The sequence below is a fragment of the Sipha flava genome, unplaced genomic scaffold (assembly GCF_003268045.1).
Source record: "Sipha flava isolate LNK unplaced genomic scaffold, YSA_version1 65_pilon_pilon, whole genome shotgun sequence".
NCBI classification, from domain to species: Eukaryota; Metazoa; Arthropoda; class Insecta; order Hemiptera; family Aphididae; genus Sipha; species Sipha flava.
The window spans coordinates 271,572-338,281 of record NW_020273605.1 but is presented as its reverse complement, the minus strand read 5'-3'; the positions used below and the strand labels follow the sequence as shown (position 1 = coordinate 338,281).

At 24.3% G+C, this 66,710-nt stretch overlaps 6 protein-coding genes and 1 long non-coding RNA gene across 12 annotated transcripts; 5 read left to right on the top strand and 2 right to left on the bottom strand.

Annotated features, from left to right (window-relative positions):
• The first annotated feature begins 23 nt into the window (after window positions 1–23).
• LOC112691653 (adapter molecule Crk) lies at window positions 24–5,607 on the top strand. The gene is made up of 7 exons (XM_025565998.1): window positions 24–119; window positions 705–860; window positions 955–1,077; window positions 1,430–1,634; window positions 1,697–1,825; window positions 4,040–4,129; window positions 5,194–5,607. The coding sequence occupies exons 2-7, from the start codon at window positions 823–825 to the stop codon at window positions 5,410–5,412; spliced, it is 804 nt and encodes a 267-aa protein (XP_025421783.1). The 5' UTR covers window positions 24–119; window positions 705–822; the 3' UTR covers window positions 5,413–5,607.
• A 9,714-nt stretch (window positions 5,608–15,321) lies between these two features.
• On the bottom strand, window positions 15,322–28,234 carry LOC112691657. The gene is made up of 3 exons (XR_003149333.1): window positions 28,082–28,234; window positions 23,196–23,226; window positions 15,322–15,591 (listed from the first exon to the last, which is right to left on the bottom strand). It is a non-coding gene; the product is annotated as an uncharacterized LOC112691657 (long non-coding RNA).
• Window positions 18,013–25,444, top strand: LOC112691656 (ras-related protein Rab-5C). The gene is made up of 5 exons (XM_025566001.1): window positions 18,013–18,161; window positions 24,106–24,283; window positions 24,351–24,502; window positions 24,568–24,784; window positions 24,859–25,444. The coding sequence occupies exons 2-5, from the start codon at window positions 24,121–24,123 to the stop codon at window positions 24,963–24,965; spliced, it is 639 nt and encodes a 212-aa protein (XP_025421786.1). The 5' UTR covers window positions 18,013–18,161; window positions 24,106–24,120; the 3' UTR covers window positions 24,966–25,444.
• A 5,964-nt stretch (window positions 28,235–34,198) lies between the features above and the next one.
• On the top strand, window positions 34,199–45,230 carry LOC112691662. The gene is made up of 16 exons (XM_025566007.1): window positions 34,199–34,387; window positions 34,659–34,822; window positions 35,848–35,896; window positions 38,406–38,476; window positions 38,673–38,749; window positions 40,634–40,738; window positions 40,804–41,049; window positions 41,139–41,225; window positions 41,888–41,965; window positions 42,030–42,167; window positions 42,468–42,559; window positions 43,847–43,911; window positions 44,310–44,353; window positions 44,450–44,793; window positions 44,867–45,039; window positions 45,126–45,230. The coding sequence occupies exons 1-16, from the start codon at window positions 34,230–34,232 to the stop codon at window positions 45,221–45,223; spliced, it is 1,989 nt and encodes a 662-aa protein (XP_025421792.1). The 5' UTR covers window positions 34,199–34,229; the 3' UTR covers window positions 45,224–45,230.
• Window positions 45,231–46,024: 794 nt separating this feature from the next.
• LOC112691640 (microprocessor complex subunit DGCR8-like) lies at window positions 46,025–51,311 on the bottom strand. Of its 3 annotated transcripts, none has more exons than XM_025565979.1 (3): window positions 51,221–51,311; window positions 47,272–48,223; window positions 46,025–47,173 (listed from the first exon to the last, which is right to left on the bottom strand). In XM_025565979.1, exons 2-3 carry the CDS (start codon window positions 48,207–48,209, stop codon window positions 46,159–46,161), a joined length of 1,953 nt encoding a protein of 650 aa, XP_025421764.1. In that variant the 5' UTR covers window positions 48,210–48,223; window positions 51,221–51,311; the 3' UTR covers window positions 46,025–46,158. The 3 variants fall into 3 exon arrangements, with proteins under 3 accessions (XP_025421764.1, XP_025421762.1, XP_025421763.1); XM_025565977.1 differs by having other exon boundaries at window positions 50,729–51,290; XM_025565978.1 differs by having other exon boundaries at window positions 51,103–51,290.
• Window positions 51,312–51,405: 94 nt separating this feature from the next.
• LOC112691641 (protein tumorous imaginal discs, mitochondrial-like) lies at window positions 51,406–58,457 on the top strand. 2 transcript variants are annotated; one of them, XR_003149332.1, is made up of 9 exons: window positions 51,406–51,696; window positions 51,762–51,982; window positions 52,972–53,214; window positions 53,276–53,444; window positions 53,502–53,633; window positions 54,705–54,898; window positions 55,522–55,735; window positions 58,026–58,164; window positions 58,320–58,409. XR_003149332.1 is itself a non-coding variant. In XM_025565980.1 (8 exons), exons 1-8 carry the CDS (start codon window positions 51,552–51,554, stop codon window positions 58,400–58,402), a joined length of 1,401 nt encoding a protein of 466 aa, XP_025421765.1. In that variant the 5' UTR covers window positions 51,406–51,551; the 3' UTR covers window positions 58,403–58,457. The 2 variants fall into 2 exon arrangements, 1 of the variants encoding a protein (XP_025421765.1); XM_025565980.1 differs by lacking the exon at window positions 58,026–58,164 and having other exon boundaries at window positions 58,320–58,457.
• A 2,378-nt stretch (window positions 58,458–60,835) lies between these two features.
• LOC112691649 (asparagine-rich zinc finger protein AZF1) lies at window positions 60,836–66,282 on the top strand. Of its 3 annotated transcripts, XM_025565992.1 has the most exons (5): window positions 60,836–61,038; window positions 62,164–62,877; window positions 62,960–63,197; window positions 65,541–65,699; window positions 66,007–66,282. In XM_025565992.1, the coding sequence occupies exons 2-5, from the start codon at window positions 62,246–62,248 to the stop codon at window positions 66,208–66,210; spliced, it is 1,233 nt and encodes a 410-aa protein (XP_025421777.1). In that variant the 5' UTR covers window positions 60,836–61,038; window positions 62,164–62,245; the 3' UTR covers window positions 66,211–66,282. The 3 variants fall into 3 exon arrangements, with proteins under 3 accessions (XP_025421777.1, XP_025421775.1, XP_025421776.1); XM_025565990.1 differs by having other exon boundaries at window positions 60,845–61,038; window positions 65,541–66,137; XM_025565991.1 differs by lacking the exon at window positions 60,836–61,038 and having other exon boundaries at window positions 62,246–62,877; window positions 65,541–66,197.
• Window positions 66,283–66,710: the final 428 nt, after the last annotated feature.

Below are 66,710 nucleotides of genomic sequence, written 5' to 3'. Positions count from 1 at the left end.
AAAACATAATCTATTACGTTGAAAGTTTTTCTCAAGCTAAACTATAATTTCTATAAACAATAATCAATGATAACCTATTGAAGCAAGACTTAGTTTTATTGTGTGTCATTGATTCAGTGGTAAATTATTTTTGATTTATTAACATTTAAATTGCCCTTTGCTTAAATTGATTCATACTTATCTAATTTAACATTATTATTAATTTTAAATACTGTTTTATGACATAGTACATTAAATCAATATTGTTTAATATATATATGTTTATTATTTGTACATTTTAAATTATATTTTATTAAAGAAGTATTAGATATCAATTTTATTAGAATTCACCTTGGTAAACTACCTTTATAATTTAATATAAAACTAATATTAAACCTTTGGTATCTTTTGGTTGTAAATATTCATATTTTCAATTAAAATAAAGAAATATTTTAAGATGACATATGTGAATTATTATAATTTTGAGTAAAATATACAAACAATAAACAGTCGGTAAAAAAAATGTCTAATAATATTGAAATAACCTGTAATTCTACAAGTTGTTGAGATACATTTTTTTAATAAATATTATAACAATTAACGAATTGTGTAACTATTGTTAATTTTAAATTCTTTTATGATTATGAACAGCTAAACTACACATGTTATAATATTTATAAACCTTTTGCTGCATGTTATTTTAAATAATTTAATTTTTTTTTCAGATTTCAATTCTTCTAACCATGGAAGTTTAAGTCAACCAATAAGAACCGATATTATGATTTTACTTTTCACCAAACTTCAATCTCTTTTTATGTTGTAAACTGTTTTAAATAATTTAATATGGCTGCACATTGCTTCGATCCTAACAATAAAGCCAGGTAAGTTAGCTACTCAGTGGTTACATTTTTAATGGATCAATTTATTTATAAATTTACCAGTGTTAATGTTAAATAATCTGTATTTATATTGCAGTTGGTATTTTGGACCAATGTCGCGTATTGAGGCTTCTGATTTATTAATGAGTGAACGAGAATGTGGAACGTTTTTAATTAGAGATAGCCTCAGTATTCAAGGAGATTATGTTTTATGTGTGAGGTATATCATTAAATTAAATCAATTAATTTATTTATTTTCAATATTATTATATTATATAATATAAAAATAAAAAAAATATATATATATATATAATACATAACAAACAACAATATAATGTAAATTACTATTATATTAAATTTAAATTAATTCAATTGATTACTATTTATAGGGGGATAAATAATTATTAATTTATTATAATTGTCACTATAGTTGTCATTATAAAATAAAAAATAATTTATTACGAACACTTTTTAACTTTATCAATTTGTAAAAAAATAAGAAATTTTATATTTATTTATTAAATAATTCACTATATTTCATCTTTTAAAAACACCATCTTATTTTGTTACAGGGAAGATAGTAAGGTTAGTCACTACATTATCAATAAAATACAAGAAAATAATGAAATAAAATATCGAATTGGTGACCAAGTATTTCCTGATTTACCAAGTTTATTAGCATTTTATAAATTGCACTATCTTGACACTACTCCTCTTTTAAAACCCGCTGTTAAACCAATTGAAAAAGTTGTTGCCAAGTATGACTTTTTGGGAAATGTAAGATTAAATTTTAATAACTGTGTAAGTAGAAAAAATTAATATTTACTTACATTTATCAGGATCAAGATGATCTACCATTTAGAAGGGGAGATATTTTGACTATTCTTGTAAAAGATGAAGAACAGTGGTGGACAGCTAAGAATATGATGGGTCAAATGGGCTCTATTCCAGTTCCATATGTTCAAAAAGTAAAGTTTTATTGCTGTGTTCTTTTAGTATTATTTTTATTGATATTATTTTTATTAATGCATTTTATTAAAACTATTACTATTTGAAAAAATAAATTAGATATTTGTGTTTCTTCTTTTAAATTATATGGATAAAATACTTAGTAGATTCTTTAGGAAAAATTTAAGTGTAAATTTAAGTAAAACATACATTTTTATGAAGTATCTTTTAAAAAATAAATATAAAATATAAATACAAACAGTTAGAGTATAAATAAAATAACATTAAAAATTTGAAATTTTTATTTTGTTATTTATTTTTTTCGCTAAATATGTAAATGATTAACATTTCTTAGTAATACATTTGATTTTTTTAAGAAATAAAAAAAATTGGTAGACAACATACATTTCGTAAAAAATATTAGTAATGTTGATAACCCTTTTTAAAGTTCTAAATTGAAGTACTTGTTAACTGCTATAATTAATTGTTCTCAAAACAGAATATTTCATTATTTGTCTATAAATGACAATTAAGGTTTATATTTTTAAGAAACCATAATTGTTTATGTATATTTTTTAACACAATTATTGTTTATTTATTTAATATGAAATATTCGGTATTTACTAAATAATTCATTTTAGTTTTAATATTCATGTAATAATCATAGATTCCACATTTTTATTTAAATAACTTCTTCTAGTTAGTGATATCTGGGTAAAAGCTTAAATAAAACATTTATCCCAAGCATACAAAGTTTGGTCTTAATTTAATCAGTTTTGATTTTTATGCATGGTTTTTATTATGATTTAGTATTGTAAAAACTTAACATCCAATTAATAATAAGCAATACTAATAAAGTAAAGTTCATCATCAGTGAATTTTACTTTAATATCTGAGGAATTAATTAAATATTAATAATATAATAAATAAATATAATAATGTTTTAATTGTTAGTAAAATTATAATATAAAAATACTGAATTTTGTACTTTACTTACTTTTGTATATTTAAATATGTATTAATGGATTTACCAATATTATCTAATATTTTGATTAGTTTATTATTCTTATATAATACATAATTTTACAGCTGGCTTATAATATTTCAATTTATTACTTTTTTAATGTTATCAGTAATAATAATATTTAGACTTTAAAATTTATAATTAAACGTTAGTATTGAAAAATATTTGTTTTGCTAAGATAATAATATTGTTTCCAAACCATTATCATTAATTTCTAACCAAAGTGATACATTATTTAGAATACTTATACAGTATATATGCAATATTATATTTGCAAACAGTATTAAAAAAATTAATAACTTTTATATACTTAAACTAAAGATCTTTAAAAAATATACGCTTAACCATTATTTTTTAATCAAATCTATTGTTAACCATACTATAAACTACCATAGTGCTTGATAGTACAACCAACATATGAAATTTATAAAATGTATCTAAAACATTTCATAGATGAAACTTTTTGTGATTCTATGTATGAAATGTTGGTAAAAGTACTTTTAATGTGTTAAAGTTATGATTTAAATCAATACATTTTGTTGTAAACTATCATAAATGTTTATTATTAATTTATATTGATATAAACTAATATTATTATAGCTTCTGTCATTGCTGCCCACATATTACATTCAAAACATTGTTTGTTATTTATTATTAATTTTTATTTTCTATTAAAAGATAAATCAATTGATCATATTAATTAGTTATTACAACAAATGTAGAATTTTAAAAATGTAAATATTTGAGATGTATTGATTAATTATTAATTTAGTACGGCTTTTTAACTGTTTTAAAAAAAGATAAAACCTTTTGCTTGTATACATTTTATTTTGATATGAATTGGAAGTGAAAATATATTTCTGGTTCTATCATTTATAACCATATTGCTCCATGATTAAAAATTAAGTCTTTTTTAATAAACATTTATAGTATTTAAAAATAAATTGAATTGGTGAATATAAATATAATTTTCTACTAATATTTTATAACTACATATTGCCTTACAGTTAAATATTATAAAATATATAACATTTTTAGTACAAGTTGCTATTCATTTTTAAATAAAATTCTTTTAAATTTGATATATAATATTTTAACTGCTTAAATATACGAGTAGATATATATGTAAATTATTATTGCCTTACAAGAGTTGATTTAATAAAATGTATATAATTAAATACATGTATGTTAAACTTAATAATATTTTCAGTATGATGGAAGTCAACCTTTACCAATGAAAGACAATAATCAAATTCATGGATCTAATAATGAGTCAACATTAAGACGTTCTAGTCTTCAAGTAAGTTGATATTTGGTTATTAGATTCCATATTACTTTAATTATCTAATTATAAGTTATATTTTTTAAATTGTTCAAATCATACAATTTTGACATAAATTAAAATAATATTTAATCAATAACTTCTACATCTTCAAGAACTAACACTTTACACTTATGTCTAGTTACATTAAAACAGTTCTGTAAACTGTTGGGCTGATAATATATCAATTGTGAAATCATAAAAGTTAAAGAACAGATTTTTTTTCATGAAATTATTATAAATTGTATCAAATAATCAGGTTATAACCAATTATTTGGTATTCAGTAGTACACAAATATTATTTTTATCAAAAATATTTATTTTTCGAAGAAGATAAGAATTTTTTGGTAATTTAATTGTTAAATTGATATTTTCCGTGTTATTTGTCAACTATCATAGTCTTGAAATGAATTTGAACTATCCCGAAACCACCTAGAAAATTAATTAAAATTTGAAGAATTATATCTTTATCGGAATCATCAAACAAATAGGACAAAGACATTGAAACAAATTGTTTAAATTTAAAAAATGTTGAAACAATAGTATGAAATGAAATGAAATTAATAATAATTGAAAATTAAATAAATAAATAACAATAATATCAAATGATAACACATATTAAAATAGAATCTTAAACGATTCTACAAATTTTATAGAACACAAATCTAACCTACAAGTTATTGAGTCAATCATTTTGCATCTATTCAAATCTATTTATTTTACAGATCGGTTTTTAATTTTACTGAACTGATAACTAGTTATAGGTCTTATAAGCTTCCTTGCAACCGGGTATTAAATAGTGATTGCAATTTTGTAAAATGTTTAAAAATATAATTATTTATATCAAAGTCACCATTTAGAATATCAAATATATTATGACCATATATTACCTATTCAAATAGGAATTTATTTATTGTTGATGTTCTGATACGGTTTATCTTTTTTATAAAGTAATTTGCTATACATTTATCTAAAACAAAATAATTGTGGTTATATTTATGTTTTTGAAATACTATTTATTGACCTTGATTTTTTTTTTACAGAAAAAATTACCAGCATTAGCAAGAGTTAAACAAGTTCGTGTACCTAATGCATATGACAAGACAGCATTAAAACTTGAAATTGGGGATATAATCAAAGTTACGAAAACTAATATTAATGGCCAATGGGAAGGTGAACTAAATGGTAAAACTGGACATTTCCCATTTACACATGTAGAATTTGTGGATTCTGAAATTAATGATTGTATAAGTGATAGCTAATTCAATAATCTTTTATTTTTAGTTTATTTTTTTAATCATTTTCATTTATTATTGTAATCTAACTAGTATGTAATATTAATACAGATATATTTTATTATGATGATCAATTCAATTGTATGCTCCTTAAAATAGAGTTTTATCTACTTAAATTAATAAAAACAAATATAAGTAGATGTATATACCTGACAATGAAAAAAACTATCTAATAAAATGAGATTTTTGAACTGCATTTATGAGATATAATTTATAAATTATTGCATTCATTGTTTAATAAAGAAATATTAAACTAAATATGTTTAAATTTATCAAATGTATAAACCTATTGTAGTATAGTTCGATTTAGGTATGTGATGGACAATTTATGGATAATTTGATAGGGACTTCGAACACACTATCAATTCTTTTACTCCGTATTCATGCATTTAAAATTTTATGTTATTACTTCACTTTCTTCAAATTTACAAAATTGTGGTAAGCATTGAGTTTCAATTTACCTCCAACTACAGTCTTGTATTATGAAAAAGTGATATTTAATTTTATTATTCCTAAATGTATGATTACAATTATATTAATAATCATTCCTAAGGACTAGAATATAATAGATTGCATTAAAAATCAAGTATAAAAACCTACTAGATTAATTCTGCAACAATTAAATTACCTTGTAAATTATTATAAATTGAACAATACCATATTACATTTTAATGGTTGATGTTATTATTGACATAAGTTTATACATTTTTGTATTTGAACAGTGATCAATATAAATTATTATTATTTTCTACTTTTGAACTGCCAATATCATATGATTGATAAAATATGAAGTATTTTGTTACCGATTCTAACTGCCAGCATTAGTGGTGCCGCAATTATAAAATAATTCATATTATTACATACAACAAAACCTGTAGTATACTCACTAGAAGTAGTTAATTCGACCAGTTTGCAAATTCAAATGGACTGTTTATCATAAAAACGATTAAGTAGTTAGTGCGTTGCTTCGCTTGCTTGAATCTTTAGTATTGCGGTGAATGTCAATTCCTGTGAAAATGCGGCGAGAATGTTATGACCGCATACGCAACAGTTGGTGATTAGACAATTATAAATTCGTGTCTCGCCATCATTGATTTATATTTGATTCACTTGTTGAATATATTATTACAGATGTTTACAGATAAATGCATTAATTATGACGTTAATACCTTTATGATGAGAATTTAATAATATTGTTAAACAAATAATAGACGATTATTACTAAGTTATTATCATGTTTTATTACACGCCACAACGTTCTACGCGTTTGTACAACAAACTATCATAACTCTCATTAACGCGTAGTAGTTTTAATCGAATTCTCGCGCATTTTGTTCAAATACACTCTGGAAGAACAAACAAACGGGTAATTTATAATGTTGATATGCGCGACAAAAGTCAATGGGCGTCGTACTAAAATGTTAACTATCAATTATACATTTAATAAACGGTCAGCGGGTTATCTTGAACACACAATAAGAACAGTAAATAACGTTATATTTTAATATTTCATCATTTTCTCTTGACTACCCCGCGCGACCCATACAGTCTTGCAGCTATGCATGTATAAATATTATTCGTTGTATTCTTTTGACATATTTTTGACAATATTGAAAAAACTATTCTAAATTATGCTTCTTTTTTTTTTTTGCTATTTTAAAATGATATCGTGTATTGAATTATCTTAATATGTATAATCAAATACCTAGTCTTTTAATAACTCATTGGTCCTCAGGTAATTTGTTAAGATAGCTAATTTATAAAATATTTTATTAGGTATATTCATAATAAAAAAAATGGAAAATTATTTTTCGCTGAAACATTTATCACGGCTCTGATTATATATATCGCTCGTATATTATATATATCCTTGGCAGTGGCGGCTTGTGGCTTGTACGACGGGACTATCGCACCCCCTACTATTATTTATGAAAAAAGAAAATTAGGTAATTCTGATTGTAATAGTATACCTTTTAATAATTATTAAACAATTTAATAATTAGTATTTAAAATACTAAAATGGCCATTTTCAAATCAACAAAATAATAATTTTATAAATGTTGTTGAATTCGATCGCGATATGCGTTGGCCGCATATGAATGTACGAATGTGCCGCATACGTATCATTGATGAGTGCTGGGTGATAGCCGCCACTTTCGGACAAAAATCGTCGTCGCCCAGGCTACTTTATACGAAATTGTATACATCATGTTAGGCCACGCGAACGTGTAAGTGCGTGTAAGTAAACCAAAAAAAAAAATTTTAAATAAAGGTAACTTTCATTTGTATTTGTGTTACACATTTTACACACACGAATTCTAAACTTTGAAATTTGTAGCCTTCGTAGAGAATAGTTGGCTTCGATTTTTCACTATTTACAAACTCCATAGCGCACTTACATATTATTATAACTCACTTAAAATAGTGACACTTCTTGTGACGAATCTGATGATGACAAAGATTACTGTTTCCCACCTTGATGTTCCAAACATGATTCCAAATGTTTTATAATTTCCGTTGATGTAGCAGCGTTTATTTGTTCTTCTCTCAAATTATTACAAACCAGTCGTATTTTATTTTTTACATTTTGGATATTAATAGGCGGGTAAGGTATAGGTGGGCAAATACAACATTTTTTAAATGCCCCCATAAAAAAAAATCCAATGGGGTCAAATCTGGAGATCTTGCCGGCCATCAAATTACTCCATGGGTACCAATCCATCGGTTAGGAAAAATGTCATTTAAATATTATTTAACAATGATAGCGTTGTGTGCTGGTGCACCGTCTTGTTGAAAATACATATTTTTTCGCGTGGCTAATGGAACATTTTCTAACAGTAATTGTAATTGATTAACAAGAAAATCTAGATATCTTTTACCTGTAAGTGTTCCGTCGTAAAAATAAGGACCTACAAGTACTTCACCAATTAATCCATACCACACATTTATACCCCAAATTGTCTGAAAGTTATTTTCTCAGGACCAATGTGGATTTTTATCGTCCCAAAACCTATTGTTTTGTTTGTTCATTATACTATTGTTTGTGAATTTAGATTCATCCGTTCATAAAATACTATTATAAAATAAGTTGTCGATTTCAAATTTAACACTAAATCATGACAAAAAATTGTTATCTACGTTCATAATCTTCGATTCGTAAATGCTAGATAAACTCAAGTTTATACAGACAGATGAATTTTTTTTTTTTTTTTTTTTAAATTTTATGTACTGCACCACCTGATAAACCAATTTGTCGAGATACATGTTTTATTGATGAACGTGGATAAGCACGTATGTAGGCTATTACTATAGGCGTGCGTAGACTTTGTCCGCAGGGGGGCCCCTTAAAAAAAGTGAACCAAAGATTCTTGTACTAAAGACTACTAGTATAATAAAATATTTTAAATTTTATAAATTATTTATTTAATTCAACATGCAAATATAAAAATTAATACTATTTAATCTTACACAATTTATATCTAAGAAATACTTATTTACATAATATTATAGTATTTACAACTCCAACCTTCTGTCCACGGGAGTAAGGTTTTTGATTGTATCAAACCTATTTGGATACCGATCTGTGTACACTCAAGCTGCTTATCGAGAACTTCGATTACATTCGCCAAAAATTAGTCCAAACCCCATGGTCCACCTATGGCTACGTTTCTGGCGGTGTGTCGTCCATACGCTTGCGCTTAATCGTATCCGCACGCATTAGTGTGGTCCATAAGGGACTATCTCTAATAGTTTGTTTAATACGCTGCTATCGCCATCTATGAAAATTATATTTTTTTTATGTTTCTATTATTTATTATTGAGTCATAAGTATTTGTATTATATTTAAAATTGACAGTATTATACCAATTAATCTGTTAAATTTTAAACCATGTAACTCAATGTTTCTGGCAAATCCCTCAGAAATACCATCAGCTTCCATACCAGTGGCAGCTTTGTCCCAATTTAAAAATCATTAATGGTCTTTTGTGGACAACTTTAACGCATGAGCTCTTTCGCACATACAACAATAGCGGTTTCGTATTCCAACAAATAAGACTTTTTTAGAACAAAATCCAAAAATTGTAGCTTACATAACAATCGTATTATAATAATTTAAACTAATTTGCTATTTATGCGATCATGTGATAAAAAAAATCCTACAGCTCTGGATAACGCGTCATACTTGGTCTTATAACTGCGTTTTCCCCATTGACCGTTAACAATTACAGAGCATAATGATACACCGTCAGTATCAATATCTCCAGCCTCTATCGCTAATTGCTTTTCTTCAATGCCAGCCAATCTCATCTGTTCCCATGCAGTTTGTTTTATTACTGTACTAAGTTCATCGAATATTTTACCGTATGTATTAGTGCTAAGGTAGGGTATATCTAAAATTGCGAAAAATTCACTAAGTTGAGTGTATCCTATTCCAATCCCAATGGTAGCAGTCATAATTGCCTTATTGATTAGTACATATGATTCACTTTTTTCAGACTCGATTTTGGTAATTAAATTACACATTTTACATTTAAATGTACACGTACAAAATTAACCATTACGAATTTCTTTTACAAGTTTAGAATTCATAAAAGAACATCCGAATGCAATGTCATGAACACTATTTTGCAATTGTTGAAAAAAGTAAAAAATGTCAACAATTCTTCATCCAACCCTACAATACACAAAAAATAATAATATTTCAACTCTCAATTATATATATACATAGTATATAGGAATTAAAAATATTAAGTATATAAACCAATTTTTCCGAGATTTGTAAGATGTGTAAATAATACAAAAAAATATTAACATAATTAATAATAAAGACTGTCGAACTACATTATAACTGTCTAACTATTTTATAAATAAATTAAAAAACTAAATTAATAAACTAAATAAACTTAAAAGATGTGTACATAAAGTTTTTAGCTGTGTGTAATATAGATACCTTGAAGTTTGCTCAATAAGCGTTTCAATAGAAGTTTGAGTGGAGTTTATAATTAAACTCTCTGATAAAATATCTATAAAACTCGATTGAGCGAGTGGACTTTTAATTTTTGAAGTTAAATTTAATGTATTGATATCACTGTAACTGTCACAAAAAACCCCGGGTCGTGGTTAATTTTGAAAATGCCGCCCCTACTAAAGTGCCGCTCTAGGCAGGTGCCTAATTCGCCTATACCTTGAGCCGACCATATCTACCAGCACAGTGCATATTACGTCCGCCGCGGACTTCTTGTACGAAAAAAAATTACTAAAAATCAAAAGTATAAATAAAATAATATTTTAGTAAAATAATAAATTATATTTTTATGACCTCACAATAATATTAGTATTTTATTTTTAAAAATAATCGTAGGAAAAAAAGCTTTCGGGAAAAAGGACGGGAACGCCAAAAAGCTAAAAACTAATGTGTCAATTTGTATATAATAATATAATATAATACTAATGTAATGGAAATGTGTCAATTCCAGTTCTATGTTCAAATTACAGTTCAAATTAAAATATTCCTAATTAATTTATATTTTTCAAAATTTCTCACGGAACCCTTAGGTTCCGCGGAACACCAGTCGGGAAACACTGATTTAGACTAGCTGATATGGGACGCACATTGTAAGTATAGGAAACACTATAATAATATAATTATATTATCAATTTCTATTTCATTGTTTTTATTATATTATAATAGGTACTACATTATATAGAAAGTAGTCACTAAAATTAAATTATTTCATATCGAAATATTCCTGGAAATTATTATGGGCGTGCACCTGATCGTAGGCAGCAGCACATTACAAGCAAAAATATTTAATAAAGTTTAAATCTAACGTAAAAACTGTTTCGCGCCGGAAAGAACCGAGAAGGCTACAGTCATAACTAAGAAACGGAATTTTCACCACATAAAAAGGGGAATATTAGCCGTAAAATATCGTTTTAATTTTTGCGATATCGGAACTACAAAAAAAGTTAACCAAGCTTAAAAAACACAAAAATAATGGATTTTGAAACAACAAGAACTTTTTTTCGTATAACTGATATCAGAAAAATAAAACGATATTTCACAGATAATATTTTTACCTATATTGTATATAAATTTGGAGTCTTAAACATTATTATAGTCTGAGTGGTTCTATCCCGCGTGAAACGATTTTTAGGGACGAATTTATACATATGAAGCCTCTTAATTGGTGGACACTGGACATGAATAATTCACATGAATGAAAAACTGCGATAAGATAAAATCAATTATACCGTTCAAAAGACTATAAATATCAGATAATAGTGTACTCCTTTCCAGACATTCCAGATTTAGAATTATACCGTTCAAAAACACTAATCGTATAGTATGCTAACGTATGATCTTAATTTATTGTCTAATAAGTCTCTGATTGGTGACGTATAAATTAATTATCAAAATTCAGCTATCGATGAACTTATTAGACTAAATTATTTTACAAAAGTGTTAAATATTCTAGTATGGCAAATAACTATAGCTAACCGCCACAAATATCAAACATTTTTGAGATTACGGTAATGTATATAAAAAAATAAAAATTAGAATCTTATGTAAAATTATCCGGTCTTCAATTTTTTTAATATATCATTTTGACGTACGAATAGTAGTTTTGGCTAAAACTTAAAAAAACAAAAAATTCAATTTTTTTCAAAAAAATTTTACTTACCGCTATTCCATGATCATTTAAGTAAAAAAATGACATATTTATATAGACAATTTTACGGCCTTTAATTTTTGTTTTATACTTTTTAGCTGTTAGTCTAAAATTAAACAAGTTATAGTGTAAAATTGAAAAGAGGGTACGCACCCCCTTTTTAAGGGATGGAGAACTATGCACAAGGGGCATATCTGGGGATTTTTAGTATGTTAATCAGTAAGCTATGAATTGATTGTGTACCAAAATTCAGCTTTCGAGGAATTAGTTCCAATCTTTGTAGTTTTTTGTTTAATTTGACTGGAATAAAATGAAATGTAGATAAGAACCTACTGTGTCTTGTTAGTAATTCTTAGATAGCAGTGGCAATTTAACTCTGTCCATAGTAACTTCTCCCGAAAATATTTTCTGTATACGCCACTAACACGCTGTATTATTATAAATAACTTATGTTTATTGACATTATCACAACAAATTTGGGATCTAATATTAGATAATATATTAATAATATTCTAAATTGCTGATAGTTATATTTCTATAAATAAATTAAATACATATATATTAATAAATTAAATACATTAACATTCATTTATGAGATTGTTATTAGAAACAAAAAAAATAATAATTTCAAAATAATTTTAAAAGTTCAATAATTCACAAGTGAGCAAATTTCCGACCATAAAATGTTGGCACCCGGAGCAGTTGTAGCCAGTGCCCCCCCCCCCCCCTAATTGTGACCCTAGTCTCACGAAGTTCATTGACAAAAGTAAACGGCGCGAATATTGAATAATAAGAGACAAAGTACCTATTTCTCAAACACCTACCACCAATTTTTTTAAAAAAAAAATAAAAATAAATGTAAAAATTAAATGTAATTTGCATATTTTCCAATTTTAAGGAGTATTTTATTATATTTATAGCGCTTGTTGTGGAATTCTAGTGTGCATATTAAAGCGTTAAAAATGTATTAGTATTATAACTTCCTACCCCTACTAATTAGACAGTACAATTTAAGACCTATACACTTTTTAGAATATGACTTTATACATAAGTGCAGTGGCGCCGAAATCGGGATTCAAGTCTGGTCATAAACAGACCATATTTTTAGGGTGATGGGTGGTCATTGTAGATTAGTATACGAGTAATAAGTGAATTAATCCAATCAACAATAAAGTATAATACTGCCCATTTAATAATTACTATTTAAGACGATTAAGTACCTAAATGGTAACATAAATTCTAAAATAAGTTAAAATGTGTTAAGAGGGGTGAACTTCCAACCCCTTAAACTATGTCTTTGGGTGGAGTGGGTTGTAGGTTATAAATTGATTGGCTAATTACCAGAACATTGAAAATTTTTTTCGACGTCACTGCATAATTGGTTGGCAACCGTTTTTTTATCATTAACCTATTTTAAATGGTTTGCTTAACCTTTCATACTTTAACTCTAAAATTTTAAGATAACATAATTAGTAAATTACAAAATTGTATTTTTCTTAGTTAAATTAATGTCATAACTAAAGACCGGATTTATATTTCCTTAAAATACCTTAAATATGATGCTAATATTCTCTAAAAAACATTCAAATATTCTTATTATATTTTCTTAAAAATCTTAAAAATATGTAAAATTATTCGAAATTATTCAAAAATAATCAACAAATATCAATACATGGTTTAATATGCATTTTAAGCTACATTTGACATTTAAGTCCATAGTGATCCACGAAAATTTAGGTCTTTAATCTTTAAATCTAATATTCCCCATTATCCAATTAATCTGATTATTTTACGCGATCGACAGATAGTGGTAAAATTAAATTTTATAACGATCGACTGATAGGCGATCCCTGGTCTACAGTATTAAAATTTAAAAACAATATTCCTTTGGTATATTTTAATTAAATGTTGTATTAACAATATTGTCACAATATTAAAAATAACAAATAATCATATATATATTAAAATATAATAAAACAAAAAAAAAAATTGGTTAACAAAAGGTAATCCTTAAATAATAGTAATTTAATACAATATATAAAATAACAATATAGTTATATATACATATGTATAAAAAAACAATATTTCTTTGGTGCGTGCAATGATAAATATTTACTTTCTTAAGAATAAAAAAGAAACTTGAAATACTATTTAAGTTTTATTATATGAATTAACAATAATATATTTTATATATTATCTGTACTCATGTTAGTTATTCTATCACTTAAAATTTGTTTATAGAAACTAAATGAACGTTCTACATCAACAGATATTAGAGGTGTAAACTCAGGACTGGCTTTAGCTCTTTCAGCGCTCAGTGCAAGAATTATCTTGACAATCTTAAACGATTTAAACGCAGTGGCGCAGTTTCGAGGGGAGGGGGTAAGGGGTTTCCACCCCCCAGATTTTTTTTTAAATTATATTTAATTATTATTTATTAATATTTACATATTATAGTAAAATTATATTTTCGTTTTACTAAGATTAGGTATATATTAAAAATTGAGTCATAAAATAATTTTCATTAAATACGGGACGTAATAATAATACCATTATAAATGTAATATTATTATATAGGATCTCGTATTAAGATATGCAAAGAGTATTATGAATTGAATCTTAAACACCCCCCCCCTCCAGAAAAAAATTGTATCTACGCTACAGCTTAAACGTATAACCAAAACCGGCCGACTTTTGGTAACTGGAAGCATCTCATTATACATATTATGAGCCTCGTTCGTAATCGTAAACGCTCGAAATAATTGTTTCAAACGTGCATGTTTGCCACATAATTGTAAATCGTTCGGAGAACAAACATAATAATACTCAAAATAATATAACGATGGTTTATAAAACTGTAATTGTATCCACAAGAGCGGCCCATCCTTGCATGTCAATAGAATAATAATAATGATAATCATAATAGTAATCAAATTCATATTGAATCATATCGTGACATTTTTTTTTCTATCCGTAGTAGATAGAGCAAAGCATTTTAAGATCTAAAAATTCACCAAATATACATTTAAATATAAAAAATATGCATTACAAATATGCACTTAAATATACAAAATATGCTTTTAAAATAAAATTTTTGAATAAAAAATTAGAATTTTTCTGTAGGTAACTTATTATTATGAATACATTTTATTTACAACTTTATTTAACAACTTACAAGTTACAATTAACTAATTGGGTTTATTTTATAGGTTTTCTTATCAGGGCACTTACTTTAGGCATTTTTTAAAAAAAATAGTAAATAGAACGTGTTTGGACTGTCAACCGTTGAGAAACACAGCGATTACTGAAATATGAATATGTCCGATGTCGGTGAAAGGCGTCCCCGTGGCCCGTATCAATATTTTGTGCTTTGAACAATATTATCTCATCTATCCATAAATGAAATTAATAAACTGACAATAAGTCTAAACGACAACTCTCGAGACGTGTTTTTAGTAAAACCATGATGGATCTGGAAAAAGTTAAAAACCATATTAATATTATGATCATAATTTAAAATCATTTTAAATTCAACGTTATTTTGTTTGTATAGATAAATAAATAAAAACTCGGACGAAAAAATATTGATAAAATGATAAATTATTTAAAATATACATCTAAAAGTATAAAATGAAAGAAATATGCCCTAAAAACAAAAAACGCAAAAATATGCATTTATATGCACAATACAATTTCAAAACTAGTTTTGTGGAAGTATGAAACATATTTGTTTTGCATTCTGCTATTTTTGTGACTGTGCAAAAAAAATATGCAAATGCTGCAAGTTCTCTGCTCTAATAGTAAATGATTTGTGTCGCCAACGGTTAATCAAATTGGGTTATAATTTCGACGCCTCTCATGCGCCCTTCTGATTTTGGCGCCCAGTGCCGTCGCACATTTCGATCGTATCTAAGCTGGCCTTGTGTAAACTTCATGTTAACAACTACATTAGGTGTAAAATATTCTGGGAGATCTTCATTGTTTCCACATAAAATGTTCCCAACTTTCGCTAACATTTGGTAACCTTTATTTTTTTAACTTAATTGAGATACTTTAGTATTTTTATTATGTTACCCGTTTCACCAGGTATATTTGTTAGTTTGCAAATAACAGTTTGTAAAATCTCCAACTATGAAAAAAAAAAAAAATCAAATATTCTATAATATGCTAAATGGGCTAAATATTCTCTAACCTATTATACATTCTCAAATATGCAAAAAAAACTTTTTTCTACAAACTCAGAATTGAATGAATCGTCCACATTTTTTACTCTCATACAACTGCATAGACCAAGTAACGATGTGTAAAAACATATAAATCCGGTCTTTAGTTATAAGTTATGCTTAATAAGTAGGTATTTACACTTTCACTTTATCACTTTGTACAATTTATTATAAATTCTGATGTCAACGACATTCAACTCACTGAACATTTAGAAAAATATATCCTCCAAGAATCTGCATGTTTGCAAATATAAAAAAAAATTTTTCTCAATGTTATCGAGTACCAATCATAATCGAATTGGATCATGAACTATAATATTAATTAATTTGCATGTTAGCCGTGTACACCACATTACATGTTCATCTTTAAAAATAATGAGTGCTTAAGATTTCAAGTATACGTATATATTTATGATTTTTGGAATATAACTTTCCCATTAAGTTTCTCAGTCGATAGACAACTTTTATAATTTATTATAAATACAATATTTATAATCAATGCATATATGTATACATCAATCAACAATATATTTTTTCGATGATCGTATAGTATGCCTGAATGATGTATTAGTGTTCAATACCGTAAGGCGAATAGCTACTCAAATTAAATAGTAATTATTACGTAAACAAATCATTTTATTCGAATCGTGACGCTGACATGACACAGCTGGTTCCACTCACAACCGTGTTATTTCCACACGACAATATTATTATCACCCGAGACGTTATCAGGACGCGTAAATGAGGCATCATGATTCGCGATGTCATGCGAAACGACCTCCATGGGCAGATCGGTCGTCTACCGCCAAGCGAAAACGCCCCGTTTCGTTTCCACAACCGATTGTAACGGAACGTTCTAGTTATTCCAGTACGGAATCGGAGATATAATTGCGTTATCGAAAACGACGTTTTCTCCCCTTCATATTGTATTAAAATTATTATGTTCAATACACACACACAAGCGCGCGCGTGCAACGTGTATGTTTAATTTTATTATATATTTCATTGTCCGCAGCGCTACTGTGCACTCAAGGTTGTCTCTTTCTCCCAACTTGTCTTCCATTTAGTATAACACTACCATATCAACGATGATGCGCGACTAGGAAATTATTATTACTATTATTTTTTTTTTATTTATTTATTCCCTTTTTTTATTGCCAACGTTTTTAATAGCAATAATATTAAAATAATAAAATATTTTCACACCCGGGCACCGCGAACCATTCTGCGACGTGTTGGACGGCTTACTAGACTGTAGAGTACTTCAGTGAACAGTGTACTACTGAGGGCGGCGTACAAGCAAAACAGTACTGATAACATAAAAAAATATTTAATATTCAATTGTCATTCCGCATTCATTTACCGTCCGAATCTGTCATCAAACGTCATCGCCACCACTGCCGCCGCCGCCGCCACCACCACCGCTGTGATTATCAATCGACGTAAAACATTCGAAGAATTTTCTTAAAGTTAATCACTGTGTACCAGTGTTCCGCTTTTTGCGTCTCGCATATTATGTACAACCTAAATAAATTATAACGTTATCTGCCGATTGCCAGTGATTAGAAAGCAAATCGTCAGTGAGACTGTGTAATAATAATACACATATAATAAGAATACTGATGTTTTATTGTTGTTGTTATTAATCATTCGTTTAGATTTTGTTTTCCTATTTTTTTTATATTTATACTACTGTTGTTTTATTTTTATTTTTTCGTGTCTCGTATTTTTAATTATTTTTTATACCGCGACGAATTCAGTTCAATTACGTTTGCAACAGAATACAACGGAGCTACCTATAGAAAAACCCAAAAATCATGTAAGTAAAACATCTACCTACGTTTATTGCCTTCTAGCTCACTATCTCAGTATCTTGTGAGTGCCTTATTGTTAGACTAATGGTCAATATTTAAATGGTGTTCAACATATGTCCATATCTGGTCTTTTGTGATCTATTCAGTGTTTCTTACGCCTAAATTATTTTTGAGTTTCCATCCATATCAACTTTAAACCATTGTTAATTATTCTAGAGTATTATTTTTCTTTTTTTTTTAATTATTTTAAGCTTTATCAATTTTTCATTTATTTGGTTAATTTTTTTTACATTCAATTTTTCTTTTCACGAATGGTGTGGTTCTCTGAGGAGATGTTTTTAATTATTGTTGGTATTTTTATGATTGGGATATTGGAAAACGAGGTCGGTTTGACTGTCGGAAGCAGTTCAATATGGTTATCAGTCTGTTAATAAATATACTAAATAGTATATTATGAGGGTCATGTAAGCAAGTCTGTTCAGTTATACTACTTAGTTAATAAAAATACATGAGACATCTGTTCCATTTAAATAAATGAAACAAATGTATTATAATTGGCTTGTCACGGTTAATATATTAAATGGTCATTTTAACCTTTGATAAAAAAAAACCAATATCCAGTTACCTTACTACATACATTATAAATATATTAAGTATTTATTCTAGTATTTTTAAGTAGTTTTGTGATTGTTTAACTACTTATAATGAAATAGGTTTTATATACTTATCTTTTATCCAAATTTACATATTTCAAGTACTTACCTAATTAATTATTTAATTTTTTTGCAAAAATAAATATAATTGGTTTTTCTAAGTTATAGCTATGAAAATATATTGTTTAATTTACTACTAATTGTTGAAAAAATTTAAAAATGTTTAGCTTATTCTTATAATTTTTTCCCTTGATATTTATGAATCGGTTACATTTTATTTTAAGTAAAAACTTTTTGAAATTTATTTGTTCTAAATCTATTCTATATCTAAATTATATGCATGTTAACATATGCATATAATATATAATAATGTAATGTTAATATATGCATGTAATATGTACCTATTACTACTTTTTATATTTCTTGATGTTGATTTTTTTCTTCTAACTCATAATATACTCTTATTAACATTTTGTTTTATTATATTTTTAATTCATTTAAATTTCTTTGAATAATAGTTATTAATAGTTAGTTAAGCTTTTTCCTATTGTAGATTTATTATAACTATTTGATTTTTATACATCCAATAGATACAACAATAGTTTCAATTGTAATAATTTGAAATTCTTAATTAAATTATAAAGCTACTAAAACTAATTATTTATAAAGTATTTTTGTAAATCAATTTCTTTTATCCAATTATAAATATTTTGCCTGTCATCAATATTCATGAATAAGTTATTTTAACTATTTGGTTATTATATTTTAAACATCAAAATAATTTTCAAGTAGTTCTAGGTGATAGTATCCTTATAAAATTAATTATTTTATTAACATAAAGCTTATAATAATAATAATGTTAACTTTAAGTAGAAGCTGAAATATTATAATCTTAAAGTAGCATAAGTAAAATGTCAATATTCTTTAAAAATTGTTATAAAATATGAAAAGAATAAAGTAATAATAAATAAACTTAAAAATATAATACAGCTTATAAAAATTTTAATTTAGAACATTTTTGAATACTGTTGTATATTTTGTTAAATTTGCTCTAGTATTATGTTGGTATGATAATCTGCTAGAATATTTTTATAATTAATAAAAGAACATTTGATATTAACTGAAGTCATAGGAGTGTACTGAAAATAAGTTATCATAGCCAGTAAAAAATTATTGATAAGTTGTACTTCAATAAACATTATTTTCATTCACCTTTGCTACATTTTTCTAAATTATAAGCCTTTGATTTTTTTTTTCAATTTTAAAACTGTATTTTAAATTAGATTTATTGAATCAAAAGGAGATACATTTTACTTTTTTAAACTTTTGATGGTTATTATGGGCACAAAAAATGGGTTTTAATATATATTAAATCATTTTCTACAGATTTTATATCAAAAACTGTTCTACATTTAAGTATAAACTGCTAATTCACGTTGAAGTACCTTTGATGGAAGGCCTTTTCCCTCTGTTTTGTGTTTTTTTTTTCAACTATCATTTAAGTGTATTGTTCAGTATTTGTAACAGACAGCATAATATAAAATTTTGTTAAAGATAAAAAAAAAATTATAAACTGCCTAAGAAATTTTTGATTACTTATTCTTCGCTAATTATTTTTAAATCTTGAAAATTATTACAGTTAAAAATAGCAGCTTCCAGCTACATTATCTATCTGGTTAATATTTTTTTGAGGGATAGTAAAATATCAAGTAATATTTCTTTATACACTTGCAAATAGTTCTGATGATAGACCATTATCCATACTCATAAATATTATATTTTGATCTATAATTATACAAACTTTGTGACTGATCCTATCGTACATCATTATTTTATCATTATTCCATTAATAGTTTTCATCAATAATAAATTGACTACAGACTTTAAAATTACATATATTTTAATATATTTGTGCCACTGCAACCCGATGTCTTCCTTTTCTTCATATTTCTTCAACATTCATTTTAATAACAACTCTTACTGCATTTGTTTCCTTTCGTATCATCACATGTCCTAACCATCTCAGTCTATTTTCTTTCATCTTGTCCACTATAGACACTACACCAATACTACCTCTCACATATTTGTTCCTTATTCTATCTTGTCATTCTAATCTTCCATCTAAGCATTCTCATTTCCCCATCATTCATACTCTGTTCTATTCTCCTGTCACTGGCCAACTCCATGCCGACTGGTGGGGTACTACGGTGCTCAAGAACCTCATAGTTAATTTTATGGGGTGCAGAGCGCTCTATGAATTAAATAAAACATACATATTTAATACATTAATATTATTAACTTTCTGTAGATATTTAATAGGTAAAAACAAATATTATTATACTACGAAATATAATATTTCACTTAATTTATTGTATTATTAAAGTTTTTAGTTTATAGTTAAACTAAAATTAAATATTTTTTAATAGCTTGATTAATTTTTCAGTTTTTACTTATATCAAGGTTTAATGAACTGTTTTGGTTTATATTACTTATATTCTATTGTATAATTACAAGTCTCAAACAGTACTAGAATATTTTAGTGCATTGTTAATTGTTTAACCAATTTCTATTATTGTATCAAGATAATTAAGTGAATAATTCATATATATATTCCTTAATTATTGTTGTTTTTATTTAAAATATTTAGTTAAAATGCATTTATTTTCTACTTGGTGATTATATAACTGTACTGAAATTTTATTTTTTTAACACTAGTTTGTAATTAAACAAAATTTTGTTATAATATTTTTATTATATAACCACTACAATCATACTTCTTGGTTCGGATAAAATGTTATTTCAAACTAAACTTTGATTAAAGTATATAAATAATTTTTTAAGTATCATACTTAATGCTTTACCATATCTATAACGAGGAATTTTATGTTTTAAAATTAATTAAATCTTATAAATATTAAATTTATAATTAATAAATATTAGCTATTTAAATTTAATTAAAATTATTGTTTTCAATTAAATTTACAAAATACTGCTGATTATAATTATTTTTAATAATGAAGAAAAACAATTATTTTAAATAAGATTCCTTGCAAATCTAATTATTGAATATAAACATTTTACGAATTAAATATATTAACATAATAAATTCACGTTTGTTTTCATTAATTTGATTTTTAATGCATTGACAATTTTTTTTTTTTTTGTAATTAGTATACACTCTTCTAAATGTCTTATTTTATTAAGAACTTTTCTGTTTATATTTATTGAAATCAGATGAAGGTACTAAAGTTTTCACTTTAAACATTTGACCATTTTATGTAACTTTTACTTTTAATAATCAATTCATAATAATTAAAAATAATAATAATACTAATAATTTTATATATTTAGAATTTATTTAAAATGTATCGTTTTGATTAAAATTGTAACATTTAAAAATTTAAATGACATCCATAGCTTAGCATTATAAAACTTTTAATTTGGATCTTGAGTAGATATAACAAATAAATACATTTTAACATTTTATCTTTAGCCTCTGTAAATAAAATCCAAAAAATATATTCAATATTTTGCCTTTAAATAAAATACTAATGGTTTTGTAATACATTTATATATTATAAAGTGTAGTAGAATACTTTTTTAATAAACTTAAATAAAGCAAAAGGTAAATTAAAAATATTGATAGAAATTTTATTTAAGTATTATAGATAATATATCTTGATTTACATTTTATTAGTAACCTGTTGTATATTGAATCTATTAGAGAAAATTGAAATGGACCTATAAATCTTTACAACCTATTGAAACTGACACCATAAGATTTTATTCTTTTGAATAATGTATAACCAACCGAAAAAAAAAAAATCTAACCAAATATACATATAAATTTTTACATAAAATTTGTATATAAATATACATATGAAGGCGTCCGTGTAAAAACCATACAGCTTCATTTTTAGTAATTTTTCAGGAGCCATAAAAAACCATTTTAAAAATATTGAGTTTAAGATAAAACTAATGTTCATATCAATTTAGACATGTTAGACCACGATGAAAAATATGCCACAGTAGGTGATTTGATTTTCGTTTTTGATTTGAGATGAGGACTAATATTAACCTAAAATTTTTGGAGTTACCTGGTTTTTTGCCCAAACATTTTTGTTAAAATTTATATATATATTTATAATTAATTTTATTTTAATATTATTAATTCTAATTATATCAAACTTAGTCTCATTTTCTTAAACATAATAAAATGTAGTAAATTAAGACAGAAAAATAAAAATTCGCAAGTACAATATTGAATAAATGATCGATTTCAAAATATTATGTTCAATATTAATTTTTTTTTTATCTATTCAAAAATAGTATAACATAATAAAACTAAATTCCTACTCTGAATGTAAAAAATATATATGTACTTACTCTTTATAACTTGTACCATTTAAATGTTTACCTATAACAGTTATATAATAATATATTATTAACATTTTTTTTTTTTTAATTTTATGTAAATAACAAATAACCAAACAAAACGAAATATAATAATATGTTCATCTTCATCATCACTATTAAGACAATAATGCCATCTAAATCGGAATCATTATTCACAATTTCGACATTTGGATCGGCAATGTCATCATCGAAATCATCTGACGACGTTGATGAATCTCAGTCAAATATAATATCGTTTATGTTTATAATTTCTTAAATATAACTAGTTAATACTAAAACAATACTAAATAATGCTTATACTTAAAAATTAATAAGTACCTATTAATAAAATAACGAATTATATTATATCATTTATCATACAATTTAGAACAATATTATGATATTAGTTATAATGATAGTACCGACAACAGGATAATATTATGCAGTGTAGACAACATGGCAAAAATTCATGGCAAAAACCTGATAGCTTCGAAGCTACATTGTTCTTCGACGGAAAGAAAAACAAGACAGCTCCAAATATTTTATATTTTCTATATTGGTTGTTGGATTTGTCTCGTTCTTGTACCGATAAACTAGTAATTTTTTGCTTTATCACATTCAATTAAAATCCGATTTTGGTAAAAAAAAAAAAAAATGGAGCTGTCCGGTTTTTGCACGGACGCCTTCATATTTTGCTTTATGATAATTTATAATTTTATTAAATTAAATAACTTAAGTTCAGCTAAATATTACAATTTTAGAAGTAATTATGTACATTTATGTTATTTGTATTATATTTTTTATATTTTACCATTTTTTTCCATGATTTATAAAATATTTGTATTTTTGTAGTAATCAAAAGTAATAATAAAACAAATAATTAAATTTTCTTCATTTTCAGACAATCAATATAATAATGGCGAATAGAGCTGTACCACAAAGACCTAATGGTCAAACCCCAGGAAAAATATGTCAGTTTAAATTGGTTCTTTTAGGTGAATCGTCAGTTGGAAAATCTAGCCTTGTGCTAAGATTTGTTAAAGGGCAGTTTCATGAATACCAAGAAAGTACTATTGGTGGTATGTATTTACATAAATAGTTTAAAATATCTTGTTAAACAGCTGTTTTTTTCTGTTATTTTTTCAGCTGCATTCCTTACTCAAACAATACATTTAAATGATGTAGCTGTAAAATTTGAAATTTGGGATACAGCAGGTCAAGAACGTTATCATAGTCTAGCACCAATGTATTATAGGGGTGCACAAGCAGCAATAGTTGTTTATGATATAACTAATCAAGTAAAATAATATTTATTTATTTTATATTAGTGTAATTTTTTGATTTTTTTAATTTATTTTAAAAGGATACTTTTGAAAGAGCTAAGAATTGGGTGAAAGAACTCCAAAGACAGGCGACACCTGGTATTGTAATAGCTCTAGCTGGTAATAAGCTAGATTTAAACACCATGAGAAGTGTTCAGACAGACGAATCACAGACATACGCCTATGAAAATGGACTTATGTTCATGGAAACATCAGCAAAAACTAGTGCTAATGTCACTGAAATTTTTAAGGCAATTGGTATGCAATGTAAAATAATTAAATAAAAAAAGAATATTATATATTTTAATATATGTATAATTTAATTTGTCTAGCTGAAAAACTCCCGAAAAATGAAAATACAAATACAGCAGGGCAAGGCCGACGTCTTGTTGATTCTGCTGAAGGAAGTAATAAAAGCCTAAGCAGCTGTTGTAAGTGATATAATTAACCAAGTCAGTTTTCGAATAGATTATTGACATTTAATTATCTATTAAACCATATAGCTTTGTATAATTATTAAGCCTCAGAATTATATTTATCAATAATGCATTTAATATATGTATCAATATATTATCTATAATATATACAAATCATTTTATTTATTTTCATTATGCTTCTGTGTGCATAATGTAACTATATTAAGCCATCAAAATGAAATTGCCAACATATTGGTCAATTTTCAACAATAATTATAACTTTTTTTTTCTTTATCACAAAACCAGTTTTCCAGCAGCAAGAAATATTTTGTCTTTTAGGTTAATACTCAGAACTATTATTTTTATTTTTTAATCCCTTTAAGTATTTATGAACAATTGTCATAATAATATTGAATCAATAAATCATATTTCTGTAGCTGGTAGAATCTGGAATTTTTTAATCTTAAAATGTACATTTTAATCACATATTTACCCCATTAATTTGTTAAAAATAAATTATGTTATAGTTAAATGCAACATAATTTTTTGTATGTATAGCTTTAATTACAATTTTATTAGTATAATAAAATACTTTGTATGTACTCTGTGTTACTAAATCATATTTAATGGCTATCAGTGTTAATCAACATAGTACCATCAGAATATGCACCCATTTTAAGATTAAATTAATTTAACTGCCATGGACATCTGCCAAAGAACTAATAAGAAAAGATTTGATATTTGATTCTGATAATGAATGATGTGATAAATGAATTAACTTTATATAGTAAACTAAAATCTGATTTTGGATCCCAATCATGAAGTTAGTGAAATGAAACTACATAGGCATGAATGGTCTGTACTTAATAGGCTACGAATGAATGCCATGGTTATATAATGCACAAATAGGGACTTAATATAGTCCACTATACGACTGTGGTAACAAAGGACAAACTATAAGACATACTATCGAATACCAGGAGAAAAAATTTAACTATGTGTTTGAGGAGGAGATACATGAAATAACATTAGAGGCAATGGAATAGAACTTAGTTATGCAATCGTAATTCTATACCATGTTTATAATAAATGTGTTGTCACATACCTACCATTATTAATTACTGATAATTTTGTAATTCATTATTATTTTCTTAAAAGGAGGGAGGGTATTGGAAACTGAGGCAATTAGTCCCTCTTATGGGTTTTTTTGATAAGGTAGGTTTATAAGTTATGTTTTTGTATGGTGGTGTATAGTGGCGTAGCCAGAAAAATATATTAGGGAGAGTTTTCAATTTTCAATTTTCTCTCTTAATTAAGTATCAACTTTTAAATTTAAATAAATCCATTAAATATAAGTTAAAATATAATATTTGTTATCATTTAGTTTGTTGAAACTGTGAAAATTATTTGATGATAATATATAACATTTTACCAATATCTTAAAATGATTGTATATCTTACAAAATAAGAGAGATATTTGGGGGTAGGGAGTTAATATTTTGCAAAATTCCTCCTTGGTTATGCTGTTGGTGGTGTGAACATGTTAGATTGATGAGTTAGTTAGAAGAGAGGATAATTTCTTCCTTTAAAACTATTCTCTGCCCAGAAAGCCAAACTTAGTCAGAACCGTTGACTCTACATTAAGATAGCCGCATTATTCCACTTGGCCACAATGACTCCCATTTTTATTTTTATAACATTATTAGCGTTATTATTAACAATTTGTTGACTATCATTTGTTTAGTTCATTATATCTATTGTTTACTTTATTTTCTATTGTTATAATTTTAATGTCATTGATTCATTTAAAGCCATACAAATAAATAAATAAATCACTTTTAACATTATGTTACATATTTTTTCAAAACCATTTAATTATAAGCAATTATATATATATATATATATATATATATATATATATATATAATTACTAGCTATTTGTATAATGGTATCTAAAAACATTATTGTTATTCATTTTATTTACTATATGTATTTTTAAATTTTAGTTGGAGCTTAGTTACTAGGTTTTGTGTAAATGGTGGAAGAATATAAAATAATTATTGTATTTATAATTACAAAATCATATTTCTTATCCTTATAAATAATTTTGTTGATTATTTTTTTTAAGTTATTTGTTTTTTTGATAAATTATTTTATTTAAATTATGGTATTTAGAAAAATTTATATAAAAACAAATCCATTTAATATATGATTGCAATATATATACATTTATTTATTAAAGTTAAAATGTTTATGTATAAAAAAAAAATAACAATAAAAATTAACATCTGCATTGAAACTTTTTGACCAATAATATTGATGTATATTTTTTTAATCTACTTTATTTCCCAATGAGTAAAAATAATAAATTATATTTATTGAATGCACTAAATATTATTATTTTAATAAATATTTATATATATATATATATATATGTTGCAGTAAAAGACGTTAGATTCATATTAACGTAAGGTAATAATGAATAATTTGTGAGGTTTTTAACGTTATTTACTAAGAATTCACGTTAATTTCAAACAATATAAGTTAATGTTGTTAATTGTAACTCAAATAAAATTGTATGTTAATAATTGTATATTTGTTAGTTAATAAAATAAAAAAAAGATATTAAAATTTGTATATGAAAATTTAATAATTTTCACACGGCAAAGAAGTCTGGCATTTCGAATTGTATAATTTACTAACTATTCGACAGGTACATATATTTGTTTTACACTTCGTCTTATAGTGACATCTTTGATAGCCTTGTGTACCCATAAGATATTCTATAATCTTTCATAGACTTTTTTCCCCTGGAGTTTTCAATACAAATTTTGAATGTTTTAATTTTTTAATACGAATATTGTATTCATCAATAGTTAGAAAATAGTTATTGTCCCTACGTTTTTTTATTAATTACCTATATCAGATATAATATTGTTAAATTTACTTTTCATTTCAAGTTCATCCATGTTGTATAAAAATATATATAATTTAAAGAAAATTAAAATTAAAATTCACACATTTTAAAGAAAAATAGCACAGAATTTTACAAATACTTCATATGTATATATATTATATTTTTAACGATACAATAATGCCAAAGCGTTCTGTAGAAGACTAACATAAATTTTATATTTACCTAAGATGTTTGTATTTTATCAGATGTCCGATAAGTAGAGCTTGGAAGTTCTAGTAAATGCGTATTTTTCTTGGTTCCTTCTAGAACATCCAAAGTAAGATTCAAATATGTTTCTCACTGCTCGGATATCATACATAAAATTTAATTTTGCTATTTTTTGCATATTTACGGGTTTTATTGCTATTTTGCTAATTTAGGATTTATAGTGCTATTTTCGGATATATTTTCATATAATACTGGAAATAATTATATTTTGTTGATAATAATTGTACTTACTAAATTATATTTTTAAAAATATTTAAATTATTGGAAATAAATAAACCTCATCAAATATTATTTTTTTCATCGAAAATTTGATGTATTTATAGTTAGTGATGTCATTGTAATTCCCTTATTATATCATTGCATTAAATTATCAAACATTTTAATAATGCAGGATGATTTCCAAGGTAAATAATTTAATAATAAGTACATTTTTACAAATATATTTAAGTAATTTAACATTTTTGTTAACAGTTTATTATTCAACTAGTCCAGACTGTGTCTATGAGCCCAAACATTTGTAAAATTACATTTTTTTTCTAATAAATTTATAATTTCCATATTTTTTTCCTGCTATTTATAGCGCATATTTTAGATTATTTAAGAGCTAAAAAGGAATATTTTTAGTGTTAAAACTTCCAAGCCCTGCCGATGAGCTTCACTTTCATTTTCATAATATCAGTAATGATTTTTCATTACTGTTTCTCTTCTAAATATTATCATAGATTAAATATACTAAATAAATATACTTAATATATTTAATCTATGATATTATTTACAATAATTATAAGAAAGTTCTACGCTAGTAAGCTCCACTATGCTAATTAATACTGCAGCTGTAATATTATCTATATATAATATATATATTCCGTATTGAAATTATCGATAACTAAACCAAAAAAATAATAAATAACGATATTTACTACTTTGTTAGATAACGTAATTTTCTAGAAAATAACGTTATTTTGGTTTATAATATAATTTACTGTAACATATACACGAGTATGTATAAATATTTATTAATATAGTATATAAATAAATAATCAGTGTTATAATTACATTACACTCTATAATTAAATTAGAGCTCGACAAACAAAATTGTAACATCTACATTTATTTTAATAATTATGTTGATGTTGATTAGTAATAACAATCATATTATAATATCGAAAAGTAAAAATCAATGTAAGTTGGATACTTTATATATTAATTTATGGTTTTCATAATATAACATGAACATATTAAAATAAATAAAGTTGTGTTATTTAAAAAATATTAAATCTATTTATGTGGTAAATTTAGCGCAATGGCGCTTTAGTCCAAAGTAATAACCGTCACAAGAGTAAGTAACTTATATATATTTATGACAGTTCACGTCTACACTAAATAAATGTGATATGTAAAAGAATCATTTACTGATATTGATAAGTGATAATTGTTATGCTTTACTGTTCAGAAAATTTAACTTTCCTACAATGTATATTTTTTTTTTTTTATGTAAAACAAAATATATAATAATATCATATTTCATGATTAATATAGACTTCATATCCACTGGTCATTTAGAGGTGTTTTATAAGCCAATTCCATCTAAAATATGAGAATTTTTTTAAAATTATAATAATTTTGTTGGTTGTTGCAACTATTTTGATTTTAAATGAAAATACTGTACAAATTATTTCTACCAGTTAAGCAAAGAGATTTTAAAATAAAAATGATTTTATGGAAATCTGGAAGGGAGTATTATTCAAATTTTAACCCAATATATTAATAATATAACCGCTATGATAAACTTATGACTTATAAACTAAGTAGTAAGTATATAGTTATCCTAATGTTCTTTGAACATTTTACAAGTACTTTTCTGAAAAAATATATTTTAAAATGTAAAATAAATAAAAAGTATTAGAAAATAATATATTTTTGTGTTATTTAAATATACTTATATTATGTACTTCTCCATTATCAGCATAAATTATCTTTTTTTAATTCATATGAATGTTAAAAGAATACATTTTGTATTCAAAAATCAAGATTGGGTAAGCTACCGATTTTTTCAACATGTTAAGTTATTTTAAAATAATAAAGTTAAGTTAAATTAAAAGTTACTTATATTTTTTTTAGTTAACTAGTTAAGTTAAAAGTTAACTTTGAAAAAAGTAACTTAACTTAATTTAAAGTTAAAATTTTCAATTTGCAAAAATAAAAAATTGCACATATAATATTAGTTTTTTTACGCTCAAGAAAATTATTGGGGAAATTTAAAATGATACATGAAAGTATTAACTAGCTATCAAAAAATCTACTTTTCTAAAATAAATCTTATTCCGGAACTCATATTCAAATAAATTTACAATTTTAATAATGGAATTAAATTGGAAATTATACCATAGTTGTTTTGTGATTAATCCCTCATCGACACTCGCTCTCGTGGTATTTACTATTTTCACAGAATATTCTTAGGATTTCCATGGTTTTATTTATACCGTTTATACAATAACAATGTTGTAAAAATATAATGATAAAATATAGCCCATATAAATACTATTAGAGTTATTTTTCATATATTTTTCGTCTACAGGAAATTCATATTAAAATAGTAAATTATAAATATACTAAAAACCTTATTTAATAATTTGCCTTATTCTTTGCACTAAAATTAACTTAATTGAAATACTTTTAAATAAAATTAACTTAAAGTTAACCCGTTAATCTTAAAAAAAAAGTATCTTATTAAGTTATAAGTTAATTTGTAAAAAATTAACGAGCTAATTAACTTAACGTTATAACTTAATTTTAACTTTTAACTCATTAATGTCCATTTTTGTCAAAAATGAATTGTGACATTCGGAATACATTTATGTATAAACATTTTACAAGGCACAACAATAAAATATTGTTTTCGTCTGAATGTGTTAGGTACACCTATTGTAAAAACATGTTATTATTTCCCATCATTTATATTTAACTGATAACTAATGTAACCTCGCCTTAGAAAAGAAGCAATGGTTAAAGTGGGATTGATACAGATAAGGATGGAGTCTTTCTTCTTATTTAAGGTAAGATAATGCGTCCCTGTAATTTAGGTCTCCTTAGTTCGATTGGGGACACTAAATGGCGTTAGTTACATCATTGATTATAGAATAGAATCTATTCTATAATCAATGGTTACATTAACATAACAAAATATATTATTATGTGAAATTTATTATTGATTAATAAATTTTAACAAGTGGAAAAAAAATTGAGACTTTTGAAGAATAAATATTTATATTGATATAAAATATTGCGGTATGTAAGAAATTAATAAAAGATAATATTCTGGTAATCGTAGGTTAATGACGCTGTATCTAATTGTAGACAGATAATCATAACCGGGCGCTCGTATAGATATAAATTTACGGTTTAACATGTACACGGTCGTCCGTGTATGATAAAAATAAATTTGGTTAGTTATACATTTTAAGGCTGAGTTAAGTATACGTACATAAATCATAGAGGTCCGGCAAGCCTAGGAATAAACAAGTTAAAAAGTTAAAATTAATTTTAACTTTTTTTATTTTAATTTAACTTAATTTTAACTAAAATTATTTTAATTTATATAAACTTAATAAATAACAAGTTACTTTTAATCGAATTCAAGTTAAGTGTTAAGTTAGTTTATAAATAATTAAATACAATGAACAATAAAATTATTATTGATGATGCATATTAGTAATATAATAAACGATTATTTAATACATTACATGACCGTTTACTAGAATATAAAATTATAAATATAGTTAAATTTGAAATTTTTGTTAAAGATAAGATAAAATAGACGATAGTCGTCAATGACAGTGAGAATTGCCAGTTTTGGTATTTTCAGTTCACTGCTATAATATCATAATATTTTGTATTATATACAGTGTTGCCGATGATGTGGTAATTACCCATTCGGTGGTAATTTAATCCACTTGTGGTACATGGTGTGGTATAGTATAAAATGTGGTATTTTTGAAAAAAAAGAAGTGGTATTAGAGAATTAATTGCAATAATATACCAAAATTAGCAAACTTTTTTTTTTTATTAAATTACCAACCGTGGTTATATAAAATATTCACAGACTTCAGCTGTAAACTGTTCTGTTATAATATTATAAATTATAATCATAATCATGATTACCATTACAAGTTATCACGTTCACATCATTCGTCGTGTAATTACAATAAGTACTATCCACCATAGATATATAAATATAATAAAAACCATGTATATATTAAACATATATATTTTATAATCCAAGTTGCGATAGTTTTCTTTTTATTTAAAAAATATAGTTAAATACAGTAAGTTATTATTTGTTCTAATATATTATTTGTTTATTCGTACAATAAAAATTGTTTTATAATTTAAAATACATATTGTTATATCAAGTAAGCAAAAGGTAAACATGTAAAAATTGTATATACCAGGTAGTGTAAGTTGTAATCATAGACTTATATAAGTTGTATAAAAAAAATATAAGTGTGGTAATAAGTAGTATACGATATTAATACTTGCGAGCGAAGCGTGTGCGTTATATTTCTAAATTCTAATAAGGTATTCAGGGTGGTAATATTGATATGGTAATTGTGATGATTTTGTTATCATAAAATGTATGTTTATTGTAACACAATTATTTTAATACCTATTTATTTATTTATTAAATCTATAAGTCCACCGTTAATTAATTTTAGCGATCGATATTGGCCATGCGGGTGCTACCATAGATTAAATATACTATATATATTTAATATAATATATTTAATCTATGGTGCTACTGACTAGTAAGGCCTTAAAAGCTTATTGCTAGTAGACGAGGAGAATGGTGGGGTAAGTCTAGAAAGTTCTTAGAAAAAATAAGATGAACTTCGAAAACAAAAGAAAATAACAGAATTATTAATTGTAACAGATAATAATGAGTCATGGAAAAATCCGAATATGTTATAAGCAGGGCTCGGAAGTTAAAGTATTTGCTTATTTTTATGGATTAACTTAAAATGTAGCAAAGTGCTATAGAAGTATATGGCAAGTTATAACACGTAAAATTATGACATTTAAAAGTGCCTTTTTTTGCTTTTTTTTCAGCAATTTTTAAAAAAATCCTTATTTCCAGTTTTTCTGATTATTTTTGCTTATTTTACAAATTCTACGTAGAAAAAAAATGGTTTATCTTGAAGACGCAAAATGGCTGATTAATATGAAATATGAATATTATTCGTATTATGATTGATAAAAATAATAACAGACTATGGAATGTTTTGTAACGTTCCGTTCAACTTTAAAACATCAATAACCTTGCTACTACGATTTCTCGATAGTCGATTGTATAATACTTTTTTTGTGGTATCACAATATGAAATAGAAGTTTAACAGTTTAATTTGTAATTTAAATATTTTACTCATAAACCTAACTTAATCTTACTTCCTTATCCCTACCAAACATTTGCAGGAAATGCTTATTTTTTCCAAATTCACAAAATAAAAATTTCCTCAGCTTGATAAAAACCACCAGGATAAAATTTCTCATTGGTTTTTATACAAATCACTATTATTTTTTCTCTATTTTTTAATTTTTTTTATTTGCAGATTTCAACTTTAAAGTGTTAATGTTTATCGAACCCTGCCACTCAAATAAATTGTAGGTGTATTTATTATTTTTCTGCGTAGACTGTATTTTTTTTGTTATTTCAAGAATAATTCTAAATTTCTAAACTTATAGTTAAGATTGTTATTATTATTATTATTATTTTAATGTTAGGTGCGATTCAGTGTTTGATTCTAGTGACTAAGCATAGGTAATAATATTATTTATGGACTAAAGACGACATAAAAGAAAAAAACGAACGAGAATAACTGCCATAGAGTAACAACAGCTATAGCCCAATCATAGATTACATCTAATCTGAGGACCAATCAGAGTGTATTTGTTCATGTTTCTTTTGTTTGTTGATTATTTTCTATTAGTAACTAATTTATTATAATTCATTTGTCATTTTCGACTGAAAGTTTTCTATTACTAGTCTTAGTACGTAATTGCTGATAGTAATAAATTAATATAATTGCCTAATATTGAGTGTGGATCATGGATTTTTACAATAAAAATTTTTACCAACTGATCCGTCATTTAGATCCTAGTGGCATGTTAAATGTACCAGTGCTCGTTTTTACAGACAAAAAATATCTAGATGAGTATTTTAGTACTAATAAAGATTTCCAGAAATTAGATGTTCCCTGGATGTGGTAATATAATTAACATTTTTATGGTTTTATAATTGTGACAAACAGTTTTTACTTCTTTATAAAAATATATTTTTTTTAAATATTTGTATTTTAATTAGGTTCTTTGTGAAAGTTTTAATTTTAATATAAAAAACTAATTAAAATGTTATATGTGTAGGTAAAGATATATCAATTTTATTTTCAAAATAATGTTTATATATTTTATATAATGTTTTAGAAGAAGTTTTCTAAATTTTGTTGGTAGTAATGCATTTATATTATTTTATTCCAGTGATAAATTAGTTACACTTTTAACTAATTTTGATGATGTCATATTTCCCACTACACAACTTATACAAAATGACTTTCAATATAAAAAGTATATGTTTTTTTTTATTAGTCAAGCTTTTATTGGTTTAATTTTAATACATGAACAGTCTATTAAAGCTTATTATAGTAAGTGATTTTGAATAAATTATATTAATTTTTTCCTTATTATTATTGTCATAAAATACTTTCTTTCTAGGACTTAATTATTTCTTTTTTATTTATTTATTATTAAATACTAGTATAATGTAATATACTAAATATATAATGTATAAATATAATGTTGTATAACATATAATTTTGTTTTTAATCTTGCAAACTGTCAATTAATTTCCATGTTTTTTAAAGAGATATTAATACATTAAAAATAGCTTATAAGACTTATTTTTAATAGATAATTAATAATTAAATAAAATCAACAAAATAAAGTAATAAAGAAATTAAATTAAAATAATATTTAGTAAGGACCTCTCTCTTGCAGTATTCAATTTAATGATTGGTTTGCTGCAACTTCCATATTTTTCTATCATTAGCTTCCCTCTTCAACTCTTGGTATGAGGTACTTACTTGATCTTCTATTATCCGACTTATGTATTGCAATAATGGTCTTCCTCTGTGATTTTTTTCATCGATTACTCCTTTTAAGATTAGTAATAGCAGCTTATCATGTCTTAAAATATGAACTCCTATGAAAATAGCAACTATTGCTTTTTTCATCATTTTAAACATTATTTCCCAGTTAACATTGTCGAATGCAATAAACGTTGACTTAGTAAAGACTTAGTTTATCAAAAAAAAAAAAATAAATATAATTTTACATAGCTATTATAGAGTTACCTGTACATATTTTGTAATAGATTATTTTAATTATTTGTTCATAAAATAATGGATAATACAAATATACTGGAACATCTGTAATATCCTATGATTTATGGGTATTACAAATAACTTACTTATTAAGTTACTTCTGAAGTAGGTATTGATTAGGTATTTAAGAAAAATGGACAAATTAAATAAAAAAAGTATTTTTAGTCATGTATATGGTAAATAATAATTCCTTCTCTATAGTAATGTGTGTTTAGTATTATGACAAAAATAATAATATTACTAAAATATTGTTGTAAATTAGTATTTTGATTAAAAATTATATTTAGATTATTGTAGGACTTCAACAATATCTGTATACAAAACTAAAATAGCTAAGTAAGTATAAATAATAAATAATTATAGATGTTGCAAGCAAAGAATTAAATTTATTTTACTATAGAATGCCATTTTTTAAAATGTTGAGATAAAGTATAAAATAAGCAAAATCATTATCTAATTTGAAAAATATTCAATTTAATTTTAACTCTTTCGAATTTTAATTTACTATACCTTATTAAAATAATTTTAGTACACTAATTAAATAATCATTTATAACTTAAATAATATATTTTATGTTAATATTTAAAATATAATATAACTATTTTATAATAATAGTAGGTACCTATCTATATTTTTATAATAGAAAAAAAATATAGTACAATTTTTTTAAAATATTTTATTTATGTAAATTAACTATGAAAAACTTTTAACAAAACATTCCGCGTTGCAGTATTTTTAATATAAGTATCAATAAATAATTAGTAATTTCATATTTTATTTTAAGGTTAATGTCTAATATTGATAATTATAATTTATAATTTTGAGTGTTTATTATATAAATTATTATTTGTAGACAAGTATATATTTTTAAATATAAACTATATATTATTATATTAGTAATATATTATTATTTATATTATATCCAAACAATACGCATATATATTTTATTTTTCATTATAATATTTAATAAGTATAATATATTAATATAGGTATAACTTAAAAAATTATTTATGTTGTCTTCGATCATCAGTTGTTATTATAAATTGCATAGACTGTTTAAATGTAATACTTTGCTGGTAACATTGATGTACATCAATAATGTACATTATTTAAATATAAATATATATATATGTCACCGTCAATATGGAAATTCCGGTATTTTGCAAAATCCCTTGGCATTATGCAAATTTCCGACCCATTTTATGCAATATAAATAAAATATATGATTTTCAATATTATTTTACATATTACCTAGATATTTTATAAAATACCTAGGTATTATACAAAATGCCAATCTCTTTTAGATTAAGTACAAAACATCTTATTATATGTTACATTACGGGGCAAATATAAACTGGGCTCGCGATTACCTTTTCTGTTGTAAATTTGGCCCCGAACATTTTAGGTAATAAAGTAGGTAGATTGTAAACTAGGCCAGGAAATTTTAGGTAATAAAAAAGGTCGGTTGTAATCTAGGCCCGATAATATTTACAAGTGAATACGTTAATCACATGGCTTTTTACTTAAAAAAATAGATTTATATGTATTATTGTGATACAATTTTTCACTTATATTTTTAATCAACACCTTTATTTATAGTTTTAGTTTTTTTAAGCTTAGAAATTTACATAAATACATTTTACATTAATTATATAACGAATTTCATAATATGAATAATAATATGATAATGAAAATAATTTTCGGAGGATAATGAGAATTGCCTTCTTGTAGTGTCCTCTGGGTAATACTAAATGGTTCTTAAAAATATTATAAGAAAATTATAAGCACATTTTTATCCAAGCCGAGTTTACACTTAAATTATTTTTACCTGAAAAAACACGGGCTGAGTTTACAATAAACCTTTTGAACATTTTTTTCCTTGAGCCGAGTTTACATTCGTCCACATTACATTAAAATTCTTATAATTATTATATATTATTACTCGTATTACAGACAAAATTTAATTTTTATCTATTATTATATTATTACTATTATATAAATATTTTACTTAAACTACTTTTTACTTATTATAACATATCGTAGAAAAGTGACATTTTGAAGTACATAAAATTTTATTTTTAAGGCAAATACACTTTTTATTTTGACATTTGGGCTTACAAACACATTTTTAAAATTCTATGCTAATTCTTGTAGATTGAAGTTTTATTAACTTATAATTATGTTCATCAGATAAGACACTAGTATTAGTAACTAAATTTTTTAAAAAAAATTTGTAGTTTGTTATAAAAATTTGACTTCATATAAATCGTAACCATAGTTCCACACCAAAACGAGACACGAAAATGATGATATTGTAACAAAATTATTATTATTATTTTTATTTATTAATTTTAAAATGTTTCAGCATATTGCATGCTATCACAACTCTATTTACATATTTACCTTAATTAATAATTAAAAATTTGATTTGTTTATGGTAGCTTTAAGATTGATCATCTTCACTTTCACTGACATCTGACAGATGAAGGTCTTATGGTAGAACAAAAATAATTAGTACCTACATTCAATATTATACCTCAAAATTATTATTATAGTAGTAAAAGAATCTTAATATTTATTGCGCTAAATCGTGCTCGCACATTTATGATAAACGATAAGTAAAATCGTTGGTAATAAGCGACTCAAACTTTTTTGTTTATTTTCATCATATTGCCTACTCCACTTTTGGCATTGTACATAATACCTAGACAAAGCTCGTATTATATATATTGCCGAGTGATTTTTGGCATTTTATATTATATCATTTTGCGAAATACCGGGTTATCCATGTTATCCATATTGCAGGTAACATATATATATATATATGTAAACTCATTTTACTTAGAACTCGAGTTCCGAAAAAGAAAAAAACAGAGAAATCTGATGATCAGCCATACCGTAATTTATTCATTGAAAGTAAATATATGTATTTTGTCTAAAATATATTTTTAAGTAAAGATTAATTAATTTATTTATTTGGATGAACTGAAATTATTATCAAAGCATAAAGTATATTTATATTGAGTATTAAGTATTAAGTATATTAAGTATTTATATTGAAGTACAATAAATAATCTGATATATATATATATGCATGTTTTATTGGTTTTAGATCAAAATATTAATCAGTTTAATCAAAATCAAGTTATTTTAACTGATAAGGTCATTAATGAATCAGATGTTATTTTAGTAAGTGACATAATAGTTTAAATTTCAGTTAATTTAGAACTTAGTTATAAATCTATTCAATTTGATAGATATTATAGGTAGTTAATGAAATAAACAATAAATGCAAACTCAATTTTAGAATAGTTAAAATGTTTCAAAATGTTCTCATCGTAATTTCTTAAGTTTGCATTTATTTCAATAACTATAATAATAATAACAATAACCCATCTCATTAGTTAATACCTGCCCTGAATGTCTATCAATAAAATTAATTTACTTCAATAACTGTAATCTTTATTTTGATATGTTTTTTATACTTATATATTACTCAACAGTCTATATGAGTCATACATTTTAAGATAAATTATATGCATTATTACTTTAAGTCCCTTATTATAAGCAAAAATACATTATTGAAAAACATTAGGATATGAATTAATTACTTAAATTGTTAATATTTTTGTTAAATATTAACTTTATGTATTACATACATTTAAATACTATTAAATTATCTAAGGAATACTATAAATTATAGAATTTTATAATAGTTATTATTTAAAACCAAACTCTTGTTTGTATATTTAAATACTCAATTGTATTAACTACCATAAAAAACTAATGTTTAAACTATAATTTTTTTATTGAGAAATTTATTAAGTTTGTTATTGGTTAAATTGTTTATTATTTAATTATTTAAAAACAAAAAGTGGGTAAGGCCTAAGTACTGAGTTTATAGCAATTGTATTAATTCCTTTCTTTGATTAAAAAATAGATTTATTGCATACTGTTGTTAAAAATAAATATAGTACTTTTCATTTTTTTCATTTTTCTTTTTTAACTATAAATTCTGTATTCTATTTTTAATATACAAATAAGATTTATAAACCTCAAGCAGATTCCATAATTCCATTTTTAAATCTAAGTTTTGGCAAGCATTTACAATAAAAGTTAAAATTTCAATTATAAACAAAATACTTTTAAACTTGATAAATTATTTTATTTTATACAGAGTGTGGCGTAATGGACTCCCATATTTTAAATAATCATTAACGCGTAATCAAACTTATTAGATTAAAGTAGTTTCTTTCGCTAAATTAGATTATTAATAAGGTTTTTAGTCGTCACCATGCCGTGATCTGGTGAACAACATAGTTTCGTTATCGAGGAATTTTTCAAAAACGCCGAATGTGTGACTGCGACACAGAGTATTTCGCATTCGGTTCGGTTTGAATCCAAACAAAAGTGTTCCTGATCGGAAAACGATTTTGAATTGCGTATACAATTTAAGAGCAACGGAATCTGCAATGCCTAAAAAACGGGTTGGACCTCCTAAGTCCGTGAGGATACCGGAAACATTGTCGCAGTAAGAACATCGATTATTTTTTTTAGCTGGATGGGGCCACAACTTATACAGCCCGTTGTTCTCGTGCTGTTTTGTAAAAAATGTTTCCTGGTCACCTGATCTCCTTAAAGGAAAACATTACATGGCCTTTTTGCTCCCCTGATTTGAGCCCATGTGACTAATTCTTATGGGAATACCTCAAGTCTGAAGTTTTCAGAATCGAACGAGAACCATTGAAGAACTAAAGGAGACTATCCATCAAGAAATCTCCACGATTCTACTCGATATGCTGGCGAGAGTGATAGAAAACTTTCGAGAACAGCTCCATATGTGTGTTGCTCGTCGAGGCAATTATTTAGATGATATAATTTTTAAAAAATAATTAAAAAATACCTTATATAATAAAGTTTTTAAAAATATAATTTTTTTTTCTATATCTTGTATCGTTTTTTTAAATTCATCTTGGAAATGTGGGAGCCCATTATGCCGCATTCTATATATCAGTTTTTGAAATATATATAAATAATATACATAATTATAAACACCATGTATTATTTTCATAGGAATCAAATAATAAACCAATTCTACTCAATCAGAATACTATATTTAATTTGAATGACAAAGAAAATCTAGATGGACATCCTAGGTTTGATTTAGAACTACCAAATGTATGTAAATTAATACTTGACTTTTAGTTAAATATTTTAATATAAGTATATTAAATTTATTTTAGTTACCTCTTCAACCGATTGGAGAATTTACAATTATTAATCCAAATATGCCTATAAATTATCCTCATTTCTCAAATGAATCGGAAAAACTTAAGGGTATTAATGTTATACAGCCTAATCATATGGAATTTCAAGAATCAGGAAAACAATCACAGAATACAAATAAATTACAAGATCAAAAAATTGAAACTAATAAATTAACAGAACAGTTCAAATCTGAACTAAATCAAAAAGAACAACATAAACAAGTAAATCAACATTTATTAAATGTATTAAATTTTTAGTAATCTTAAAAATAAGAAACACCGAAATGTCATCAAAATAACAACTTTTTCAGATATCTACTGAAAATGATTCACCTCAAAACAATTTAAATAATCAATCGTGTAAAAGAAAGAGATTGAGTAAATCAATGAAAGGAAATGTAAGGCACATTAAAATTAAATATTTATGTATTTATATGGTGGGTAATTTATGTTACTATTTATTACTATATTTTATTATTTGTTTTATGGTTCTTCAAATTTATATTTAAACTTAAGGTTTATTGAACACATAAGACAATTTCTAATTTATATTTAATGTTATTTAACTAGATGATATAGAACAGCTGTATAAAAGTCGGTTTAAATTTATTATTTATATCAAACACTAATACTTTTAATTTCTTCATTTTTTTTTTTTTTTATAACTATGAAATGTTATTAAAATATTTCAGTTTGAATTATTAACAATCATAACCATAAATATTCTACATCTTTCATAACTAATTAATTTTTGTATATTAAATTTGCCACCATAAAATAAGTAATATTACAAGTAATGCAAATTAGGATATCAACTAAGTCTTCTTCAAGCTTTAACTAAGTATTACTACAAAAAGTAACCCATAAATTAACTGCAAGTTATCATTATACACTTATTCATTTTTATTGATTTATAATAGTTATTTTTGTTCATTCATATGCAAGTAAAAATTTAATTCAATTTTTTTAAATTAATAATGAAATAAAAATGATACTTTTATATATTTTAATACATAGTATTAATACTTGAATAATCATGAAAATGTATTTATGTGTGCAGTATAAAAAAAAGCCAATAGAACAAAGCAGTAAATTACGTAAACATGGACTGAAGACACTTGAGGGACAGTTGTTTGATGTAATATAACATTATATTTGTTAATTATTATGAAAATAAATGTAAAATATACATTTTTTAATAGAGACCACTTGAACGTATGGAAATGAAATATTTTTATCAATCTATGAACCATTTGCCTTTAAGATATGCTACTTACCGTAGTAAACTTAATATACCATTTGCTGTACTTACTTTAAATATGGAATTGGAAATAAACAAAGTAATTCATATTTTTCAACATTTGAAATGTAATCTTCAAGGAGCTTGATTATTCAATAATGAATATACAATATACATTCAAGCTCCTTATTTATTACCACAAACTTTCTTATAATTTTTCTAACTAAAAATAATTACTGATTTTAATATTTCTCAACGGTGTGCTTTTATTTTTTGTGTGTATTTAATACTAATTAAAATAGAGACAATTAGTTCTGGAAATATAAAGTTATATTAACTTCCATATATTAAAACTAATATTTTATTTTATTGATTTCTCATTAATAAATATTTTTATTAGAACCAGAATGATATTTTTAATAATGAAATGACAAAAGGTAGTTATAAAGCTATATGTGAAAAATTAAACTACAATACAACTACAAACAGTTGGTATGTATTATAAATTATTATAGTTTCAATAAATCTAAATAATGAAATTATAAGTTTTATTTTGTTGACAATTTTTCTAAATGTTAAAATACTTACCTATTACTTAGTAAATAAAAATATGTATAATATTTAAAAAAAATTGCTTTTTGTGAAATTGTGTAAAAAAATTAGCTCTTATTTAATTAAATATTTTATATATTACTTTTTATTTATGTCAATGTAATTCTAAGATATAGTTTTGGTATTTTTTTAAATTAATCAGGTTGTTCGTTTAAAACCATTAACTAATATTAATACTTAAGTCATTTTACAAAAAAACTCAAAAGTTTATTAAGAAACACTACTCACCTAATCCTAAATCCTATTCCCAAAACTGTATTTCATAATAATACTACAGGATTAGATGAACAATATTCTGCAAACTAGTTTTCTTCCTTTTTTAATTCTGTATACAGAATACTCTATATCAGCTTTTATTAAATATATAACAATAATTTTTAAATTAGTATCCACCATTAAGGCACTATATTGTTATCTCGTCAGGCCTATTCTTGAATATGGCTCTGTTATTTGAGATCCTACTACTGATCAAAACGCTATAAACAATATAATGCTTGAGCAAATACAAAATCATTTTTTAAAATATGGCAGTCATGTAATCAGGATTGAATGACCTCCTCATAATTATTTACCAGTACTAGAGCATCTCAAATTAGATTCATTGGCTGATCGTAGGCATTCTGCTAACCTTAAATTTCTATCTGAATTATTAAATAGGCATATTGACTCACCATACCTACTCTCTCTAATTCCTTAAATGTCACTCCTCGCTTAACTTGTCACCATATCACTTTTAATTTACCTACTTCCTCCACTAATTATGGTTTAAATGAATCACTTGGGCGTTGAATGTTTATTGCCAATTCTGACCCCTTAATTTTTATCTTATAAGCCTAACCAAGTACTTTTTAATATTATATTCGATTAAATATAAACACTAGTAATTTTAATTGTATTAATATTAAATATAGGGCCCATGAACGTATTTTATGCTAAAATAAAAATATTGACCTTAATTCATTGGTTATCAAAACATCAATAATAGCTTATTGGCTTTAAAAATTACTCATTATTATTTGATTTTTTTTTAAATATTATATGATAACGAATTTTGTTTGCAATTTATATATTCAAAAATGTGTTTCATATACATTTCACAAAATTATAATGTTCTATATTTATAGTTACATTTTTAATTAGTTTTATGTATAATTTTTAATTTTACAGTATTTATCAACAGTGTTTAAACAATGAATTGCCTCATTTAAGCCTGCTTCTTTTAGCTGAAGAATGTACGTATAAATGGATTTTTTATATACATAAATAAGTTATTAAAAAAAAAAAAATTTACAATAAAAAAGAAATTGGTTCAACTAAAGAAAGTAACTAACAATAGGAAAATAACTAACAATATGTTAGGTTTAAAGTAAAAAAATTGTATGTTACTTTCAATGTCTAATCCAAATGTATTTATTATTTATTTTAAAATTAATTTTTTACATTCATGTACACTATGTAATAATTTCTAGTCTAATTCTTTTACATAAAATGAAAATTGATTATTTAGTAAAAGATTTGTCTTTATATGAGTACAATATTTCATAGCAATAATTTAATTTAAATATGATCTATTAATAATCTATTTTTATTTAATATTTATATATAAGTAATAAGCAATAATTTTTTTCAGGTATAATTAATAACAGTCTAGTTTGGAGAAACACAATTAATGAGGTAAACATACATTTTAATGATACAAATGGCAATATAAAAGAATCACATTTATTATAATTTATAAATAAGTATTTATTTGTTATTTAATAAAATTAGATTAATAAAAAGTTGGAGGATAGTTTAAAGGACTTTCAAAATTCTAATACTGATCAGACTAAGTGGGACGAATTTAAAGAAAAAATGAAACTTAGAGTCAATCAAAGTTTAGTGGCCCATAAAACTTTGATTGGTTACGAACAATCTCATATGGATGTCCAACATCCTATTCTGGACTTTCCATCTCTCTGTCAAATCCAAGTCCCAGAAACTCAGTCTTTAATAACTGAATTGGGATTATTGCCTTCTGGAAATTCTCCGGGAAACATTCAACATCCAAATATTTACAAAGACAATTATGGTTTAAATATAATTAACTTAGATGGTTCACTGAATAATAGAAAGTAGATACTTTTTATAGTTGGTATATTTTCATTGATAAAAAAAAAATCACGTTTTTCTTATTACATATTACAGTGTTGTTCAACCAGTTGAAAATTGTCATGAACAATCTGTGGATATCATAAGTATTATATCTCACATATTACAACAGTCTTCTGAAAACACTTCATATTTAATTTTTACTGATCTTTGTCCTATGCATCTTACAAAACGGAAACATGCCAGTTTGGTTTTCAGAAAGTTACTTGGTAAACATTTCAATAAATTAAATTTAAATTATAACATAATTTTGTTTAATATATAACAATGTTTAATTTTTTTTTTTTTTTTTTAGGGTTGCATCAAAAGAGAATTGTAGTATTAAATCAATCTCATAACATAATAGACCCTTCATCCATTTCAATACAATTAAATTTTAATTCTTTTTTATAGTATAATATTAATTTTATTCTTTTTAAAATGTTTGCAATTATCTGTTTATAAATGTATTGGAAATGAAAAAAAATCATAAACTTACAATATAGTTCTAGTCTTTAATCACAAATTCTTTTGTATTTAAATATGTTAACTTTATTTTATATTATAATACAATTATGTTAAATTTTTAATCAAAATCTTTCTCTTTTTATATAATAAACATTCTCTTAGATATTCTTATTAATATATACATATCAAACTGTTCTATAATTTGTTTTATTTTAAGTTAAATAGTTTATTATTATATAGTAACTAAGAAATAATTCACCACTTATATTTACATATTTAAAATAATAATATTAATAAAAATATAATCAGTTTATAACTTATTAATTAAGTAATATAATGTTTGGACATTGATGAGTTGGGTTCAATAAATTAAAAAATGTTATAGTAAATAGTACACTTAATAACAATAATTATACATATAATAAAAAGAAATACATTTTATTACATATTTGTATAAAAAGTCATAAATTTACATTTTGAAAAATTTAGGTATAAACCTACAGGAAAACCAATTAGAAAAATATGGTATTTAAATTAACTTGCAGTTTATGGCATTGTTCAATTATTGAGTTAATTTGTTAAACATTTTTATTTCTGATTGCAAATATTTTAAGAAAACTATATCAGGCATCACATTAGTTAAAAAATAATCAATTATTTTTAATTTATTTCAATTTTTATAATCATATTAGACTTTTTTGTATGTTACCAAAAAAGTAATGATAAACTATAAAATATTTTATATGAAAGGCAGAACTTCTTTAAACTAAAATAGCAAATATTATTAGGAACTGAATATGTACTCTTAACATTTAATTTTCAATTAATTCAATTAATAATTTAATATTATAAATTGTATGAAAGATAAAAAATAAATATGATTATTTAAAACCAAAGTCAGGAACTGATGGCATTGCAATTGTATATGGACATGATGAAGTCATTGGCTGAGGTATACCTAACTTATCATTAGCTTCTTTTAATTTTCTTTGGTCCCTTACTTTTAACATTTCTTCTTTAAGCTTGTTTAATATAGCAAAATTTGGTTGATTTACTGCTGCCTTACTTTGGAGTTGAGTAATTTCTTGTTCTTCTTGTTTTTTTTCTTTAGCATTTTTAATACTTCGGTTACCATACAACCGTAACAATGAACCCCAATTATCAATATGTGGGTGTAATAGACCCAATATTATTTGAGAAGCTTTTTGTTTACCATCTCTTTTATTTTTACAAGAAACAGTAGCAGTATGTTTACCAACCACCATAGTACATTGGTTTAACATCCTACGACGATTGTTCAATTTATATTGTATACCAATTTCACATTCACCAAAATTTCTTTGCAAACACACCAATAACATAGCATATGGACTAGGCTCTGTAGTTTTAGCACAAAACTCAGTAACTCTTGGGTCAGTGACTTTAATTTGGTCAAATATTACTGGATCACGTTGGTTACGATTATCTGAATCAATTTTATTTTTCATTTCTGGTATGAGAATATCTAAAGTGGCCTGAGCGGCATTAAGCTTTGCTTGCTTTTTACTGTTACCCAAGCCAACACCATACTGGACATCATTAAGCACAACAGTAGCAGAATAAGGGGTTTCTGTATTATCAAGCTCTTTAAAATCGTACCATGGTTGAGTTTTCAATGCTTGTTGCAAATATTCATGTAAGATACTGACATAACTCTTACCATTTGGATTTAATATCCATTCTCGACGACGATTACATCGTTTATCATGATCCTCAAGCTGAACTGGAAATGATATTAATTTAGTACTATCTGGAAGTGAAGGTCTTTCTTTAGTATTATTAAGATTATTGTTTGTTACTTCTTTTTTTATATTTAATACCTCAGGTATTTCATTTACAGATTTTACTTCTTTAAACCTAAAAAAAATGAAAAAGGAAAAGTTTTAAAAAATAGTTCAGTTTAAACATTTTTACAATTTTAAAATTCTATATTATATACTTTTTCTAAGACTCACTTAAATAATGATTTACAGTAATCTCGCAATTCCTCATGGGTTAATGATTCTTTAATAATATTTTCTTGAGCAGTCTCTACTTTAGCATTTGGTATAACCATATCTCCTAGAACACCAGATTGACAATCTGGTTCTTTTTTTATAATTACTTTAGATTCAAGTCCTTTTCTATATTGTAAGCAACTAATTGCAGATAATGGTGCTAAATGTGACTTAGAATCACCGGGTCCCAAAAAATATGGTCTTGATAAGGATACAACTCTTGACTTTTTATGTAGATAAACTGGCATGCCACTTTTATGAGTTGTTTCTATCCAATTTTCTGGCAAAATATCAAAATGATTTCTATACACTTCTTCTAAAACTATTTTATCAAATTCTTTAAAGTCAGGTTGTGAAAAAATTTGGTTTTTCTTTTCACTTCTATCATAATTTTTATCTTGATAGGCTTTATCTAGTAAATCATATACATCATCGTCAATAGCTATGGGTTTAATATTAGTTTTATTATCTTCATTGTAATCATCTTCGACAAATTTATCGCTCATATTTTCGGAATAAACTGTATTAGAATTTGTTTCATCATTTATAGTAAACTTTTCCAACTCAAAATCACCATCTGAAATAGGTATATATTCATCACTTTCAGAATCATATTTATTTTTATTATAACCTTGATCAGTATCTGATTCTTCAGAAGATATACTCGTATTATTTAAATGTTCACTATTTGAATCTAAAACATTTTCTGTTTTAATAATTATATTATCGTTTTGACTATTATCCACAATTTGACTATTTTTGCATTCAAATAAAGATGAAGAATGAGGCAAACTATAGTTTTCAAATGGTTGATCATTTTCTTCATTTAACATTTTAAATTTTTTTCGAACACACCCTTCTAATTCTTCATCAAAATCAGAGTCACTCGACATCATATTTGAATTCAAATCTGAAACAAACATTAAAAATTACTTAAGGGCAAATAATTTTAAGAAATTTATATGTAATTAATATAAAATGTTATTTTTACTATATATGTTTTATTATAATAAGGTTATAAAAAAAATAATCTTGGTAGTAATTTAATTAACTGTGTCTCGATTATCTGTGTTTGTAATTAACTCTGCTTACGAAAATTGTTATCTAAGAAAAGTAAAGGCACGTAAACAATAAAGATTGAAATTATGATTTATTTTGTATATTATTTCTGTGATAACATAATTAATTATTTATTATCAGTTTATCACTTTTTAATTTCCACATATAATATTAAAATAATACATAATTAATAATTAAAGCATCGATTAGAATAAGTGTGGTGGACCATCAACAGTTGGAAAAAAAATTACAGCTTATAAAATGTATTTTAAGTGATGCTACATTTGATTAGATTGTTGGGAATTTTTCCCTAAATTATTTGTAATGTATATATAAGTAGTTTTACTCCACAAAAATATTTATAATGTAAAGAAAATATATTTATTTTCAATACACAAGTACTTTTTTATAATTCAATACCTCCAAAACACAATTTTGAATTTATGACTTAATTAACATTTTATATTTTTATAACTTGGGATAAGAATTCATTATTCAAAGATTTTAAATAGAAACATCAAAGTTTATTTATTTTATTAATTTATTTCCAATGATTGGAATTACAAAAAGATTATGATATTATTGATTAGAATTGATCAATTCAAAACCATTGACTTTGTGTAAGTGAGAATTATAAAGTGATAAATTACGGATTTTTAATAATAAAGCTATAGCTATAACAATATAAAAAATATAATATATTATGAATGATTATTCTATTAATTAAATTATTAATTTTAAATTATTTAATTATATAAAGATTAAATTATTGAATTAAAACAAATCCGCAAATCTACTAGCTGCGCAATGTAGGAATATTTCAGTTTGATAATCGTCATATGGTACACATTGGCGGACATCCAAGGGGCTTTGGGGGTTTAAGCTCCCCCCCCCCCCCCCAAAATAGTTAACAAATTTTAAAATATTTTTTAGGAGAATACATATATTTTAAATAAAAATTATAATTTTAAATGTTTAAGAAAAATTATTTTTTATATTACAAGTAATTATTTTAACACAAATATATGTATACATTGTATATAGAATTATGTAAATATCAGTAGGATCATTCTGTATGTTATTTTTTGATATTATAATAAGATAATTATTAATACTCTATATCAGTGGTCAGCAAACTTTTTGGACTCTTGGGCCATATAAAAAAAATTAAAAAGGGTTCACAGGCCAAAAAATTCAAAAAAACTATATGATAATCAATTAAATTTCCTAGTTTTGGTATTTGATGAGGGCTATATAAAATAAATATGCAGGCATGATCTGAGTATTGCAGATTTAAAAACTACTGTTAAAATACTTTTAAATTAATTCCTCTAATATACTGATTTTGAAATAAAGTTTTTACAGCTGTTATTACCTAAGTTTTATTTTTATTTTTCTCATGAAAACTAAATAATTGACTGAATAATTAACTAAATATATTTGAATTTTATGTTACTTGTCAAAAATTTGCAGTAAAACTCAGTTTACCATACATTTCAGTTGAAATTACAAAAAAAAAACATATTCATATTGGCAATATTCAATTGCAATGAATCTATTAATATTGTCGCAATTTGATTAATGCGATTGGCATTGTATTAAACAACTATTTATTACAAATTATTAAAAATATAAAAAATGTGGATAGTATTATTAATTATAATTTATGGCTTATATGAACATTTAAAAACCAATGGGGATGGGGAGGGCGAAGTCCCTCATAGTATATATTTACAAAAACAATAAAAGCTCCCCACCAAATTTTCAATGGAATCCACCAATGACTGTATATACATTGACAAAGCAACCGCCCTTGCTCGTCCAAGAAAGGTTGCATGAGTCCAACCCTTAATAAAGGGTTGTTATCAGTAACAACCCTTTATTTGCAATGAAAAACCATCCTGGGTGTAATAATTTCATACTGTAAAAATTAAGTATAATAGGAATTTTTGATTTTACCAAAATACTGAGTAAAAAACTTGTAAAAAAAAATATTTAATAATTCTAGAGCATTTTAAACTTTTTAGACCATGGTTTCTAAAGGAAGGTAGACTGACTTTTTTTGAAAATTTCATCTTATTATACATGCAAAAATATACAAATTGAAAAATAATTGCTAAAAATAAATCGGGCTAAACCGCATTATGTTGATGATAATAAGTATTTATACAACATAAGTTAAAAAAAATGTTTTAATAAATAAAAAAATTAATTTCAAATTTGTTATATATAAAATCTAGATAAATCGCGGTTTTCATTAATCCTTCCCACTATTATCCCGTTCCCGTATAATCAAAATTCTACTGTAATTGATAAATTAATTCTTATGAAAAGGCAGCAATATATTTGTGCTTACTTAGAGCTTGAAGTAGAAAGTAGTTGAATATTGTACTGGTGGGTTTATTATGTTAGTCTTGTTGTTGTGATCGTCGTTCAATCAACAAAGAAGTACCCAACAAGATAACGTTACAAGAAAGAAATGTTTACGTCAACATTTCGGGATGTTAAGAAATAAGAGGATAGCAAATGTTAGAAACAACTGTACGAAACAAACTACGCAAGAAGTGACTCATGTAATAATATTACAACTAAGCTGCTCATAGTCGATAATAATTTTGACTTAGATTATTATGTTGGTGACCCGATAACAGTAAACGAAAAACCAATAATAGAACGAAAACACGTCAAAAAGTTTATATGTCCGATATTACATGGTTGTATGTAATTTACTTGATCACAGTCAAAAACTTTTGAGTCTGTTTATCATTTTTATTCCATTTAATTTTCGAAATCTTGAAAAACTATCGCTTTAGGATATTAAAAAAAATAGTAAAATCGTTAGCATTACGAAATCGCTGGACGCACGGCGACAACAGAGACGTCAGTTTTGTGAACTGAATCACGGAACGCTAAACGATATACATGTTTTGCCATCTTGCCGCAATCAATACTAGTGATAGGTAATATGGTTGTTATCACTTTTTACAGAAACTTCTAGTACATTGTACATGCATACATTCCTAACATCATGTCTTATCCCGGCATCAGTACCTTGTGGTTTATGTGATCGTGCTTTTTATATAAGTATTGTTATAATTTTTCAATATTTTACATTGTTATTCATGCATCACGATTATTTTTCTGGAATACTATAACGTTACGATTAAAATTTGATCATTATGAATATTATAAAATTAAAACTATTAGTTTCAAATAAGTACTACTGTCCAACTTTATTGTGCAACTTACAAAAATTTAATTATCATACAGTTTCTCCATTTCTCAATTACTCCAAATTATCTGATAATCGATTATTCAAACACTGTAAGTATAAAAATAAGGAAATGGTTGATCACAACATTTGAAATTTGTTTTTTTGTGTCTTGCAGGCATTAAGCCACTGTATCCATATAGTTTCAAAAGTATACACACAAGCAATTATTTGAAAAATAAGAAAGATTTTTACAACATATTAGGAGTTCCAAAAAATGCTTCCCAAAAAGATATAAAAAAAGCTTATTACCAACTTGCAAAGAAGTTCCATCCAGATACGAATAAAGGAGATCCAAGTGCAAATAAAAAATTTCAAGAAGTTTCTGAAGCATATGAAGTAAGTGTTATATATATATATATATATATATATAGTCAATATTTGTCTTGTTAAATAATACTGTTAAATATTACATTTTCTGGTTTTTTTTTTTTTTTAAATCTTCATATATTTAGTTTTAATTCATTTAAATATTCTTAAAACAGATCATTACAAATTTTTATGGTATTAATAAAAAATTTGATCAAAAATTTATAATTTTACAAATATACTTTTAATATTAGTGCCTTATATAATTTTTTTTTAAATACATTTATATTTAAAATTTGTTGTGACAAAATAAGTTTAAAATAACTTTATTGCAGAATTTTAATTTATAAAATTTACATTTTATAATTTATGTTTTCATAAACTATTATTTCAAATATCTTTAGAATTTTGAATAATTTATTCAATCAAATATCTAGTAAAATATTAAAAAATATTCTATCTAATTTTTAATTAAAATATAATTTATATTACTTTTGGATTTATTGCTGAGTGCATATTTAGTATATATATATTTATGTATAAGAAATATTATTTAATAAAATTTAAGAGATAAATCAATATTTAGAAAATGTTAGATATTAAAATTTCAATGGGCCGAAAAAGAAAAACTATTTCTTGGTTTATATTTATAGTAAGTACAAACTGAGTATAATAAAAATAAGTGTTCTATAATATTTTTTGGATATTTAGTCTTAAAAAAAAATTTATATATTATATATTAACTTGTATAAACATTTAACATTATTCACAATATTTTATTTTTTTTTTTAATTTCTTTCAAATTAAACCCATTGAATTTGTATATTATAAATAAGTATAATTGGAAAATGATTTGGTTTTTATACGCTGAAATATATGTATTTAATTATTACTTTATCAAATTATAGCTTAAATTAATTTATTGTTCATCAAATAAGTTATGTATGTTTTAAAATAATGATAAAGAATAATTTAATTCATTTTTGTTACCTTTCATAATTTTTGAATATTATTTTTAGGTGTTGGGAGATGAGAAAAAAAGAACTGCATATGATACATGGGGATCTACTGGCAACACAAATAATATGGGTGGTGGAGCAGGAATGGGAAATGAAAATTTCCAAAATGCATGGAGTTTTCAGTCCAATGTAGATGCTGAAGAATTATTTAGAAAAATTTTTAATCAAAGTGGTTTTGGATCTAGTGGATCATTTGAAGAAGATTTTGCGGATTCAAAATTCGGTTTTGGAGCTGCCGAAGAAGTAATATTTTTTTTTTAATATAAATTTCTAAGTATAATTTTAATTTTTTTTTTCTCTTTAGATTGTTGTTAAAATAACATTTGAACAAGCTGCTCGAGGTGTAAATAAAGATTTAAATATTAATGTTGTCGACATTTGTCCAAAATGTCGTGGTTCACGTAGTGAGCTAGGATATAAAGCTACAACATGTACTCATTGCAATGGAACTGGAATGGAAACAATATCAAGAGGCATACAATTTTTCTTTTGTTTTTTTTAATAAATCATTTAAAATATTTTTGTTTTAGGTCCTTTTTTAATGAAATCAACATGTAGACAATGTCAAGGAACTAGAGTTGTAATAAAAAATCCATGTTTGGAATGCCATGGTAAAGGAAGTACTGTACAACGCAAAAAAGTAACAGTTCCAGTGCCTGCAGGTTAGTGATGAACAAATACCTGGTAAATATAATTTTAGGTAAATACCGGGTATTTACCCGGTATTTACTCAATAAATTGGATAAATTTATTTTTAATGCTAAAACCAATCCATGGATATCACAATACTTTTTTTATGATTGTTTCCTGACTTTTTTATGATTTTCCAAGACTGAAGATTAGAGTACATAAATTATATATATGAAGTTTTTATTAATTTCACTTTGGCAAATTTGAATATTTTATCACAGAAATTACATAGCACACTTTTATTATCTTCACTGCGATGGTAATGCTTTCACACAGGATATTTTCTTGACCCATGACTAAAAAAAACTAGTACTAAATTAAATAACATTTGACAAAAGAACTTTTATTGATCAGTTAGTATAGTCGAGTGTCGTGATAACTCAAAAAACTTGACAACTCAAATTTTGTTTTATTCCTCTAGAAAATTATTCCTCTATAAATTAGTTAGATATCTCGAATAATACATATCTACAAACCTTGAAGTGAATTTTTATCCCCCTTCAACTTTTTATCGTGACTCAACTGTAGTAGTATAAGTTGTAGCATTGATTATAGAATAGATTTATTCTATAATCAATGGTTGTAGTTTCAGTTGCATGATATAGATACCTATTAGTAGAAAAAATAGAAATATACAGTATGACCAGATAAAAAAAAAAATATTTACCCAAATTTTTGGTAGGTAAATATTTTAGTGGGTAAATACCCAAAATATTTACCTACCCGTCAGGTATTTACCCACGGCACATTAGTGTTGCAGGTACATTTGTTATTTCCATTTTATTATATTTTTTTGTATTAATTGTAACAAATTTAATAAATATCAATAAATAAAATAATTTAATAATTAAAATTGTGTTATATATTTTAACTTAAAGTACATTTGTAATTAGAAAATAAATATTATCAACTTTTACTCACAATAATACAAACATTTTAATGATTATAAATAAGTCCATCCAAATGAATTGGCTTCTAAATATTCTTTACTATTGTTTTTAATTTTTAAATTTATTTTATTTTATGCTCATTCATTTTTCCAGGAATTGAAGATGGTCAAACTATTCGAATTTTGGTTAATAGAAATGAAGTTTTTGTTACATTCAAAGTTGAAAAATCGGATTATTTCCGTAGAGATGGATCGGATATTCACACTGATGCTAAAATTTCGATATCACAAGCTTTATTAGGCGGATCTATTAGAGTTAGAGGAATTTATGAAGATCACACGGTGCAGGTATTATTTAAAGTTTATTTGTTGAAATCTGGTGTATATTGTTGCGTGCCATCAGTTCAACCGTTGAAGAGTAGATGTGAGAGAATAATTCCAATAAAAGTACTCAGACTAAGTTAAACTGTTTTATTGAAATATTTATAAGTACAAGTTGACAATTTAATCTGTCGTGAAGGTGCTTGCTAAAACACGTCTTAAACACATCTGAATAATAGTCTGTTCAGGACTACCTTATATATCCCGTTCTTATGGGATATTTGACTCGGACATAGTTTCTAATGATTTAATATTCTAGATACCCTTCGAAAAGTATCTACTATCCAATTTTATAATACCTTATAAGGGCATGTTTTTGATATTGTTTCGGTCATTGCAAACGATGACAGTTTTATGACCTTATAAAACCATGTTCCTGATATTGTTTCAGTTTTTGTAATAATACCAGTTATTTTTATGTGACTACTCTGTAAGATTTGAATATTCACAAGGACTTATGATATAAGTCCCAATCCTATTTATGTGTATCCCCTATGTATTGGTAGTCGTAAGGACCTACATTTATGTATGTCCGTAACAATATCAAAAATGTATATGTGTATATATTTGATATTTTTTTATATTAATAGATTTCTCCTGGAACTAGTTCACATACAAAAATTAGATTAAATAAACAAGGAATGAAGAAAATGAATTCTAATCAACATGGTGATCATTATGTAAATATTAAGATAGAAGTACCTAATTCATTAACTAGTAAACAGGAAGCGTTAATTCAAGCTTATGCAGAACTTGAAAAAAATACACCTGGAACAATAAGAAACATAACTTATAAGAAAGATGGTAAATAACTTATTTGTATAAATTGTAATTTATTAGCTATGTACATCAAAGCTTCTAGTGGATATTATTAGGAAATTAAAAATAATGTATTGTTTACACATTGCTATATTTTAAAGTGTAGTTGGAAAGTTTTTTATTAAAACATTTTTCATTGTGCATCAATTTTCAAAACTTATATTTCAGGATTTTTTTTATATTATATTTAGTTTATAAAATAACATTTATTTTTAATAGAGTATACCAAAGTAATAAGAAAGATTTTTTAATTTTACTATACGAGTAAGTTGTAAATTCCAAACTTTGATATTATTAGTTATGAAAAATTGTAATATTTTAATATAAATGTATTAATCAAAACATAGTTTAATGAAATTCTAGTATTCTGATTAAAATTAAAATAATGTTTAATAAATAATCTCAATATTTACTTTATTCTTATTATTATTTTTATTCCTATTTAACAATATTTGATGCATAGTAATAATATTTCCGTGATAAGTTATTTATTTAAAATATGAATTTAGTATTTATAGATATACTTAACGCATATTAGCCACTCTTGATGAATATATTATTTTTATAAATGTAATTATTTTTTTGGATTCATAGCCTGGGAATTTATTCAAATAATAATTTTTTCTGGTAGAAAATTTGAATGTAAACTATAACAAATTATTAGATTTATATACAGAACAAGATTACTGTTAGTATTCAATTATTATATTTATTTAAATTTGGTTATACAATTTTAATGAAGTTATTCAACTTAAGTAGTTAAGATTTTTAAATGGATAATATGACTAAAATGTTTTTAAATATATAAATTCAACAGTTATATCATTGAATTAACTTAGAAATAAATTTCATGCATTTTAATTTCCAATTTTTTTTTTTTAATTACTGATAAATTTGTTATTATCATTTGTCTTTAATATCAGAATATTTTTTTTATAATTCACCAGTCATTAAATGTATGTTCGTACTGCTTATAAAATTTTAAAATGTATTATTAAAAAATTACTGATGCTAAATGTAGCTTACAATTTTTAATTTATAAGCTAATAAAAGTTATATTATTTGAACTTATTACTATATAAAATTATATAATTATTAAAGTATTATTTATATTAAATATTTATTTAATATCCCAATTGTTTTTAGTTTTATTTAATTATTTTTTAATTTCTTTCTATATATATTTCTATATTATTGAAATGATAGTTTCTTAATATCTAAAGTTATTGAAACTGTTTTTTGTTACTTTTCTTATGTAAGTAACTGTCATTTTAAATAATAATTTTCATCAAATTTGTTTTCTAAATTATTTAGTAAGTGATATAATTCACATTTTATTTCTTTTTTTTATAAAAGTTATAATTTTATTCAATTTTATTTATCAAGGTACAGATAAAACCAGAAAATACATATTAAAATTCAAGGCCTAAGTTGTATAATTCTCCAAAATTTTTACAAACTAAAAATGGCTCAAAACAGTGTTACTATTGTTAAGAAATTATTAATAAATTGTGTCTTAATGAGAAATTATGGTTTTTGACTACGCATCACTGACTTATTTTGTTTTATATTTGATGCTATAAATTATAGTAAAAAGTATTGTTGAATAACTGAATTTCTTGTATTTAGTTAATTTGCATTGAGACTGTTTCAAGTTACCAGTAAATTTTGAAGTACATCATCTTATTTTATATAATCTATAGTAAAGTTTAAGTATGTTAATATTTTACTATATATTATTGGTTTTAGAAAAATTAATTTTAATGATATATAACTTTTGTAATTTTAAAAATTATGATATACACTATTATAATATTATTATTAAATACTAAATACAATGTATTTGTTAAGTTAATGAACTGAACAGTGTAATAAGTCTTACCCATTTATTATTTTTTTAATTATTTATAAGCAATTCGTTTAATATTTATTAAAATTTAAATTAAACCAATAAATATATCTTAAGACTAATTTATGTTTTATTATAATAAGTAGCATAATAATAACATTAATATTTTTTTATTAAAATAATTACAGTAACCTACAATGCTGATTTTATATCAAATAACATTCTTGAAAAATCTAATCTCTTTGAAAATGTTTTTAAACATTATATTTCAAATCTCATTTTTGATAAGTTTTCATACATTTTCTTTTATATATTTATCTAAAATAACTTGCACCAATTATCATTTAAGTAAAAAAAAAAACATAATTTTCGAATAAGTTGAAAAATAACAAATTTTGTTCAAAAATAGTTTCTTTTTGTTTTTAGGGCCATCAGCTGAACAAACACAATCAACCCAAACAGCTGATAAAGGGATTTTTTCAAAAATAAAAAAAGCATTGATGGGATAGTGGTTCTTGGTTTAATTTTACATAATGAAATCCATTTTACCAACTCAAACTTAAAAGTAATAAATTTAATGTATAGTTTATATTTTGGTAAATAAACAAAACTTATTTCAATTCCCAGTCTATGAATAAGAAGTAGTTAACTTTTATTAAATGTTTAGTTTGTACAATGTTATAATCAGTTAAACTAATAAATTATATTTTTATTTTACAGGTAGCAAATCATTCGACCATGAATCTTCTGAAGCAAAAATGTTAGGTACTTTACGTTCAATCTTAGGAAAAGAAAATGATTAAATATGTATTAGTTATTATAATAATTAAACTAATGAATATAATATATTGCAACATATGTTTTTATTCATCGATGTTTATATTAGTAAATATTTAAAACTTTTTTTACTATACAATGTTTTCATTGTTGACTGCATATAAAAATGTAAGTAGTTATTATTTAATTTACAAAAACTGTTTAAAAAATTACTTTTTGATAATTTTTCTCATATCTAATTAAAAGCCTCTTATAATATTTTTAACTATATCCATTCAAATATTATGATTCATTTTATTTTGCTTTTAACTTTTAAATATTTTATAAATATTTAATATTTTATGTGATGGAAACATAATTTATACTATTTGAAATTTAAACAATTTATATACATTGTCATCAGATTTATAAATAAATTACTCTTTATTTATGTTGAATTGTTTCTGCTGTTAATATTACTACAATAAAGTATAGACTTCAATCGTAATTTAGAAAATGTATTAAAAAGCTACAACTTTGTTTGGTATTTAATAAAAGATATGTCTCTTCCTCTATAAGAATTTTTTTCCCCCAAATTAAAAGTTTTTGCACCATTTTAGAAACTTTTGAGGATGAAATAAGTGCTCAACTGATGGTCAGCGCGTACCGTAGGCGCTGACCAAGCGTGCTGATTGTCAGTCATCTAACCAATGACGGAGCGTTTAGTGCTTAGCTGATGACAAACTCGGTCGGTCATGTTTGTGTATGAAACGTTATTTTTGTAATTAGTTGATTTTTTTTTGGTTTTTAAATACTTTAGATTTAACTTTTGGACAGGTGAATCTATAAATTTTAAATTCAATGATATGTGCGTATTATTTATACAAATAATTAAAACGGGTTAAAAAAAGTCAAAGAAGATATCGTATCCACCCAGTAATTGTAGACCGGCTAATTGATGGAGAATTCTGTTCGCTGTTTTCAAAATCAAGAGAACACGAATCAAATTATTTTGATTACTACCTTGAGATATAACTATTGTTTCATCGTACCAATCATCAGAATTGTCTAAAACGTGTTGAAATAACTCTAAAACAATTGTGATATTCATAAACAGTGTTTACCAAACGAGAAGAAAAATTCCATCTACTTGGTGTATTTCTTGGCATTTTTTTTTTGCATAAAAGAAGTTAAGGCATGCGTTCTCTTAGAAGATTTATTGAAAAAAGATCCCATACCTGTTAAAATTTGAAAAAAAATTTTACAATCTTTTATATTTGATTAAGATGATCAGTAAGTGAGTCAGTAATAAAATTGCAAATTTTGAAATTCTCCTATTTTGAAATGATACAATATTAAGGGATCATTTTCTTACAACATCCTAAGCTACTCGAGGTTAATCTGTGTTTTAAATTTCATAAGTTTATCTTAAGAGGAAACAGAGATATATGGATTAGAATTAGGGTTAACAACTCTTATTTACAGATAAACAAGAAACCAGATATTTATATGCGGGATTATACATTAAAAAAACGGGACATGCTTACAAATTTACAGAAACAAGAGAAAACGATTTTAATAATTATTATCAGTTGTATTTAAAATTTGAAATATTCAAATAAAATTAACAAAATAATCGCTATTTTAAAGTATTCATCGCAATTTTTTTTTTAAATTAAATTAAGAGCACCCTATTATAAGACAATTCTTTTTTCTTTTTGAAAAAGTGCTTGTGTACTGAATATTGAATTGAATCTACAAATACTACAATTTTTGATTAAACCGGTACGTGCAATCGACTCTGTCTGAATTTCGGAACGAAAATAGTTTTAAATGCGCACAATAAAAATGTAAGGCTTCTATATAAAAATACTTACACAGGTTTACAAAAAGCGGGACAATAAGCATCCCGCGGATACGCATCGCGGGACGCATCATTTAAGCCCTGGAAACAGGACGTCCCGCCTCACGCGGGAAGGTTGGTAACCCTATTTAGAATAACTGGGGGAATTGTTTCATATAACTTTGATACACTGACATTGCAGGAACTTGGCCGATGCACTGCTGTGCGCTTAGATATTTATTTTGACTGGCTGTGATAGGAATCGTGAAATAAAAAGTTTTGTGTAACAAAAATCTGTGTCGGTGGCTGGTAATTAATAATATTATAAGTATATAATAAATAAAAAATAATGATATTATTATTATTTTAATTCAATATATTTCGTTATTATTTAGTATATTTCCAAATAGCTAGTGCTATCTAGCGGCTATTAAAACTTCAACTAAAATAATAAAAACACCTGGTAGATCCACCATCCTAGAATTTTATTATCATTTATCAACAATTAGTTTTTAAGTATACATGAAATGTATATAATATTTTTCATTTTTTTTTTTTTCTAAATTCTTACATTAAATAAATTTTAAAATATAGTTTTAAGTTTATAAATTGTTATTTATATTTTTAAATATGTGTTTTAAGTAAATATCCAACAAATTGTTTGGTTTTATCAGTCGTCTGACCTACTAGAATATTTGTACTCATTCCATTTTTTTTAAATTATTTTTTAAATTTGTTATGTTGTTTGTTCACATTGACTATAACAATTTTTATTTTAAATAAAGTACGTTTTGCCGTTATTTGATCCATTGGAGTTACTATGATCTTCAATTTTCAATGGTATGTTACAATTTACACAAAATTGACCTAGTTTTTAGGCTCATATAGTATACATATTCTGATATGATTCTTGCCCAATGTTCTGTGTACTAACCTATATACCTACATAGCTCTTACCCAACTTACAAACGTATGACCTTATTATTTATTATTTTTTTTGTTCTGATTTTTTTTTATATATTTGGTCCGTTTAATAGTTCATTTGAATTATTTTAATAAATAATGATAACATTAATTATCTTATTATATTTATCATTTTTACTATACTATGAACAATATAATACTTTTGCTTAATAAGTAGTATTATCACATTATGCTTAAATGAAATAAATATTTTTCAATTATTATTACTAAATGTTAAATATATATTAAAAATGATTCAAACCAATAGTAAAATGTAAGTCTTAAATATATTGATAAATATTTTTATTTAAAATAGTATGCAATATTTGCATTATAAGTAGTAACAGTAGTGTATATATGATATTAACATATTAATAAATTATAGTACTCATGTTGGTTATTATTATATATTATACAATAATCAACAATCTGTTTCAAAAATGTTTTGATATAAGTATTATAATGAAGCTTATTCAAATTGTTTTTTTTTTTTTTTTTATAATTATTCTTACCTAGGGTAAAAAACATTATTATTTTATTAATATGCATACCTATATTTACTATTTTATTTTAGAGAACATAAATTCAAATCTTATTAAAAGATTGTTTATGTGTTTTTACTTTCTCGACTGTTGTTATTTTACTAAAAATATAATACTCCATATTAAGAAATTTTTTGTAGAGAATAATTCTAAGATTTACTTCTGACTTCTAGACTTGAAAGAATATATATATTAATATATTAACTCAGATATTATCATATTCATTATTGTTTTTTTATGATAACAACTGTAAAAATAATAATGGTTTAATGTTCATAAAATATTACAAAAATATCAAAAAGTAAAAAAAATTTTAAATATATGTATAAAGATGAATAAATATAAATGTATATTATATAATTAATAAAGAGAAATTGAAAAGCTATTTATACATTATTATAATTATTTTTATTGTTATTTTATTTTATTAATTATAAATTTGTTTTTTTTTTTTTTTTAGAGTCAAATAATACATATTTAAACTTATGATAGATTAGTGAATATTCTCTTGAATTATTAAAAAACAGAAACGTTATCATATCATGTCTAAAGTAGTTACATATTCGCCAGTGAAAACTGAATTTGATGTTTCTTCTGGAAACAATGATGAAAATTCAAATAATAATTTTGAAGAAAATTGTGATATTGAAAATGATCAAGCAAATATAGATAATGGATTACATTCTAACTATGATACCGTCTCAGATAGTGGAACTTCTACTCATAGATGTGATAGATGTGATAACTATGAAACCTTAAATGAAACAAATCTAATTTCACATTTAGCAACATGTCAAGGAACTGAAAGTAATAATGAAAATGAGCAACCAACGAATCGAAAATTATTTGAATGTGATATATGCAATATGAAATTTTCAAATGGTGCTAATATGCGAAGACATAAAATGAGACATACCGGAGTTAAACCTTATGAATGTAAAATTTGTCAAAAACGTTTTTTTAGAAAAGATCATTTAGCTGAACATTTTACTACTCATACAAAGTCATTACCATTTCATTGTCCAATATGCAATAGAGGATTTCAACGACAAATAGCAATGAGAGCTCATTTTCAAAATGAACATGTTGGTCAACATGAGGTGGTTAAATCTTGTCCATTATGCACTTTTAGAGCTACTTCAATGAAAAGTTTGAGAGTTCATTTTTTTAACAGGTAAATTATTATTCACTTTAAAAATATATTTTCATGTATTTTATTGTTTTTATTCTAATATTATTTTTTTAAATGTTTTTAGACACGGTATTGACCTAGACAATCCTGGTGTATGTGTTTTTAATTCTCCAAAACATCATTTGCCTATTGACAGTATAAATGTTAGTACTAGTGGAGCTTGTAGTGATAGTGGAGACTCTATAGGTGGAAGTCGTTCAGAAAGTAATGCGACGCCACCAATGCATTTTCTTACACCTCATGTTGAAATATCAATGACAGAACCTTCTCCTACTGAATGCTCCTCTTTTTCCTCTTCTCAAGTAAGTGAAATTTAAAATAAATTATTATATTTACTTACCACTAACCTACATTTTTTTTTCATATTTTTTTTAAAATAACAATGATCTACAGTTATACAATAAATAAATTAATTGTATATTTTCCATGATAATATTGAACCTTGTATATTGGAAATTAATAAAACAAAATCCATAAGTCATTAGTATTGTCAAGTTATTTATTTATAACATTAAGTATAGTATTTTATTATTTGAATATTATCTTAGGGTCTGTATAGTAGTATATTTACATAACCCAATATATTCTAAAAAATTTAAAATGTGTAGTATAATTTATTGATTAAGTTTATGATCTTATGAATAAAAACACAGTGGCATAGCTATACATTAAAGCTCCCCAAGGCATAATATGGCTCAATTTGCCATTAAAGCAGTGTTTTTGAGACACAGCAGTGTGTTTGAGACTAGTAAACTACTGGTGCAGTAAACTACTCTGTAAACCAGTAGTTTCACAAACTATTTATTAAAACTTATTTAAATAGGATATATTTGAATCTTATAGCATTACTAAACTTAGTTATCTAATTATTTATCCAAAAAAAATTATGACCCTAGGTAACCATTTGTTGCCTCAGTACTAATTACACTACTATATATACATTAAAAAATTCCATTACAAAATAGTATAACACTTCTTAAATTTTTCAAAAATTAAAAACCAAAATAAGCATTAAAATATTAATACTTTTGATTGCAATAGATGATTAATGCATTTTTTAAACACTTAAGAATATAACAATTCAAATTGGAAATTAGATTATAAATTATAATAATAGTTCAAAAATAATTAGATGAAATTATTAGATGTGTATTTACATAAAACAATTTAAATTGTAATGGTAAACATTAATTATTACTTATTTTTTTTAAAATAGCTACAAATTGATAAATATGATATTTTAAATAATTTTAATAACTTTCAAATTATTATTAATCAGTATGATTGTTAATATTATTATTATTTTACATAAATATTAATAATAAAATGTCCATCCCATTAAACTAGTACCATAAAATGGAGCAATGTTGATTACATTTTAATTTTTTTTTGTTTTTTTAATTTATCATTGGAAAATTAAGCTTTATAAAAAATATTAAACAATTATTGATCTTCATAAGTATATCAATTAAATTAAGTTTGAATTATTTTTCCTATATCAAAATTCATCAACAAATTTTTGAATTGTTAATATTTCTTTATAATAGGGTAATTTTGATAAAAAAAAAGATAAGAGTTTGTAAATAACTGAACTTCTTTGTAATTGAAAATTAATAATAGATAAGGTAAAAATTAAATTAGTATAGTTTTGAATAAATAAACTTTCATATAGTGCGTCATATAAACAATAAAAATATAATTTGAATGATATATCATGAGATTATCAAAGTTAGCCCTACATGCATATTAAGGATATCCTAATGAATATGTTTAATAATGACATAATAAAGATTTAAAAATAAGTATTTTAAAAGTTATAATTTTTTTTTTATGGTATAGTATACAATATCAACATGAAATTACTTTTAAAAAACAATGATTTTCTTTTTTTATTTAGAGGCTTTTTTTTTTAAACTTATCACTTTGTGTTAGTATTTAGGCGATAGATAATAATATTATTATTATTATGATAATAATATTATTATTATTATGATAATAATATATTTGATTAATAAGATATTGTGTACGGAATTTTATTTATTAAATAAACCAACGACTTACACTGTATTATGTTTGGTTATGAAAATATCATAACAAATTATCAAATACATTTGAAAAATTATTGTTACTCTGTGATATCAACATTGCTTTAATTATATTTAATTATATAATTTTTTTGTTTATTTTATTATTTTATTTGTAATTTTAAAATATTTTACATGTTTTATGAGATTTTCAATAGTTGGTAATACTAAAAAAAAATTTTAGAATGATTCTTATAAGACCAAATTTAATATCAGCGGCGGCGTAATGGGAGTTTTATTGAAGCAGCTGCTTCATAACTAAAATGAAGCGGGTAGATAGTGTTTTGTGATAAAAAAGTGTATTGCATAATTTGCACATTTAACATAAAATATTATTACGTATTATTTTGTTTGGGCCCGTTATTTTTAATATTTTTGTACTTACAAATACAATTGAACTCTGAATCTAAGAATTTTATTTATGTTGGGCATTCAATACACATGTAATTGCTTCATTTAATAATAATATTTACGCCGCTACTGCTTAATATAATTTATATTTATTTAATGATTACTAGGTTTTCACTTTTTAAAAAATTTCTTTTATAATTTCATATGTAGATGAACGAAAATAATGTGAAAACTGAACCTGTTCAAAGTGTTGCTGATGAAGATGTTTCACAAGATAATGAATGTCCAAATTCTCCACAGTCAATAGATTCAAATTCTAATATTTCCTCATTACCTCTACTGCCAGTAAACAATCTACAAGAAGGTGAAGTAAGTACAATCACACCATCTGTTTCTCTTATTCCTATAAAGCAAGAACCAGGAGAAGAACCTTCAAGAAAAAATGATTTAAATGATGTACACAATGGTGAAAATGAGTCTGGACAAACTACAAGCTTGTCTTCATTAATAAAAATATCTCCTCTAAAATCATTGTTGCGTGAGGAATTCAAACGTAAAATAAATATTATGAATAACCCAGAAGCATCTCAACCGCATAACACTGATCCTAATATTTGGGGGTATGTGGCATTTAAAAATACATTACAATGTTCATTTTGTGGTATAACATTTCCAGACCAAACACTATACTTTCTTCACAAGGGGTGTCATTCTGAAACAAATCCATGGAAATGCAATATTTGTGGTGAACAATGTAGTAATGTATATGATTTTAATTCCCATTTACTTAGTAAAAATCACCAGTAGTATTCTATTTTTTTTTTATATTCGTAGTTTCCAAAGAAAAAGTAACTACTTGTCTTATAATTTATTTACATAAATGTTTTGTTTTTCTAATTAATTATTACAAATAATAATTGTTTTTTACCAATATCATAGTATCATATTATGATTGTATTACTTTGATTAATATTAACTCATTAATAATCAAATACATTTTTAAAATAAATTCATCTCTAAAAAAAATATTTAAATTATCAATTAAAAAATAAAATAGTTTTATAAATTCCAAGAGTTATTTTTAATGTATATGCTAATAAATATTTTCACTTATGATACAATTATAAATCTATCAATGATTCATGCCTATAAATAATTTTTTGAAGTGACCAATATATTTTTATTAACTTATATTTAACTAATAATACATATTATATTAATTAATGATAGCCGTTATAGAAAAATGCTTTTCAAATGTTTTATTGTATCAACAAATTATCAAATAATTGAATAGTCTTTAAAAACATAATTTAATGAATTATCATTCATAATATTGGATGTTTTTTAAAAAAATTATCTTAATTATTATGTTAAATAATT

What these genes read in the sequence shown, in the direction of transcription:
- LOC112691653 (XM_025565998.1), top strand. Translation starts at nt 823, where the DNA reads ATGGCTGCACATTGCTTCGATCCTAACAATAAAGCCAG. An exon ending in CAGTTCCATATGTTCAAAAA is followed by an intron (nt 1,826 to 4,039) that starts GTAAAGTTTTAT and finishes TAATATTTTCAG; the next exon opens with TATGATGGAAGTCAACCTTT. An exon ending in TAAGACGTTCTAGTCTTCAA is followed by an intron (nt 4,130 to 5,193) that starts GTAAGTTGATAT and finishes TTTTTTTTACAG; the next exon opens with AAAAAATTACCAGCATTAGC.
- LOC112691656 (XM_025566001.1), top strand. Translation starts at nt 24,121, where the DNA reads ATGGCGAATAGAGCTGTACCACAAAGACCTAATGGTCAAACCCCAGGA. An exon ending in CCAAGAAAGTACTATTGGTG is followed by an intron (nt 24,284 to 24,350) that starts GTATGTATTTAC and finishes TTATTTTTTCAG; the next exon opens with CTGCATTCCTTACTCAAACA. An exon ending in TTTATGATATAACTAATCAA is followed by an intron (nt 24,503 to 24,567) that starts GTAAAATAATAT and finishes TTATTTTAAAAG; the next exon opens with GATACTTTTGAAAGAGCTAA.
- LOC112691662 (XM_025566007.1), top strand. Translation starts at nt 34,230, where the DNA reads ATGGATTTTTACAATAAAAATTTTTACCAACTGATCCGTCATTTAGAT. An exon ending in GTCTATTAAAGCTTATTATA is followed by an intron (nt 34,823 to 35,847) that starts GTAAGTGATTTT and finishes AATTATATTTAG; the next exon opens with ATTATTGTAGGACTTCAACA. An exon ending in AAAAAGAACAACATAAACAA is followed by an intron (nt 41,050 to 41,138) that starts GTAAATCAACAT and finishes CAACTTTTTCAG; the next exon opens with ATATCTACTGAAAATGATTC.
- LOC112691640 (XM_025565979.1), bottom strand. Translation starts at nt 48,209, where the DNA reads ATGATGTCGAGTGACTCTGATTTTGATGAAGAATTAGAAGGGTGTGTT. An exon ending in TACTGTAAATCATTATTTAA is followed by an intron (nt 47,174 to 47,271) that starts GTGAGTCTTAGA and finishes CATTTTTTTTAG; the next exon opens with GTTTAAAGAAGTAAAATCTG.
- LOC112691641 (XM_025565980.1), top strand. Translation starts at nt 51,552, where the DNA reads ATGAATATTATAAAATTAAAACTATTAGTTTCAAATAAGTACTACTGT. An exon ending in TAATCGATTATTCAAACACT is followed by an intron (nt 51,697 to 51,761) that starts GTAAGTATAAAA and finishes TGTGTCTTGCAG; the next exon opens with GCATTAAGCCACTGTATCCA. An exon ending in AATGGAAACAATATCAAGAG is followed by an intron (nt 53,445 to 53,501) that starts GCATACAATTTT and finishes TTTTTGTTTTAG; the next exon opens with GTCCTTTTTTAATGAAATCA.
- LOC112691649 (XM_025565991.1), top strand. Translation starts at nt 62,246, where the DNA reads ATGTCTAAAGTAGTTACATATTCGCCAGTGAAAACTGAATTTGATGTT. An exon ending in AGAGTTCATTTTTTTAACAG is followed by an intron (nt 62,878 to 62,959) that starts GTAAATTATTAT and finishes AAATGTTTTTAG; the next exon opens with ACACGGTATTGACCTAGACA. An exon ending in CCTCTTTTTCCTCTTCTCAA is followed by an intron (nt 63,198 to 65,540) that starts GTAAGTGAAATT and finishes TTTCATATGTAG; the next exon opens with ATGAACGAAAATAATGTGAA.